This window comes from Triticum urartu, chromosome 6A, assembly GCF_056163025.1.
Source record: "Triticum urartu cultivar PI428250 chromosome 6A, HENAU_Tu73, whole genome shotgun sequence".
NCBI classification, from domain to species: domain Eukaryota; kingdom Viridiplantae; phylum Streptophyta; class Magnoliopsida; order Poales; family Poaceae; genus Triticum; species Triticum urartu.
The window spans coordinates 140335903-140407047 of NC_141878.1; the positions used below are offsets into that span (position 1 = coordinate 140335903).

At 44.3% G+C, this 71145-nt stretch overlaps 4 protein-coding genes and 1 long non-coding RNA gene across 8 annotated transcripts; 3 read left to right on the forward strand and 2 right to left on the reverse strand.

The window, feature by feature from the left end:
• The first annotated feature begins 7339 nt into the window (after window positions 1-7339).
• Window positions 7340-28887, forward strand: NRPC2 (nuclear RNA polymerase C2). The gene is made up of 37 exons (XM_048682356.2): window positions 7340-7716; window positions 9055-9176; window positions 9269-9361; window positions 10411-10477; window positions 10903-10993; window positions 11100-11152; window positions 11351-11415; window positions 14143-14248; window positions 14709-14819; window positions 14964-15023; window positions 15673-15702; window positions 15946-15996; window positions 16075-16173; window positions 16759-16818; window positions 16895-16984; window positions 18234-18338; window positions 18421-18531; window positions 18598-18714; window positions 21207-21323; window positions 21406-21486; window positions 22413-22517; window positions 22588-22668; window positions 22745-22891; window positions 22965-23009; window positions 23274-23351; window positions 23454-23593; window positions 23714-23813; window positions 24426-24544; window positions 24652-24787; window positions 24867-24997; window positions 25831-25956; window positions 26054-26109; window positions 27402-27472; window positions 27754-27838; window positions 27930-28033; window positions 28281-28409; window positions 28503-28887. Exons 1-37 carry the CDS (start codon window positions 7576-7578, stop codon window positions 28551-28553), a joined length of 3474 nt encoding a protein of 1157 aa, XP_048538313.1. The 5' UTR covers window positions 7340-7575; the 3' UTR covers window positions 28554-28887.
• A 1274-nt stretch (window positions 28888-30161) lies between these two features.
• LOC125517168 (uncharacterized) lies at window positions 30162-37122 on the reverse strand. 4 transcript variants are annotated; one of them, XR_015607640.1, is made up of 9 exons: window positions 36774-37121; window positions 36287-36341; window positions 35928-36005; window positions 34970-35074; window positions 33814-34291; window positions 31304-31728; window positions 30747-30811; window positions 30475-30561; window positions 30162-30356 (listed from the first exon to the last, which is right to left on the reverse strand). It is a non-coding gene; the product is annotated as an uncharacterized LOC125517168 (long non-coding RNA). The 4 variants fall into 4 exon arrangements; XR_015607641.1 differs by having other exon boundaries at window positions 33814-33893; window positions 36774-37119; XR_015607639.1 differs by having other exon boundaries at window positions 33814-33920; window positions 36774-37119.
• Window positions 37123-38075: 953 nt separating this feature from the next.
• LOC147964489 (uncharacterized) lies at window positions 38076-39457 on the forward strand. The gene is made up of 3 exons (XM_087531127.1): window positions 38076-38147; window positions 38247-38399; window positions 38904-39457. Exons 1-3 carry the CDS (start codon window positions 38076-38078, stop codon window positions 39453-39455), a joined length of 777 nt encoding a protein of 258 aa, XP_087387253.1. The 3' UTR covers window positions 39456-39457.
• Window positions 39458-42916: 3459 nt separating this feature from the next.
• On the reverse strand, window positions 42917-43913 carry LOC147964490 (uncharacterized). Its single transcript, XM_087526894.1, has 2 exons — window positions 43220-43913; window positions 42917-43146 (listed from the first exon to the last, which is right to left on the reverse strand). The coding sequence occupies exons 1-2, from the start codon at window positions 43911-43913 to the stop codon at window positions 42917-42919; spliced, it is 924 nt and encodes a 307-aa protein (XP_087383020.1).
• A 4119-nt stretch (window positions 43914-48032) lies between these two features.
• LOC125513863 (uncharacterized) lies at window positions 48033-48958 on the forward strand. The gene has a single exon (XM_048679069.2). It carries the CDS (start codon window positions 48190-48192, stop codon window positions 48727-48729), a length of 540 nt encoding a protein of 179 aa, XP_048535026.1. The 5' UTR covers window positions 48033-48189; the 3' UTR covers window positions 48730-48958.
• Window positions 48959-71145: the final 22187 nt, after the last annotated feature.

Here is a 71145-nt window from a genome sequence, read left to right on the forward strand (position 1 = left end):
TCATCTTGTTCCTTTGATCTCCATCTCCAAAGCACCGTCATGATCACCATCGTCACCGGCTTGACACCTTGATCTCCATTGAAGCATCGTTGTCATCTCGCCAACTATTGCTACTACGACTATCGCTACCACTTAGTGATAAAGTAAAGCAATTACATGGCGATTGCATTTCATACAATAAAGCGACAACCATATGGCTCCTGCCAGTTGCCGATAACTCTGTTACAAAACATGATCATCGCATACAATAAAAATTAGCATCATGTCTTGACAATATCACATCACAACATGCCCTGCAAAAACAAGTTAGAAGTCCTCTACTTTGTTGTTGCAAGTTTTATGTGGCTGCTACGGGCTTAGCAAGAACCGTTCTTACCAACGCATCAAAACCACAACAATTTGTCGTCAAGTTTGCTGTTTTAACCTTCAACAAGGACCGGGCGTAGTCACACTCGATTCAACTAAAGTTGGAGAAAGAGACACCCACTAGCCACCTGTGTGCGAAGCACGTCGGTAGAACAAGTCTCGCGTAAGCGTACGCGTAATGTCGGTCTGAGCCGCTTCATCCAACAATACCGCCGAATCAAAGTATGACATGCTGGTAAGCAGTATTACTATTATCGCCCACAACTCTTTGTGTTCTACTCGTGCATATAACATATACGCATAGACCTGGCTCGGATGCCACTGTTGGGGAACACAGTAATTTCAAAAAAATTCCTACGCACACGCAAGATCCATCTAGGTGATGCATAGCAACGAGAGGGGAGAGTGTTGTCCACGTACCCTCGTAGACCGAAAGCAGAAGCGTTATGACAACGCGGTTGATGTAGTCGTATGTCTTCACGATCCGACCGATCCTAGCACCGAAGGTACGGCACCTCCGCGATCTGCACACGTTCAGCTCGGTGACGTCCCACAAACTCTAGATCCAGCTGAGGTCGAGGGAGAGTTTCTTCAGCACGACGGCATGGTGACGGTGATGATGAAGCTACCGGCGCAGGGCTTGTCCTAAGCACTGCAACGATATGACCGAGGTGGAAATCTGTGGAGGGGGGCACCACACACGGCTAAACAATCAACTTGTGTGTCTATGGGGTGCCCCACTCCCCCGTATATAAAGGAGTGGAAGAGGGGGAGGGCCGGCCCTCTCATGGCGCGCCCAAGGGGGGAGTCCTACTCCCGGTGGGAGTAGGATTCCCCCTTCCCTAGTTGGAGTAGGAGAAGAAGGAAGGAGGAGAGAGGGAGAAGGAAAGGGGGGCCAGCCCCCCACCCCAATTCGTATTGGGCTTGGGGAGGGGGCGCCCCCACCTTGGCCGCCTCCTCCTCTCTCCCACTAAGGCCCAATAAGGCCCATAGACTCCCCGGGGGGGGGGGGGTCCGGTAACCCCCCGTACTCCAGTAAATGCCCGTACTCACCCGGAACCATTCCGATGTCCAAACATATCCTTCCAATATATCAATCTTTATGTCTCGACCATTTCGAGACTCCTCGTCATGTCCGTGATCACATCCGGGACTCCGAACTACCTTTGGTACATCAAAACACATAAACTCATAATATCGATCGTCATCGAACATTAAGCGTGCGGACCCTATGAGTTCGAGAACTATGTAGACATGACCGAGACTCATCTCTGGTCAATAACCAATAGCGGAACCTGGATGCTCATATTGGTTCCTACATATTCTACGAAGATCTTTATCGGTCAAACCGCATAACAACATACATTGTTCCCTTTGTCATTGTTATGTTACTTGCCCAAGATTCGACCGTCGGTATCTCAATACCTAGTTCAATCTCGTTACCGACATGTTTCTTTACTCGTTCTATAATGCATCATCCCGTAACTAACTCATTAGTCACATTGCTTGCAAGGCTTATAGTGGTGTGCATTGCCGAGAGGGCCCAGAGATACCTCTCCGACAATCGGAGTGACAAATCCTAATCTCGATCTATGCCAACTCAACAAACACCATCGGAGACACCTATAGAGCATCTTTATAATCACCCAGTAACGTTGTGACGTTTGATACAACACTAAGTGTTCCTCCGGTATTCGGGAGTTGCATAATCTCATAGTCATAGGAACATGTATAAGTTATGAAGAAAGCAATAGCAATAAACTAAACGATCATAGTGCTAAGCTAATGGATGGGTCAAGTCAATCACATCATTCTCTAATAATGTGATCCCGTTAATCAAATGACAACTCATGTCCATGGCTAGGAAACTTAACCATCTTTGATTGACGATCTAGTCAAGTAGAGGCATACTAGTGACACTTAGTTTGTCTATGTATTCACACATGTACTAAGTTTCCGGTTAATACAATTTTAGCATGAATAATAAATATTTATCATGATATAAGGAAATATAAATAACAACTTTATTATTGCCTCTAGGGCATATTTCCTTCAGCCGCTTCATCCAACAATACCGTCGAATCAAAGTATGACATGCTGGTAAGCAGTATGACTATTATCACCCACAATTCTTTGTGTTCTACTCGTGCATATAACATCTACGCATAGACCTGGCTCGGATGCCATTGTTGGTGAACGTAGTATCTAAAAAAAATCCTACAATCACGCAAGATCTATCTAGGAGAAGCATAGCAACGAGCTAGGAGAGTGTGTCCACGTACCCTCGTAGGCCGGAAGCAGAAGCGTTAAGTAACGCGGTTGATGTAGTCGAATGTCTTCGCGATCCAACCGGTCAAGTACCAAATGCATGACACCCCCGCGGTCTGCACACGTACAGCTCAATGATGTCCCTCGAACTCTTGATCCAGCTGAGGCCGAGGGAGAGTTTCGTCAGCACAACGGTGTGGTGACGGTGATGATGAAGTTACCGGCGTAGGGCTTCGCCTAAGCGCACTGCAACGATATGACCGAGGTGTGTTCCTGTGGAGGGGGGGCACCGCACACGGCTAAGAGAAACTTTGGTGTACCTTTGGGGTGCCCCCTCCCACGTATATAAAGGGGGAGGGAGGAGGAGGCCGGCCAAGAGGAGGCGCACCCAAGGGGGGAGTCCTACTCCAAGTAGGATTCGCCCCCCCCCTTTCCTACTTCCACAAGGAGAAGGGGGAAAGAGGAGGATGAGAGAAAGGAAAGGGGGGGGCGCCCCCCAACCCCTAGTCCAATTCGGTTTGGGCTTGGGAGGGCTCGCGCCTCCCTGGCTGCTGCCTCCTCTCTTCCACTAGGGCCCATGAAGGCCCATTAACCCCCAGGGGGTCCGGTAACCCCCCAGTACTCCGAAAAATACCCGATACACCTCGAAACTATTCCGGTGTCCGAATATAGTCTTCCAATATATCAATATTTATGTATCGACCATTTCGAGACTCCTCATCATGTCCGTGATCTCATCCGGGACTCCGAACTACCTTCGGTACATCAAAACACATAAACTCATAATATCGATCGTCATCGAACGTTAAGCGTGTGGACCCTATGGGTTCGAGAACTATGTAGACATGACTGAGACACCTCTCCGATCAATAACCAATAGCGGAACCTGGATGCTCATATTGGCTCCTACATATTCTACGAAGATCTTTATCGATCAAACCGCATAACAACATACGTTGTTCCCTTTGTCATTGGTATGTTACTTGCCCGAGATTCGATCGTCGGTGTCACTATACCTAGTTCAATCTCGTTACCGGCAAGTCTCTTTACTCGTTCCGCAATGCATCATCCCGTAACTAACTCATTATTACATTGCTTGCAAGGCTTATAGTGATGTGCATTACCGAGAGGGCCCAGAGATACCTCTCCGACAATCAGAGTGACAAATCCTAATCTCGATCTATGCCAACTCAACAAACACCATCAGAGACACCTGTAGAGCATCTTTATAATCACTCAGTTACGTTGTGACATTTGATAGCACACTAAGTGTTCCTCCGGTATTCGGTAGTTGCATAATCTCATAGTCATAGGAACATGTATAAGTCATGAAGAAAGCAATAGCAATAAACTAAACGATCATAGTGCTAAGCTAACGGATGGTTCATGTCAATCACATCATTCTCTAATGATGTGATCCCGTTTATCAAATGACAACTTATGTCTATGGCTAGGAAACTCAACCATCTTTAATTAACGAGCTAGTCAAGTAGAGGCATACTAGTGACACTCTGTTTGTCTATGTATTTACACATGTACTAAGTTTCCGGTTAATACAATTCTAGCATGAATAATAAACATTTATCATGATATAAGGAAATATAAATAACAACTTTATTATTGCCTCTAGGACATATTTCCTTCACTTATTCCTTCATCCATCATGATCTCACCCAAAGCTTGAAACTTCAATCACACAAAACTTAACAAAACCCTCGTGAGATCCATTAGTATAAGCCATGAAGAGGCTAAGGGAAGGGAGCCCGTGAAAGGTTTAGTACGGTAACACAAATTCTATTCCTAGGGATTCAAGAGGTGTAGTCGTTAAACGTCAATGCTTTTGATTGATTATTGTAATCTTAATCATCGAGGCAACCCCGCATGACGAATATGTAGGGCCTTCGGTTGGACAACTGACTCTTGATGCAGGATGCGCGTTGGTCAAGACGTAATTTGGACACATTCTCCACTTCGATATGTAACAAGCACATCTTGATGGGTGACTTTCAGAGCACAATTTAAGATCACATTTGGTCCCGTCACAAATATATGGTCGTAAGCATAAGACCTCATACCCATGCTTATTTTTATTATAAGTGTTCTTCCTGTGTTAGTTTGATTCACAATCCGGTACACGGCTGGAATTAATTCTTTAGCAAATGCTTATTTGAGACCCTAGCTTAAAGGGCACCATTCTCCCGTGGATTCGATAACTCAGGTCACCTCTAAAAAAAGGTGAGAATCTTTTATGCTCCATTTTCAGATCTCCATTTTCTGCTCCACTCTTCATGCAAACAAAAATTAAAGTATCGCACCAAGACCATGATGATAAAGAACTTGATGTCTTTATCAAGACTGTGAAGGATGGGCAGGCAGTCATCACAAAGGGTTAGATTAAAGTTGTTAAAGTCTTCAACTTGAAGGAAGACACGATATGGGTCTTCCGTTTCTTCAACAACGAGAACGATCTGGATGTATTTCGCCTCGCTACGTATCGTCTCTAAAGCTGTCCTTGCTAACTGTTGCTTGGTCCTAGCTAGTTGTTGTATTTCAATTCAATCAGTATGATGCTCTTGGAATTCTTGAACATGTGTTGTATGCTTGTTATAAATGACCAGTTTTGCCTGCATTCAAGTAGGAATGAAGTTTCTAGTATATTAATTAGCCATTGCAATAATCAGATTACATAGAATCTAATACCTCTGGTTTGGTACATAACATTGTAAATGGTTGCTAACGAAAAGGCGCGACCATTGAACTCTAACAACCCACATTCTGCATCTAAGCAAATGGATTGTGATGGATAAATCACCGCACACAATCCTTGCTATAATATCGTCTGCTATAATCTAATTCATTAGACCATTAGTAACGAGAAATTGTTTGCGTACAACCAAATCATCAGCCACACTTATTCCTACATAATTGTCTGTGACGAACATACTTCTGCAAACAATTCTTTTTCAAAGAAGTGTGTGCAAATATTGAAAGAATCCCACACATATACAATTTCTCGGTCATTTGGGAACTCACGTGCATCGCATATGTTTTCTCGTTACGTGAACAATGGACCCCTATCACCAACCCACCCAAGCACACAGTTTGGGGGACTATCTGCGATTGAGGGTCAGAATCGTGTGAATAACACTGTGATGTACTAGTCCTTGCCCTACATAAAAACCACAAAGACCACAACGAGCACTTCCAGTCATATGCTAAAATCAAACATCAATTCAACACAAGTGAGGGAGTCCTGGATTAGGGGGTGTTCGGGTAGCCGGACTATACCTTCGGCCGGACTCCTGGACTATGAAGATACAAGATTGAAGACTTCGTCCCGTGTCCGGATGGAACTTTCCTTGGCGTGGAAGGCAAGCTTGGCGATGCGGATATTCAAGATCTCCTACCATTGTAACCGACTCTGTGTAATCCTAACCCTATCCGGTGTCTATATAAATCGGAGGGTTGTAGTCCGTAGGCAATCAACTCCATACACAACAATCATACCATAGGCTAGCTTCTAGGGTTTAGCCTCCTTGATCTCGTGGTAGATCTACTCTTGTACTGCCCATATCATCAATATTAATCAAGCAGGAGTAGGGTATTACCTCCATCGAGAGGGCCCGAACCTGGGTAAAACAAAGTGTCCCCTGTCTTCTGTTACCATCCGGCCTAGACACACAGTTCGGGACCCCCTACCCGAGATCCGCCGGTTTTGACACTGACAACAAGAGTATTGATTCCTCTAGAAAAACAAGTAGAACCACAACAACCACTTGCCAACACTCAACAACAATGGCAGTCATCCCTAACTCACCAAAATCAGGAACAAAAAAGTCACTGTCACCCCACAACCTAACAACAAAATCGAAATCCACCGCTAAAAGGCAACACTACATCGTCACCATGCAAATTGGATAGAAAGTAAATAATTAGAGGGGAAATAATATCATGCCGCACCAAAGTGAGACATCAGAGGAAGAAGAGAAAGACATGAAGCGGAGACGAAGCCCTTCCCCAGGCAACATCTTAAAACAACAACACATGTACGGTGAAGACGGTGAACCAAGGCCACACCAAAGTGCCTCTAATGCCATCGCCAGCAGAAACGCCAGGGACAACCAACGACGACGATGAACAAGCAGAAGGAGAAGCTCCATGAACAACAAGCACAATGGCTACAGACCTATGTCTAGCAATATCAACCGAAATACCACCCTGGACAGCGCAACAACATACCAAGGTCCAGCGATGTCGGTTGAACCCAGACAATGCTTTCTCCCTTGTAGACAACCGAAGGGAAGCAACCGCACGACAACTATCACATGAGCGCTTTGCAGACGTCGCGACGCTAACTTGACCATAAAAGCCCCCCTCACCCTGCTGCCGGCCAAAATGTCTCGCTAGCCAGATAGCCCACCCCGCCCGCGTGACTCGGTCAAAATTGGCAACAACCGGCCAAATTGACGACCGCAATCGACTCTGGAGGTTCCAATCCACACGGGCCAATACTGACACGGGCCTTAATGACACGGGCCTTAATGAATTTAGGATATCTGTACCTTTAAATGCTGAGGAATAAAAGACCATTCTTAATGCTAAAATAAAATCTGTTAAAAAAACCTGGACTGTCCGATTTTACATACCTTTGTAACGTGACGTGAATCCGTAGCCATCGATATAACACCTCGTAAACCCTAACTAAACCCTTGCCGCCCCGAATCCACCGCCTCGTTTCCGGCGTCTCTCGCCGCCGAGACCCCTTTCCGGCCCCCGCCCCACCCCCTCTCTGGCTCTCTTCTCCACTCGACCAGAACAGCGCCGCCGACATCCACTCACCCGCGCACCCCCCTACCCGTCTCTCTCCGCTAGCCAGCCCCTCCACCCGAGGCGCACGCCTCCGCCGCCGCCAGCCAAGGGGATTCAGTCGACTGAATCCCCATGCCCCCTGCTACGTCCGCCCCCGATGCTCCGGTGGCCGAGGGGGACGCGGAGGCTCCGCCGGTGCCGACTTACCGGTCACTGGCAGCGCCGGTCAGCAATCCGGTCGACAAGTTCGCGCTCCTCCCTGCCTTCCTCAAGGTACCATCTGGAACTGGATTTTGGGTTGGACGGCTCCTTCTGGCCATGCAATTTCGTCTAAAATTCATGGCTCCGACGATGTAATTTAGCGGCACAGGCCGTTTTTCTTCTTTACATGCACTGATAGATTTACAGCGCGCTCATTTTTATAGGAAGTTAATGCCTTATTCTTGTTCTCCACAAATCACACCAGCTCATTCCTCGGTTGGTTTAACAGCTAATGCAGACACCACACTCTTCATGTTAACCAGCTACTGTCATCCTCGATTTAGTCGAGAGCCTATGCTACTAATAAAAGTACGAATTGATACCATCACCCCAAACCTGACCAACGTCTGCCATAAAAAAGTAGGACTGTTCTGGATTATGCTTTATCATCTTTGTTGCAGTTAGTGCTAATCAAACATATTATCGACACTGCAAGACAACACAATTAGTTAAACCCATGTTCTGGAGTATTTTCGTTTGGTGGGGTGGGGTGGGGGGATCAGGCCCTTGCCAACCGTCTGATTGCGTTGCTGGGTGCCGTTGGATCAGCCCCGTCATTGTCGTCCCTGTCATGCAATCCCCTCGTGTCGAGGTGCCGCACACCAATCCCGCGGCTCCTTCCAGCACTGGCAGTGAAGACCAAAAAAGGAAGGAGCTCCTCTGCAGCACCGATCGTCGCCCCTTGCAGCAGCAGGCGACCTGACAGCACTCAAGCACCGATGACGGGCGGGGATGGGATAGGCAGCGGCCGGCACATAGAGATTGGAGAGAGATAGAGCGCCATGGTAGGAGCCTGGGGAATGGGGATAAGCTATGTGGACGCGCAAGGGAGAGAATAAGGCCACACCATTATTTCTGGAGGGCGGCGAACTGGTGGGGCCCAGGAGAAAACGTAGTGTGGCTACAGCGTGCGATCGCGATCCCGTCTGATGGTCGTGTGCCCGACTGATTTGTCTGGGATTAGCCGCCTGAGGGAAATTGTTTCCCTAGTAATAATCACAAGCAATGATGATTTTGGTGTAGATATTTTTTTAACCTTATATTATGTTTCAATACTCTGGTCTTTGGCTAATTCAGTCATATGTCGCAAAAAAAGTGTATTGCACATGCATGATAGCTAGTCTAGTCTAGACAATGTCTCACATCACTCTCTGGTTTGTTCTGCCCTAGTTTTAATCTGTGCCTGACGTGCATTCGTTTCATTCCAACTGCAACACTACAGAGGCTTGAGTTTCTCTTTGCCGCGTCTTTATTTTTTTGATGGAGGTGCCAACTACTCATTTGGTCTGGGCATCTTTTGGTTGATCCATCTGATTTGGCCCCTTTCTCTTTGTTTGATGGAATCATTAGGTTAGAGGCCTTGTGAAGGAGCACATTGACTCTTTTAACTACTTCATCACCAAAGGAATCAAGAATATTGTCAGGGCAAACAACCGAATCGAAGCACGCAGTGACCCAGGCATTTATCTTGAGTATGATGTTATTCAGTTATACAGCTACTGTTTTCTTTGTGTCAAATAAGGGTTCTCTTATCGTATGTGTTCTTTTCTTTGCCTTGATGTAGGTACAAAAATATATACATCGGCGAGCCCTCGGTGCAAGTAGATTTTAGAGTTGAGACTATCACACCACACTTTTGCCGCCTTACTGATCGCACGTAAGCTTTACATTGCCTCACTTGTATCTGTCTGATGTAACTCTGTGCCAATAATTAACTGAGCATATCAATGAGCTGGAGATATGTGACGAATATCTCTCTCTTGTCTACCATGAACAGCAGAATAACTTCAAATAGCTGCTGGTTTGGTTTAATAGGCAGCCCAAGCTTGTATCTTGTCATGATCCTAAGCACAAAAAGGCTGGATAAATAGGTAGATAGTTGGAATAATCAAGTACTATAAGCGAGGGTTTTATTTGGGAGAGGGCTTGGGAAGGGAGAATATTGCCTATATAATTCAGGCCAGCCACTGCAAGATTCCTGTTGTAGAAATGTACAATGAACATTAGTATGGATGTTTCTGGTCTGCCTACATAATTGAGTTTTCTGAGCATATATTACTGAGGACAACTTAGATTTCTGAGTGAATTGGTCCTTTTCACGGGCTAGAATTTTATAAGGGTCTCTTTGAAAATTGGAATGCATGGGGTCTAAAAATACAGGAATAGGAAAAACTTAGGATTAAGATGTCATTATAATCTTATGAGAAACCAGAACACATAAATTTGCAAAACTGGCTCTTCGGATGCTCTGCAGGAGTTCAGCACGGATTTGAAGAGACAATTTTCATGCAAGAGACAAATACTTTTCAATGAGGTCCAAGCTCATATTAGAATTCCTCAAAAAATTCTATGGATTGAGCCGTTCGGCAGAAATCCTTTAGGGTTCCTACAACCTCATTCTTATGATCCGAAAGGCTTTCTGTAGGAGAAATAACTATGGATTGAAACCCTACAAAGTTTTCTTGAAAACCCCTCAATGCAAAAGGTCCCTATGTTGGAAAAGCAAGAGCTTTGATGCCCAATATTCCATAGGGCAGACTAGCTGTGGAATGTGCTTTTAACTAGCTGATTCATCTAACATCAAGCTTGACCATCTTGATTGTACCGCAGTAGCACTGAATTTCATACCTTTTTTTTGCCTATCACAAGCTTCCTTTTACCTATTTTTTACCTATTCTTGCTTAATATGTTCCTTTGTTCCTTCAGATATTCTGCTCCTGTGATTGTTGATGTTGAGTACACTGTAGGAAAGACACATGCGAAACATAGGAAGGTAACACATCTAATGTCTGGCTGAAACATCCCCCCTTTCCACCCCACAAAAGAATATTTACTTATTTTGCACGCGTATATGGTACTCCTTTGTTCCAAATTAATTTAAGTTATATCTTTGTCCTAAGTCAAACTTCTTTAGTTTGACCAGGTCCATAGAAAAATATGCTCAGATCTACAACATCGAATATATATAGTATGAACTATATTTATATAAAGAATCTAATGAAACTAATTTGGTGTTGTACATGTTGATATATTTTTCTATAGAATTGGTCAGACTTATAAGTTTGACTCAGGACAAACCTAGAACTAAAATTAATTTGGAACGAAGGGAGTATGGCAGTATGCCAATGAACTCAGAAGTACCTGTTACATGCTTGGTTGTGTAGAAACTTGACCTCCTTTCGTCTTTTTTTTCTCTAGCCAAGTTTTACCATTGGGTACATGCCTATTATGCTTAGAAGTTATGCTTGTGTTCTGAACGGGAAGGACGAAGCTGAACTAGCAAGATATGGTTAGCCTTCTTATGTTCATCACTGTATATTATTTTTACGTTTCTTAGATAAATTTGCCACTCTACCTTTCTGGTTATGTTGGTGGTTTCACTATTGTGCCTGTAGGTGAGTGCCCTCTTGATCCTGGTGGTTACTTCATTGTGAAAGGAACCGAGAAGGTAACTGGAAACATTGATGCAGTTTTCTCCATTCTGCCCTGCTTTTTTTTGTGTTGATAACAAGTATTCCCTGTAGCCACTACCTACTGCATGCTAGAAGTGATAGTGCTAATGCTAAGTGCTCATTCTTTGCGATGCAAGCTCCTGGCGGATTCTTATGTTAGTATTATTTATCGTGCAATATGTTTTGATTCTCAGGTCATCCTAATACAAGAACAGCTATCAAAGAATCGTATTATTATCGACACTGATAATAAAGGAAGGTACTATGTCTACTATTTTGAAATTTATTTCAGTATCCAGCTGATTGCTCTATTTTGAAGGTTTGACAACTGTTTGAAATAACATTTATTTTGTGAATTACTTGTCTTTATGACTATTCCCCTGAATTTACAATCTTGCACTAGTTTGATAATTTACTTGAAGTCATATGTATGGACACATGCTATATAAATCGATATGCCACCGTACACATGGGAGCTTTGCTGCAAAGTAAGATTAAGAGCCGATGGTGTAAACAAAGAAGGATATTTGATTTTTTTTCTAAAACGCAAGGCAGAAGCTTTGTCATGGTCCATTAATTAAGAAGATTATTGCCTAGTTAATTACGGAAAACCTGGCGGAAACAAATACAAACAAGGCCAAGCCCACTCAAACAACGACATCACAGGGCCATGCCCACTCGAATCCTGAGTGCCTGACACAACCCCACTCTCACCGATGGCACGTCGAAGATCACAAAAGCACGCCAAAAACATGTGCACAAACTAATGGTGATAGCTTGCCTCCCACCATTGCCGAAGAGAAGCCACAACTGCTATGGGAGGAGCAGACCCGGGACACTCCCGCAGAGGTGAAGATGCCTGCACTCCAGACGTCCAACATATCGCTGACCACCTTGTCGCCCACACGACCGAGGGCAACATCCATGGCGCCTCCAAGCTTTCGGGGTCGCTGCCCCAACTTCCAAACGCTTTGCCGTGCCCTGCGCAGTCCACCTGCACCACCTTTCAGGGTTGCTGCCCCGACGTACCACCGCTCACCCTCGAGGTGCAATACCGTCACACGATAGACAGCCCGCAGCCCGCAGCCAGAGCTGCACAAGGCAAACGCCTGCAGAACACAACCGCCACACCACGTAGGGACCGCCCGGACATACTGTCCAACTGTCCTTACCAGGACATGTGACCAAGTCACCTTGACTACCTTGCAGCCTTGCGCACAAGGTCACCATCGAAACTGGGCTCACTCGAAGCCCTGCCCAATAAGCTGCCGCGACACTGTTGGCCGCCGCCTCGATACACAAACCATTCGGTCCGCTGCCGCGACATTCACCAACCCCATGCAACCGCCTCAAGCCGACACTCCAAAGTGATGCCTCCAAGGAGGTCACGACGTAGACGTCGCCATTAACCGCTCCGGAAAGACCGGAGCTTAGGTTTTCACCCGGAGAGTCCATGCTCATCTTGAAGTGGGAGGAAAAGAAGCTCCATGACGGCGCCTCCAAAGAGGGAAAACGACACTTGTTGATGCCGCCGTCGCTGGCCCGATCGAGGCCGGGGCAAAGCTTTCGCCGTAGCTCCTCTCCCGTCAAGCCTCAAAGGGAGAAGGGGGCTTGCAGATCGGCAATACCCGAGAGCGCGTAGATCACTAGAGTAGGCCATGCTGCACAGGAAGCCTTCACCGCCTGCAGCCCAACCACCACATGGCGCCACACCGCAACACTCAAGCTACGAAGAATGTTGCGCCCTTCTAGCATTCGCCGCCATCGCCACCGCCGACGATGCGGGACCACCAGCCATGGTCGGATCTGGGCGCTAGATCAACAGGCTCCCTGAATTGCCACCGCGGCAACACCTACACATATGCGCCTCCGAGGTCGAGCGCTGCCGCCAGGACCAAGCTCTGAGGCCTCCGCCCTCCACTTGCTACAAGCGCTTCCAGCAGCACCAACTGAAGTAGAGGAATCGCCCCGCCCCCGCGCGCAACGTTAGCCACCGCGGCGGCAGCAAGCTGGGAGTTGCCCCTTTGTCCCCTGGGGGCAATATAGGACGAGACCAGTTCACCTGCTGACTCCCTGCAGTAATTTTATAATGTACATGGTATGATGTGGCAGTGAAAGGTTTAATTCTTTGATGTTAGAGATTTTATAATTGTTACACAGTATGTCATTGTCTTATGGTGTTGCACATACTTTTGTGCTTTCTCAGATTTATTCAGGGCCAGTGTCACGTTTGTTCTAAAACACCACATTTGGGCTAGGTTTGATGTCTTGTTGAACATTGAAGCGAAATTATTGTCTAACAAATACTTGACACTTGTGTTATATTTTCGTTCAAGAAGAATAACCAAGCCTCTATTGATTGTACAGTTCTTCCTTAATAGTGCTCTAGTGTATTAGATATCAGGCATTATGCATAGCTTGATGTGCTGGGATCTTTGGGTACTTGTATAATTCGATCCATGTTGGTATAGTTTAAGTAACACTGATTAGGCTGCTTGTTATAGCTATATAAACCATTTGGCAAAGTATATACATGGCTAAGGCATTTTTGAATATCTGATTGATAAATACAAAACCTGACCAAGGTCTTTTCACATGATTGCCTTGTCTCCCATTAGTACTGTCAGGGAAGCAGTTCATCTCTAATCCCAACCATCCTGGTTAAAATCTTTAGCCTTTAAGTTGCTTGTTCACTCATTATTGAAGTTGCTTCTTTTTGTGTGCATGTCATTCCATTGATGTGGTTCTATATGAGGCAGTGAGCCTAGACCTTTTTGGCTGGGGGAGTGGATATGCAACCCCATCATCTGGGTTTATGTCCTCATGGACACGAATTTGTGTTCCTATTTATACTGTATATATGGGTCTCCTTACAGTTTTCTTTCGAAAAGAATGCTGTTCTGTATGTTCCATTCCCTTTCTGAGGTGCACTGCAATCCATTACAGGCCGCTTAGAATCTTATGACTTCATTTTTCTGTCATTTAGGGTAACTGCATCTGTTACTAGCAGCACACATGAAGTAAAAAGCAAGACAGTGATTTGCATGGACAAAGAGAAAATTTATCTACATCTGAATCAGTTCACTAAGCCGGTATGCAACTGATGCACTGTTGTTCTATTAAAAAGTCCTTCCATTTCATAGTAGTAGACCGTTCTACTTGACCCTTGTTTAACAATATAGTATCCACACATTTAACGAGTTCTTCAACTTCTATGTTAATTCTTTTCAAATACTTAATGGTCATGGCTTGGTGGCTGGTAATATGGTTCACTGATGGATATGCCATTTTCTCCTACGATTATAGACATGGTGAAAAAGAGCTATAGTATGGGACCGTACATGTTTTCTATGAGGCAGCTAGGTGTGCAGCTCCTTTTAAGAGATCAATCATCTCTTCTAATAGGAATAGCATGGTCTGAGTTGTCTTCTCTTCCCTGATATCACACTTGATGTATCCTTAACGATTGGGAACATGCAAGGCCTTACGTTTCTTTCCGATAATTATTAAGTTGATCATAACTGTAGTTTCCGAGCATTGAAACTTCTGCAGATTCCTATAATTGTGGTTATGAAAGCTATGGGAATTGAAACTGACCAAGAGGTTGTACAAATGGTTGGAAGAGATCCAAGATATGGTGACCTCCTATATTTGTCTATTCAGGTAACTTATTATTTTTACTTTGTTGCTTTACTTTTGTGGCTATATTATAATGATGATCCTCTCACCGTATTATTATTTGATCTTTTAGACTGTCAATTGTTAATCTTTCAGGCCGTCTGAATTTTGTTGTTTTTGCTCTATTAGGAATGTGCCACAGAGAGAATATATACACAACAGCAAGCTTTGCAGTACATGGATGACAAGGTGAAACTTCATGTTGTATTATTAAATAGCGATGAAGCAATCTAAGCTTTGGAAGAGTACATACCTTGTTTCTAACTCATGCATTTTCTTCTGCATCTGTTGAAAGAGTGTTAAGCATTTGACCAGAAATGTCTAATACTTCCCCAAGAGTAATCTGTGACACTTCTGATCTCGCAGTACTTAGTTCTTTTGAAACCGCCCCAGTCTTCTTATTACGTGATTATTTAATTACCCTACATCTATACTCAATTTGAGGAGTGTGTGTGTTTGTGGTGCTGGTGGTGGTTGGGGGGAGGGGGGGAGTAGAGAGTTTCTTTCATTTTTTACTACTCCCTCCGTCCCAAAATAAGTGACTCAGTTTTGTACTAACTTTAGTACAAAGTTGAGTCACTTATTTTGGGACGGAGGGTGTATTATACTAAGGTATTTGCTGATTACCAAACTATTAAAAACCACCAGGATCTGTAGCATCCATGGGCTCTTGTCCATAGAACAACTGAAAGAATGTATTTGATGATTTTTCATTTTGTTGAAACATGAAGTTGATGGTTTACCTAACATAAAAAAAAAACTGAATTTCTTATGTAATTGCATGCGTGTATTGAATGTTGCATCTTTTCTGAACATACACTGTGTGCTATATTTGCAGGTGACGTATGCTGGTGCAGGAAATATTAAGGTAATTATTAGTTGCAGATCATATGTTGCTTTGTTTGAAAAGTTGATGGTAATAAAAAAATATAATACAGTTACAGAATCCCATATTTCTGTTGCTAAACTGATCGTTATGGATTATTGGATTAGTAATAAAGCTTAAGTTACTGTATTTGCTCCACGTGTCAATCTATGCTTTCAGAATGATATATACTGACTCTTCAGTTTAAATCATCTGATGACTGCTCTCTCTCACTCTCACTTTCAGGACGGTCGGTCAAAATTAATCCTCCGTGATGTTTTTGTTGCGCATGTACCGGTGAGATAGATGTTTCACCTAGATTCTTCAGCCAGAATATTTTTATTCTTTCTCACATGCATGCGGTCTCTCCTGCAGGTTAACAATGGGAACTTTCAGCCAAAGTGCATATACACTGCTGTAATGTTAAGGCGAATGTTGGATGCGATCTTGAATTCTGACACCTTCGATGACAAGGCAAGTCCAGAGCTGATCGCTGTATCATTTTAGTGAATAACTCCTAAGATCTACCAAAAACACATTCCTTTTTTGCTTCACTATTGCTTCGGTGGAATGACAATAAGAATCCATGTAAGTTTCAGCCTGGGCCTAAAGAAGAATTAACTTGTTTTTTTTCTGGAAAATTAAGAACTTCTATTCACACCGTCGCAAGATTTCTATGGAAATCAGCTAATCGCAAGTTTACAGAGTGTTTATGGTGACATGTTTTTATGATGTACACTTGAGTACTGTTCACAGTAAGTTCAGTAAATTAGACTAGTTTGATCTTAGAAAACCTAGGAGTAACTTGTCTTATTTATTTCTTGGACATTATTCAATTTTGAATCCAGTCTGCTTTTACTTTTTATGCATGATTGCAAGCATGAAAGCATGCAATCTGCTGATAATCTAGGAACCAAAGATATTTCTACATGAGAAGTTGAGAACTAAGCATGGCCTATTCTCACTAGGCTCTGTTTAGACATGTTTGAAGTATCTTATATACATCAAATTTACCTGTTTGCCGCCCTGTTGATATTTCATGTTCGATTTTTTTTTCAGGATTATGTGGGAAACAAGAGGCTTGAGCTGTCTGGTCAATTAGTATCCCTGCTTTTTGAGGTATTTATTTTTCTTATCATTTCATTAGATGTTGTGCATTATGTGATTGTGTCTCTTACTGTGCTTCTTTGTGAAGGATTTGTTCAAAACGATGAATACCTATGCTGTAGACCGTATGAACAAAAACAGTGACATGGCCCGTTCCAGTCCTTTGGATTTTAGCCAGGTAATGAAAATTAGTTGCATATTATGGATGCTCACCTGGTTATTCCTTTTGCCTTTTACCGCAATAATGTTACTGTAGCGTCACACTTTGACGTTGCACACAGTTCTTGTTGCACTATTTCCTTTGAGTTGCAGTCTCTAGGTAATCCAATTATGGGCCAGTTCTTTTGGGCGGCTTAAAAAATAAGCTGCCCCTTAAATTTGTTGAGACTTCTAAAAATACAAGTACTCCCTCTGTAAAGAAATATAAGAGCATTTAAATTACTAAACTAGTGATCTAAACACTCTTATATTTCTTTACGGAGGGAGTACTTTTTTTGAAATGTCTTCGAAACCACAAGCTTGTTCAGCAGATCTGTACTTCTTTTTTCTCTAATACGAAATGAATTTGCTGTCTGCTCTTGCAATAGGAATTTGGAGGTTGTTAAGCTCTGAAGGACTTTAGAAATGAGATGACATGCATCTCAAATCCTATGCATAGGAATAGAAAAGGAGATGCCCTTTGATTCACACCATAGGATTTTTTCCATTGAGTCTAGGCTAATGTTTATTTTCCTATGAAATGTGGAGGATAGGAAGAATTCCTCCATAGGAATAGGATTTCATTCCTACAAACCAAAGAGCTCTGAAGGAATTTTTCCTATAGAAATCCTATCCTATGAAAATCCTACAAAATTCCTCCAAACCAAAGGAGGCCTTAGTTGTTTTTGCATGTCCTGAAAATACAAGTTCTGTTGGTTAAACATATAATAATATAATAGGTAAATTAGCAACTCACAAGCAAAGACTAATTTAACTCTGCAAGTGGTCGCTCTTTACCAAAGCCGCAAATTCACTCTTAACATGTGGGCGGCAGTGCAATTTACTCGTTCCATAACAATGTGCAGCAAAGTAACCATCTCTTTGCATGAACTTTTTCTCTTATACTTTACTAGTTATGTTTGGATGCTGAAAATGCCACTTTCTGCATCATGAGGCTGTATAACAAACTTGATAAACGATAACTCATATAAATTCATTACCATTTTGATCTTGCTCTGCACATTATATTGGAATGCATCTTATTTGGAGTGTTGTACCACGAATCAGGAACCCAGTAGAATAGTGAATGAGGTGATGGTGTATGAAATGTTTCGGTGTAGTTCCTTTGTAGTTCTGAAACAAACGGTGTAGTTTGGAGAAATTTACTCAAGTCGTTTGAGATGCTCGGATGTGGTATTTTAGATATGTAATTCGCTTCCTTTGCGCAGTTGATAATGCAGCAGGATGTAATAACCTCTGGTTTGGAGAGAGCTATTTCCACGGGAAATTGGGACATTAAACGATTTAAGATGCATAGAAAAGGTGTTTCACAGGTATCTACTCGTTCAACTTATGAGTCCCAATTCTCTGTTCACTGAGTTTGACACGTTTTAATTTTTTTCTACATCTATGCAGGTTCTGTCTAGGTTATCCTATATGGCGTCTTTAGGCTATATGACACGCATAACACCACAGTTTGAGAAGACCCGGAAAACAAGCGGTCCACGTGCTTTGCAGCCCAGTCAGGTGGGGACAAAGTTTAGTATGTTTGTACTTAATAAAGGTACATAAATGTCTTTTTTTCTGTAACAGTGGGGTATGCTTTGTCCTTGTGATACACCTGAAGGGGAAGCTTGTGGCTTGACGAAAAATCTAGCTTTAATGACTCATGTTACAACAGATCAAGAGGAGGGCCCACTGAGGAATCTGGTTTGTTTTCTCTAATTCAGCTACTTTTATTTCCTTGGCTTTAATGCTTTGTATGTCCACTGTTGGCGTGTGTATGTCCACTATTGCAATATAGAAAACAATGTTATTGACTCATTACTGAATTTGGTTTTCTCCTTGTTCTTTCCTTGAGCTCTCCTTTCATGCACCCACAATTTTAGATGGCAGATCTTGGTTCAGTTCTCTTAGATTCTTTAGTGACCCTCGTAAATATTTTTATCTGTAATAACTCGTGCTTTAAGACAGCAGTATTTCGCTGCTTCCAGATCAATCACGCCATGAGCATCACCGATGAGTTGCGTTTTTGCGATCTCGGTGGGGTGGAATTGGTGGCATGTTGCCACTAGTCCTGAAAACCGGAGGCTGGGAAGTCGATCTGATAAGGACAGCCTGAGCAGGTGGGTCATGGTCTCTTCTGATCGGTCACGCAAGAGACAAGCCGGTGCATGCTGCAACCCTTGCACAGTGAGCCTCTTGCCGTCCAGCAGTGGTCTTGACATGCCAATCAAATGAAGAACTTCACCCTCTTCCAGGACCTTGTTAAGCTTCAGGCTAAGCTTGGACCTTGAGATGATGCTCCCTGTAAGAGGAGGTCGTAACAAAGACTTGGACCTTGAGATGATGTTCAGCTTGTGTGGCAGTGTTGTGAGCTGCAGCACACAGACCATGAGCAAGACTTGGATGTATTGCCACAGGGTGAGCGAGCCGAGTGCCCCCTGATGTTAATGATCTATCGCCTGCCCTCCGGCGCCTCCTGCACAATAAGGCACACGGCGCTTCCTAGTGCGTCTTGAGCTGAGCTTCTATAGCTCAGGAGCAATCTTGATTCTGCCATTCGACCATCGATCCTCCTAGAAGAGTGTTGTTGTTCTGTCACCAACAACAGTCTTCAAGGAGAAAGCGAACATACTCCGCTCGTCTCTAGGAGATTGCATATCGAACACCCACCGAGGAGGTAGCGGGACTGTGCACAACGAGAGGCTAGTCGCAGTCCTTGGATACCAAGGCCACCATACTTCATTGGCCGGCACACCTTTTCCCAATTGGATGTGCCACCCACCCTGGGTGTCCACTCTGCCTATCCAATGGAATCCCTGAAGGATCTTCACTGCTTTTGAAACTTTTTACAAACTGAACATCGGAAGCTGATGAAACTGATGAAGCACGATTGCTGCAAGCACCACCTTGACAAGGGTAAGCCGTTTGCCTTCATCATCATAGGCGCCTTCCACATAGGTACCCACTTTACAATCCGGTCTCCGAGGGGTTTGAAGGCTTCGCTAGAGTGTTTTTAAATCGTGAGTGGGATCATGGGGTATTTGAAGGCTTTGCTGGAGTGTTCTCGAAGGCTTCGCTAGCACACTCCATCACCGTTGCAACATCCTCGGCTTTCTCCTCGGAGCAACCTGTGGGGGTCACCAAACAATTGGCAAAGTTGGTGTGCGGCCATCTTCTCCATCTCCCGTCGAATCTGATCTCTACCGCCCCCGAGGAGTCGCCAGGGAGAAGGCAGACACGCCCAACCTCGGAGGAAGCCACATCACACCCTGTTGCTTTGTGGACCTCCCCGCGAATGGCAGAGCACTTGCCGTTGTGGATCTTTTGGTGAGGGGGAATTCCCTAACTTCTTTGATCCCAAATCTTCTGCCTCCAATCTACTCCGTCGTTGAAGCATGTCGTGGCAGATGCTGCCACCATCCTTTAGCTTGCTCCATGCCACCTGCTATTGGAGAAACATCGGTGTCTCTTCGCTGATGAGCTCCTTAGAAAATCTCTTTGGTCCTTGGACCGGAGAACAAAACCACCAAGCATGGTCGCTTCTTTCTTTGCCTCTTCTAGAGAGCAGGGGAAAGGGAGAACAAAAGCTTGTTTGGTCCGAGTCGCAACAATCATGTATGTTATGCTTCTTGATCAGTGCACATTAGTTCTCCATGAGGGTTTTCAATCTCTATGGCAGCCTTGTAGCCAAGGTCTTTGCCACTGGCTTGGCGAAGGCACAGATGAGACTGATGCAGTGGTAGTTTCCTGAGAAAGATGGCCTCTTGCCACTTCGAAAATAGGATTAGCAGTGCCTGTTTCATGCCCTAAAAACCACACCCTCTAAGTGAGTGCAACTCCGAAAAAGCTGCCACCACATTGCTCTTAGTGGTACCCAACTCATCTGTGAATCTGTATGGTCCAGGTGCTTTACCTCACAGCATCTCACATCTCCGCACCAAATGGGGTGTCAAGGTTCACTTAGTCTTCTACGCGTGCACCTAGAAAGTCTAGGTTAAGTGGGAATTCCTGTTGCTCTGCCGTACCAGAGAGTGAGTTGAAGTGATCAAAAGTTACATTTGCCACAGCCTTTTGGTTCGAGACTTTGAATGTTTTGAGTCAATATATGCGTTGCAATATTTTGTTTATTACTTTTCTCTCGCTTGTCTTGCACCCATTGACATATAATTCTATGTTTTGTTCATTCTTTATTGTAGTGTTTTAGCCTAGGTGTGGAAGATTTGTCACTTCTGTCCGGAGAAGAAATCCATGCACCGGGTTCATTTCTGGTCATGTTCAATGGATTAATACTAGGGAAGCACAGGCAGCCTCAGGTCTAGTTTCTTATAAACAGTACATACATCTCAAATTATTTCCCTTATTTATTCTCATAAAGTTATATATGATTCTTTCCAGAGATTTGCTAATAATATGAGAACATTCCGCCGATCAGGCAAAATTGGAGAGTTTGTAAGCGTTTTTGTAAACGAGAAGCAGGTATCGTTTCTTCTCTTGACTACTACTAGCTTAAATGGATCTTAACGCCATGCTAATAAATATTTTAGTCCTATCTGCTGATAACAAAAAAAGGTTTTTGAGAACCTCAAAACTCTACGTAGGATGGTACTAATCGAAATTTTGTTACTGGAAGCTTTCACTGCTGGATTTAATGGTCGCCGTGGGCTCTTGGCGGCATCAATTGACCCAGAGCTTTTCGGAAATAGCTTTAGAGTTTGGATTAGCTGATTTTACATATAATATTAATCTAGTTATGTATGAAGGATTGACCCAATAGGTATTAGTTCCTGCGGCCATTACACCTGCAACTAACTAAATCTGCCAGACTGATTATGCAAAGGTGATACTCCCAGATTGTGTCCTGTATCCAACTGTATGATAACTGTTGTGTTTCAGCATCCTCATATCATACACAAAGAGCTCTCAACTCTTTGTAGAGAGGGTCACTCTTCCGCCCTCTTCTTGTTTGCAAATCTATCGTACCTGAATTTTGCAATGCAAGCTGGTGTAAAGATTTCAGTCTAATGCAGCCAGTTCAGTAAATCCTTGCTAGGACCATATTGCGACATGCCAGCCAGAAGTAGGGTTTTGCTGTGCAGTTCTGCTATTTCGAAGCTATAGCATAATATTCACATTTGCTGTCAATGCGGGTTTATGTACCAACTACCAGTTAATCAATTGCTATGGCAAGCTTAGTTTCAATGCCATAAGGCTTGGAGGCCAAACAATTTAGTACTCTTTAAGATTTGAGTCAAAAGCTTATGCAGTATTCAGGATGTATTGCTCTCTTTCCATGGATGCACCTTATTTAGTTGCCCTGTGTAATAAACACTCATTGATCTGCCTTTTCTTTCTTTATTTATAATAGAATGCGTTTGAGATACTAACCTTGTTTGTCATTATAGCATTGCATTCATATTGCCTCTGATGGTGGCCGCGTTTGTCGTCCACTTATAATTGCTGACAAGGGCAGATCAAGGGTTAAAGAGCATCATATGAAAGAACTGAGGGTTAGCAACTTGTTCTTCTTGATCTATTGTCATTTGTTTGATCTTTATCTCACAACTGATTTCACTGTAGGATGGTATTCGTTCATTTGATGATTTTCTGCGTGATGGATTGATTGAATATCTTGACGTCAATGAAGAGAATAATGCATTGGTATATCTTGATTCTTTTGTGTTTTCGTGCATGGTTCATTTATATTCTGATCAAGTGATTAAGATGATTCAAACAGATTGCATTGTATGAGCATGTGGATCAAGATGGTGTTCAAAGAAGCAGCATCACTCACATTGAAATAGAGCCAATGACCATATTAGGTGTTGTAGCTGGACTTATTCCATATCCACACCATAACCAATCTCCACGTAACACTTATCAGGCAAGGATCGGATTATTGATATACATCTCTATTATTTTTGGAATATTCTTACTTGATGTTTTCTTGTCTGCAGTGTGCCATGGGTAAGCAAGCGATGGGAAATATTGCGTATAATCAGGTAAGAAGCAGCTGGAGTTCCTTTTTCTCAGTTCAATCCTGCATTTTCTTGCTTTCCATGAATGCTAAATAAAGCGGTCTTGTTGCCGACAGTACATGCATCTAGATCATTCAAAAGCATCTAATCACATCCCTGGATAAAATTAGTTTCATTTGCATTTTGCACCATATTTGACTCTATGATGTTATGATCCTGTGGTTCTTCCTTGCTCAGTTCTTCCTTTCCTCTTGGTGTGCACTAATGTGTATTTGGAATTTTCTGTAGTTGTTTCGAGCAGATTCTCTACTTTATTTACTGGTGTACGCGCAACGTCCCCTGCTTACAACAAAAACGATTGAGTTGGTTTGTCCCCCCCCCCCCCCCCCCCTCTCTTATCCCTGTGCAGACACACACGCGCACACCCTCATAGTTCACGTGACAAATACTTCATGGCAAATCTTTCAGGTGGGATACGATAAACTTGGCGCTGGGCAGAATGCCACAGTTGCTGTAATGAGTTATAGTGGATATGATATTGAAGATGCAATTGTGATGAACAAATCATCTCTTGATCGTGGTTTTGGTCGTTGCATAGCAATGAAAAAGTATGATGCACTTCAAATAAAGATGCTGTTTCATTTGCTCTGACTGAAGGGCTTGGGGAGCATTTCTTTAATGCTGTTGTTTTTGTTTTTATAATTGTATTTTTGGTTCTCATCCTACAGGTACACCGTAACATCGGAGAAATATGGAGATGGTATATCAGACAGGATTGCTAAACCCCAGAGAGATAGAGATGGTGTCTTGATAAAGCAGAATATGCGGGTATAAAAATGACTGATCATTGCTATTTATCCTGAACTATTAAACCCTTCACTTCTCTCAGTAGGATGGCTTATTAAGCAAATTTAAAGTGAGCAGTACAAAAGGTCATTTTGAAAATCTAGGATAAAGTAAGAAAATTGTGTAGGCAGTGAATGTCCAACTCATTCCTATTGAGCTATTTGGATTTTTGGAACAGAAATAAACAAAAGTCTCCTATTGTCCACATTTAGAGATATATAGAGGGTGTTTTATTCAGTCTGTTGTATTGCAGTCCCATCCGCTTAAATATATTTATCAAATTTAGATTTCATGAGCTTTCGTCGAGATGATATTGTTGTTGTGTTGCAGCCTTGATATTTTTGACTTTTTAGTGTCAAATTTCATTTTTCTTCGAGCGTTTACTAAGAACTGCATAGAGAATGTATAACAGAGCCACAGTGGTGTCCGCAGTTTATTGTTCGTGTTTAGCGTGGTTGTTATGAGTTGTAGGATCAAAAGGGGTTCATCAGTTCCAAAACCCGAACTGTCTACATCTTTTTGTATCTTATAATCTGTGTATTTAGTTCACAAACATTTTAATATAGCTCCTAAAACAAGAAACATTTTTTTAAGGCATTGGATGAAGATGGATTTGTTGCGCCTGGTCAAATAATCCGCAATCATGATATCTATGTGAACAAGCAAACTCCCAAGGTTACCAATAGAACTCCTGGTACTGCATTAACAGACAGGTGAGTATTGTTATGTTTGTGATTTATTCTGTTATACGTTCCATCCTGCACGAATTTGCTTTTGAAGAATGATAAATGTGCTTTATTGTTTAATATTACTTATCCAGGGACTATAGGGACTCACCAGCCGTTTACAAAGGTGTCGATGGTGAGACTACCGTTGTAGATCGTGTAATGCTTTGTTCGGATACAAATGACAAATTGACCATTAAGTGTATTATCCGTCACACTAGGAGGCCGGAGGTAGGTTTATTCGGTAAATTCTCTTGAATTCAGTTGTAGAAATATGAACTTATATTTGCTATTCATGTTTGTGACTCAGGTTGGTGACAAGTTTAGTAGCAGACATGGACAAAAAGGTGTTTGTGGCACCATTGTTCAGCAGGAAGACTTCCCCTTCTCTGAGAAAGGAATATGCCCTGATTTAATTATGAATCCCCATGGATTTCCAAGGTTTTGTATTGGCTTTGGTTATATTCTACACTTGTTTTGTCTCTTTTGCTGTTTTCCTTAACCTAGGATCTCATATAATCTGTCTATGGGCTTCTATCTTTGGCATGTCTCTGACTGGAACCACTTAACTGGGAAATTTTAATTCATGTCTTATACTCTTAAACTCTGCTTCAACACACACACACACATGCAAAGCCGTCTCAAGGAATCCATTTCTAGAGGTTTAATTTTAATAATTTGTTATCGCTTCCCCTCCAGTTCAAAAAGGAAAAAAACATGATGTACTGGACATATGTTTTGCTTTGGGTATTGTGCTTAGATTCAAAATTTAGGATGAAAAAGTGAAACTGGGTTACTATCACAACTTGTGATTTGTTATTGTGATAACTAATAAAATAAATAGATTGGATAATTACTCCATCATTGAAGTTGTGATTGTGACACTTAAACTAGAGGGTGATTCCTGTGATCCAGTCCACCTCATCTATACCAACCCGGGTTTTATGATGGTCATGTGCATACTAAATAGCAATTACAGTGTTATATTCTGATTGTTCGAAGTTGGTACTTCCTCCGTGTCACAAATTCCCAGTACATGTCTAGAATCTGCACCGGTCAAGCATTTCAAAGTTTCACCGTTAATGTAGACTAGGTCCACGTGGAATATACTGAAATTATGTAATGCTTATTTTTATTTGAAGAGACATTTTCATGATCAAAATGTAACCTTGACGAACGTGTTAATGTTTTTAGAACATGTATCGTAACAGAGGGAGTACTATTTTGTTTCGTGGTGTTTCTTCAGCCTGACTGACTCTTATTCTGCTCACCAGTCGTATGACAATTGGTAAAATGATTGAACTTCTTGGGGGAAAGGCTGGTGTTTCTTGTGGCCGATTCCATTATGGCAGTATATTTGGTGAACCAAGTGGTAATGCTGATAAAGTTGAAGACATAAGGTATGCTGATACCATGTAATACCATAGTTTGCTGACAACAAATCATAATTACACATTTACAACGATTCATCAACATTGCTTTTCTTTTGCATACCAGCCATACGCTTGTCAAGCACGGCTTCAGCTATAGTGGAAAAGATTTCTTGTACTCAGGTGTGTTTTCAGTATGAAGTTGCTTTGGCACAAAACTTTGATTATGTTATTACAAATCAGTATTGAGTATTGACTGAATTCACTGAATCTGAAAGTAGTAGTGCCACAGCTAATATCCTAATAAACTAAGAAAACAGATTCTTGAACCTCTTTCACTCTCATGTCCAAGGTTTTAAGGCGGTAAGGCGTTTAAAGGAGATCAATCCCTGCCTTACCACCTAATGGACGGTTAGGCATCAATGGTGAAAAAGTGCCAGGGCATCTTACTGCTTAAACATCGCCTTATGGACACCTTAAATATCATGCGCATGTCACGTTGAGGCACTGCAGAAAAAAGAACTGCAAAATCCAATCCAATTTTTCGTAAACATACAAGGACTTGATTCAATCTCGTTCAGTTGATGTAAACTGCTCCATGAATATTTTCAGTGTAATTTATAGAAGTGCAGACTGTAAGTTCAATCTCAGTAAAGATAACAATAGGATAGGGATGTCTTGGTACAAGCAACTTTTATCTGGCAGTTTTTGCCCATTTTGCTCAAACTGGTCACCATTGTTCTGATCGAGGCAAGATCTATTCCAAGGACCTTAGGCCAATATATGTACATGTACAGGTATGGAGATAAAGTAGGGATCCATATATGGAAGCAAATACATAGGGCTCCTAGTACAATACATTTCTCTAACAATCACCAGTCTCCTGAAAATGTGTGCATGCTATGTACCTAAGAGTCATAGTACAATACATCTCTCTAACAACCATCAGCTTCCTAAAACCCTACATTATTACCTATTAGATGTGTCCGAAGCTTCAAATGATATTTACTGTTTTACAAGATGATTGATTGAAAACCAGCTGCTTTTTTTTCTCCAGTCGTGATAAATCGGGCTAAGTAATATTTTTTGTGTGGAAAACATATTTGTGGACCCTCCTAAGTCATAACCAGAAATGAAGTTTATGATCCACATTTTGCCCTGTCTAACCCATTCCCCGCTTGTCTGTGATTACAGCATGCTGGTAAGAGTGTTTATAAATTGCGTACAAATACAAACACAAATAGTTAACTTCTATCACTCTTAATCACATAGAAAGTTAAGAAATATAGATATTCTGTGCAATCTTCCAATTTCTTGGCTACACATTCTGTTCTTATCTTCTGGTAATCCGGATTTATGTGGCACCTGATATGTCGTTTTAGATTTTGATAATGCAAATTTAGTATTGTCTTATTTGTGAGATGTTCTTTCTTCATGGGGTGGATCTTGAAAGCTGATGTTTTTCCCCATTTCAGGCATTTTAGGCCATCCTCTGCAGGCATATGTCTTCATGGGGCCAATCTATTACCAGAAACTAAAGCACATGGTAGGCATGTTTTGCTTGTCTGGTTCTCTTTTATTTGGTCTTTTTGGGGCTTTGTTTTCTGTACGATGGGTGATGAATGTTGACAGGACTGACCAATGCTTTTTCAAACTAAAAGCTGTGCATAGAAAGTTCTGAAATATTTTGGCAAGTACATACTTGTTGCTTATTGGTTTATCCAAATTAACTGGGCTCCTATGATGTCTTCTTCTCAGCTTGCTTCAGATGTCATTGTAGTTTTTTGTTGTATAATTTTGTAAAATATTTGCTTATGAATTCCCCAGGTTCTTGATAAGATGCATGCCCGGGCTAGTGGACCACGAGTACTACTGACTAGGCAACCTACTGAAGGGCGAAGTCGCGATGGAGGTTTACATCTCATATAATATATGTGGCTTTGGAGGCTAGCCCTTTTTCTTGTTGGCTCCTTGTTCTTCATCTTTAATATGTTCTTTGATAGGTCTGCGTCTTGGTGAGATGGAGCGTGATTGTTTAATTGCATACGGTGCCAGCATGCTAATCTTTGAACGTCTCCTACTATCCAGTGATCCATATCAAGTCCAGGTAATTTTCGAAGTAGCTTGTGATTCTTTCAGCGGCTGCAATCATGCATGGAACATAAGTACGCAGGTTGTTGATTCTTTCATCAGTAGTGTGATGGAAACCTGTCAGCCTTTATTGCACAATTCATGCTCATGATTCAATGGTTATAACTAAGGTGTCCAGTTGAACTCTACCATGGGCCCATTAGTCATTTTATGTCCTGGTAATTCGTGGAGGCCCCTTCTTATTCACTGTTCATGTTCCACAGGTTTGCAGGAAATGCGGTCTGTTAGGCTACTACAATTACAAGCTGAAGACTTCCTTCTGCTCGATGTGCAAAAACGGAGAAAACATGGCCAAGATGAGGATGCCGTATGCTTGCAAGCTTTTGTTTCAGGTACTGCGTATGGTCAAAGTACTACCAGCGCTGGCTGTCCCGGCACAACACGGCTGACATGGTTCCCCTTGTACTGTTTGGTGCTCTTTTCAGGAGCTGCAGTCGATGAACGTCGTCCCACGCTTGACGCTGACAGAAGGATAAATACAAAACTCTGACGAACCAATGGCCCGATATTAGGAGCGTCGGGGGCGAATCAATCTCAATTTGCCGGTCAGATTCCTGTAGCAGCAACAAAGTCGCCTCGTCGTGCTGTAACCTGTGGACGACAGCAGCATCGGCACGGGGAGATTGGTACAAGGATCCAAGGCCGAGTGTGTTTTTATGGATTTATTATAGATCTTTCTCAGGCTCTCGGCATGGTTTCTGCATAGAAGAGATATATGAGAGTAGGTTTTGTTGCCCTCTTGATATATTACGAGGAGTCGTGAAATAATAGTTGGAACATTTATATATATGTGGTGTTTCTCGGTGCGCATCTGATGTGTTTTGATTCCTGTGCATGAAGGATAGTTCTGTGGGAGTAGCTGGTGCGGTAGCAGTCTATTCGGTGTAGAAAGTGGATATGCTCTTCTGATCCGCGAGCTTCCCACGATGGCGACACGTACGATAGTGTTGACTGACCGGCCGGTATACATATTCGTCGTGTGAGGTCATTTGATGTCGATACCTTGATGTATATCTCTGTCTTCAGAACTGTCCTAGTCGTTGTCTGTCTTACTCAAAGGTCTCAAGCCGTGTAGCCAACGTAACAATATTTCAAACGGAAGGAATTCTCCGGCGGCTATCGTGGTTAAGATAATATTTGAAATGGATAAATACTGTTTTGACCGTTCTTACCAAAATCGCCATGACGACGTTAGTTTCTGGGAATCTTTGATGTCCGCCCTCATTTTACATAATACTCCCTCTCTCTCTCTCTCTCTCTCTCTCTCTCTCTCTCTCTCTCACACACACACACACACGCCGGATGTGGCCACTGATTGGAGCTCCGTGTTGGGTAGCCTGGCTATTATAGCACACATTTTGTCAAGAAGGGGGGTCATGAGAAGGCAAGAAGAAGAGAATCACATGCAAGACGGAAGAACGCATTTTGTCAAAAGAATGATTGTCCTTTTCTTTCCATCGTCGTGTTTTGTTCTTGCAGGTACTACTAAGAAGTCGTTGCACCACCAAACCAGTAAGCAAGCAGTCATGACATCACTGATAGACAACGAAAGAAGAACCAGACAAGAACACCTAAGGGCAACTTCAACGCAGTCCATCAAAATAGGCATCATCAAATATTTGGACGTGTTCACGGAAAGAAACAAGGGTGGCCTCCGTTTAATTGGAGTCAAAAAATGTTCACTTTCAGGGTTTTTTTCTATATCCGGGCTACTCAAAACTAATATAAAAAATAAAATAGCACAATTCTTAAGCAACTGTAAGATAAATATTCCAATGCAACAATAATTCATTCAAATAACGATATTACAATTAAAACATAAAGTTTTAGTTCAAGTCTGAATTCAACTTAGTCAGACACATGTTTTACTTGTCCTTATAGTAAGCATGCACGTGCAACACACGTTTAACCATGCAAAAAAAATTAATGGGATTTTAAGTGTTGGGTTCATAGTTCAACCATGAGCAAGGGTTATGTGGGTGTCCGGTTTGGCAAAGTAGTCTTTTAAAAACAAGGTTTGGCAAAGTAGGGAAATGATATTTCCGTGTCTTGTATAACCATCGTGAAAAACAAGAAACCAATCAAAAAAAGACTTAATAGGTATTTCATTACTCAGAATCCTCATAACATAGGCACATCGAAATCAATAGATTACATCAACCATAGAGTTATGAATTCACATTTCCTATGGTACATTTTCATAGAATTTACATATATGCATGAATCAAAGGTCAACAAAAACAGAGGTGCGGCATCTAAAAAACACAAATGCTCATCATCTTCGCAGCGGGGAATGTGAATGGTAAAAAAACAAAGCACCATTCAGTTATTAGATTTTTTTAACAGTGGGGAATGGTACCTATTCATTCAGAAGAATATGACACTACAATTTATTACCTTGATTGATCACCTCAACTTCTTGTTTCAACCTCCCTGCTGTACTGATGATGTTCCTTGTACTTGCCATGCGACTGCTCAATGCTTCTAAAATCCCAACACAATGAAGAGAATGAAACCCAAAGCTATGGACAAAATGACCTAAAGAACAAATTTGTACGGTACTGCTTAAAACAATAAAATTTATGAGGTTAGTTTTTAGAAAACATTTTGAGATAGAGCATAATTGTCTCAACCTTGCTCATATGTTTTAATCAATATAGAGTATGTACCTGAAACAGATTGCCTTTGACCACATCGTTTTTCTTCATCGATGTGCTTCTCTTTAGATGAAAGCCTGTGGACAAAACAACACCCAGATTTGAGAAGCATGGAGGCTACTTTCTGCAGAAAACACAAAGGGGCAATCTTATTATCACTGATTCTATATGGACTATTGTGGGTTTGCATCCATCTAAAATAACCAATAAAAAAGCTTTTGCAGCTTAGTACAATAAATCAGCTGGAAGATGACATTCGCCGGAGGCAATAGACAGCTCCAAGCTGACCGCTTGCACTCCTCAGATGAACTACACATTAGAAGCATTTTTAGATAACAAAAGAATACACCCCTTGTGGTTCTCTAGGAACTTGGAACGACAACTTACTAATACCAGTTCAGTAGCTACAATCAATTTATTCTCTTGAAACATCCTCCCCTATGGTTGGCTCATGCTACCCAGCCCTATTTTTAGAAAATGGTGCTAAGTTCTGTAATAAGGTACCATATTTGGAACAGGTTTAGGTAAACAACTCTAGAGATTTATTTTTCTGCAGGGAAACAACTAACCTCTTTAAGAAGTAACCATGTCTTCCTTTCCTCCTTGAAGTCCTAGAACTGCAGCCCCCAGTTTGCCCATTGCAAGAGGAGCAGCAGCAGCAGCGCCATCGTCTCCAGGACTTTTTTTAGAAACTCGTCTCTAGCATAATCTACAGTTTCACTCCTACCCACACATAGGCTGACATGCTCAACACACGTTAGTCTTGCTAATCTACAGTTTCAGCCAAACAAGCCTTGAACCATTTTTCCGGACATTCGAAGAAAGCTCTCATATTTCCACAAATGAATCACAATCATCAAAGGAGCAGGTAAATAAGTAAACCCATGCAATTTACAAAAATCATAATTAATCTTGGTTTGGCGCATCCTTTGCAGATTCCGTAGGCCTAAAAATATCGCTCTCAGTCAATAATCTGAATAGTTGACTGCAAGACCTGCACTAGACACATGACAGGTCTGATGAGCACTGCAAATTTCAAGAGGTTTCTATAATAATTATGGAAGTGTTGAGAAGTGCCTAGTACACATAATGAATAGATTCCCGAAGAACCATGGCTCTGTTGGAAATATGCCCTAGAGGCAATAATAAAATGGTTATTATTATATTTCCTTGTTCATGATAATCGTTTATTATCCATGCTAGAATTGTATTGATAGGAAACTCAGATACATGTGTGGATACATAGACAACACCATGTCCCTAGTAAGCCTCTAGTTGACTAGCTCGTTGATCAATAGATGGTTACGGTTTCCTGACCATGGACATTGGATGTCATTGATAACGGGATCACATCATTAGGAGAATGATGTGATGGACAGGACCCAATCCTAAGCCTAGCACAAGATCGTGTAGTTCGCATGCTAAAGCTTTTCTAATGTCAAGTATCATTTCCTTAGACCATGAGATTGTGCAACTCCCGGATACCGTAGGAGTGCTTTGGGTGTGCCAAACGTCACAACGTAACTGGGTGGCTATAAAGGTGCACTACGGGTATCTCCGAAAGTGTCTGTTGGGTTGACACGAATCGAGACTGGGATTTGTCACTCCGTGTGACGGAGAGGTATCTCTGGGCCCACTCTGTAGGACATCATCATAATGTGCACAATGTGATCAAGAAGTTGATCACGGGATGACGTGTTACGGAACGAGTAAAGAGACTTGCCGGTAACGAGATTGAACAAGGTATCGGGATACCGACGATCGAATCTCGGGCAAGTATCGTACCGATAGACAAAGGGAATTGTATACGGGATTGATTAAGTCCTTGACATCGTGGTTCATCCGATGAGATCATCGTGGAGCATGTGGGAGCCAACATGGGTATCCAGATCCCTCTGTTGGTTATTGACCGGAGAGTCATCTCGGTTATGTCTGCATGTCTCCCGAACCCGTAGGGTCTACACACTTAAGGTTCGATGACGCTAGGGTTATAGGGAATAGATATACATGGTTACCGAATGTTGTTCGGAGTCCCGGATGAGATCCCGGACGTCACGAGGAGTTCCGGAATGGTCCGGAGGTAAAGATTTATATATGGGAAGTCCTGTTTTGGTCACCGGAAAAGTTTCGGGTTTTATCGGTAACGTACCGGGACCACCGGGAGGGTCCCGGGGGTCCACCAAGTGGGGCCACCAGCCCCGGAGGGCTGCATGGGCCAAGTGTGGGAGGGGACCGGCCCCAGGTGGGCTGGTGCGCCCCCCCCCCCCCCTACCAAGGCCCAAGGCGCAAGGAAGAGGGGAAGGGGGCAAACCCTAGGGCAGATGGGCCCTAAGGCCCACCCTGGTGCGCCTCCCCCTCTCCCCTCCCCTTGGCCGCCCCTAGATGGGATCTAGGGGGCTGCCGCCACCCCTAGATGGGATCTAGGGGGCTGCCGCCACCCCTAGGGAGGGAACCCTAGGTGGGGGCGCAGCCCCTCCCCTTCCCCTATATATACTTGAGGTTTGGGCTGCCCAACACACACGAGTTCCTCTCCTTCTTGGCGCAGCCCTACCCCTCTCCCTCCTCGTCTCTTGCGATGCTTGGCGAAGCCCTGCTGGAGTACCACGCTCCTCCACCACCACCACGCCGTTGTGCTGCTGCTGGATGGAGTCTTCCTCAACCTCTCCCTCTCTCCTTGCTGGATCAAGGCATGGGAGACGTCACCGGGCTGTACGTGTGTTGAACACGGAGGTGCCGTCCGTTCGGCACTAGGATCATCGGTGATTTGGATCACGACGAGTACGACTCCTTCAACCCCGTTCTCTTGAACGCTTCCGCTTAGCGATCTACAAGGGTATGTAGATGCACTCTCCTTCCCCTCGTTGCTGGTTTCTCCATAGATAGATCTTGGTGACACGTAGGAAAATTTTGAATTTCTGCTACGTTCCCAACAGGCTCCAACAGTGCATGCCAACGCACATAATTCATTGATTGGCTTCCAATGGATAAACATATTTTCTGCCTATAATGCATAATATGTGGATTCTGTAATGAGAATTTTGTCAAGTACTTGCAGGAAATGGAGAAAAGGGCTGCTGACCTTATATGGATGTAGTATAACACACTGATGGATGATCAAATGTATAACCATCTCCAAAGCCAAAGAATCTCATCTCCAGGCTGTAGCCGATCCAGAGATTAGTCAAACTGCAGATATTAACAGTTTTTCATACACGCATAGTCATAAATTCAGTTTTGATTGCCTAATCTTGGAGCAGTTAACTGTTGGATGCAAGTTATCTTAAAGATAAGTTCAGAAAAGGCAATTAGAACATGTTTTTCTTTTTAATCAGGAAAGAAAAGGCTGGGATCACAAATTGGTAAATGGAAGAACCTCCATTGGACACTCTACAAATCATTGTCAGACGTAGCAGATCAAAATTAGAGATGGTGAATATGACTTGAACTGGTCGATGCTTGCATGTATGTTGTTAGCTATCAAATCTTCATCAGAGAATAAAATCCTCTACCTTGTAGTCACAACTTGATGGTTTTTTTTAGATTTCTGTTGTGGCGACCTGCCAACAAATCATTCGGTACAAACATGTGATATTTTTACTGGAAATTCATTCTCAGTACAAATCACCAAGCAACACAAAAACAATAGCAGCTGCTGCCATGTTTCAAGGAGCGGTTGATTGCATAGTGAATCTCATGGTACAGAAAAAGTGAGTTGTTGATTGCCTAGTGAATCTCATGGTACAATAAAAGTTATTTCTTAAAATGGACAACTTCCTCCTTCACTACCACAAATTACATTCGAAGACCGAGCACAATATGGCGACATGTTTCAAAAACATAATAAGGAAACCAAAAACTACGGTGACATGTTTCAGAAACATAACAAGGAAAACCTGTGGGTATTCATGCCTAGAAGCATTGATACTTGTCTGCAAGCTGGCTCTATTTTGTGCCGCGGAGCCACAATAAGCTTGTTCATGGAGGGAAACTGAATGAGCTATTGGATTCTATTCTATATACATACGTTCACCTGCAAATTTGCTAGGGGGTCTAAAAATAGTAACCTTGAACTAAGTAGACCAAGCTAAGCACATAGACTTAATTTACTGAAGCAACACACGGGGTAATAGGAAACGAGATGTCTAACTATTGTGACATTCATACCATTGTATTCACAGTTGTTGTTTGATGTGCAAAGGAATGTGCCTGCATGTTCTACCTTCGATTTTTCTTACCTTATTTCTGAAACTTGTGGGTCTTCTTTATCAGAAGTTTAGAACCTTGTCTGCGTGGTTATAAACATCTTATTTCTGAAACCTGCGGCTCTTCTTTATGAGGACCTTTTTTGCATAGTTATAAAAGGTTAAAAACATATGAAAAGATTAGTAACTTGAACAGGAGCTCTAGAATTTATAGATAGACAAAATAGAAAAGAAAGAATGAGACGGGAATGCTATTACGAACACATGCTATATATGTGAAAATTAATAAGCTCTATTTTAGAAACACCACTCCTGACTGGAGCTTAAAACAAGATAGTAGAAGCATGAGCCTCCAGTGCTTCTGAATTTTCTTGAAACTCTACGTCTAAGATTCCTAGTTTACTGTGATTGTCACTTTGCCAGATATACACACACTGACTTGTCAAATAATAGAACAGTATATCCAACATCACCATGACAATTAAGGTGCGGCTCCACATTTTTTGTTGACAAAAATAAAAAAGCAATGAAACTTAAAAGGCAGCATGGACACAATCAAGCATACCAGCCCACTTCCGACTACACCAGACACAACCAGCTGCGCCGATCTCCATCTAGCATAGAGCTAGACTAATAAACACTAAATAGACATGACGACACAATGGCATGGCCAACTAAAAGAGAAATCTGGGGAACCATATGACGAACTCCGCCGATGTGACACAAAGTCATTGATGATAGTAAAGCAAAAGACCAAATCTAACACAGCCGCACACCTAAACACAAATTGACACCTCAAACCGCCTGGTGAAGCTAGAACTACCATGCTTTATATTCAGTCATAAAAAATGCTTTTGTACTAAGCGGTGAAAATTTTCTAATTTCCAGAACTGATGGGTTCGGAGCATATTACCCGGATGAGGAAATTGCAAGAACAAAAATATGGAAATAACACATGAAAGGTTGACAAATGAAAAATATGGATCCTTGCCTTAATGCATCACAAGTTCAAATCCTTGGCACTCAACTCGGCAAGTAAATTCAGAATCCCCACATCGAGCCATTGGACCTGCATTTACAATTTCTTCTTCAGAATATAGTAAACTCTGATGTGTTCTTTCATAGCTGAAATAGAACAGCAAAAGCTAATTCTTCCAGCAAGGGAGATAGTAGATAAATTATAATATACTATCATGAAGACTACATGCAAAATATAAGGTAAATAATGTTCAGTTTTAGAGTAAAAATGTGATCAGCCGAAAGAATATCCTAATTTCACATGTGAGAATTAACCAGTTAAATTTGTACATCAAATAATATCATGGCTGGGAGCGTGGGAACAATGATAACCTGAATAGCACCCCGACGGCCATGACCCAGCTGGCAACAATTCATCCAGACATGACTAAAATACAGAAATGACAATCACAAATTAGCAAACACATCAAGCAAACCTACATTGAGAATTAAATAACAGTACATCCTATAAGAAAGACCTACGAAAAGGACGAACACCACAATGATCCACACCAAACCCATCCAATCAGCAATAAAAGCACCTAATCTAAACCCCAATGGTCCGCATGAACGGCAACACGTGAAGATACACATAGAAGCATCCACCACTACGGCCTCTACCCTTTAATCCCCACATCCTACTGACCGGCCCAATCGAGCAAACTGTCAGCATCAACGGCGACACGTGAAGATACACATAGAAGTATCCACCACTACGACCCCTACTTTAATCCCCACATCCAACCGACCGGCACAATCTAGCAAATAACACCAGAACACAAAGAAATGAGGAATGAAGGCCCGAGAAAAAAGAACGCACCAGAGTAGCTGTCCACCCCAGCGAGTCAGCGATGCAGTTACGGATCAACAATTAACAGAAAGTACGAACTTTCACGGTTCGCCCGGGCGGCGCGTGGACGGGCGGGGGCGGCCCGGGCGGCACGTGGACGGGGCAGGGGCGGACCAGGCGGCGTGCTGGCGGCCCGGGCGGCTCGGCTGGGCGCGGCGGCCCGTGGACGGGGAGGAGAGGGGCTGGACCAGGCGGCGCGTGGACGGGGTGGCCGAGCGCCTGGAGAGTGGGCGCGGCGGTCCGGCGGATGTGGGGGAAGAGGTCGGGCGGTGGGCAAAACTGCCCGAGGGCGTGGTCGCGGGAGGGCTCGTTTATTTTTTTAACGGGACATGTTGTTTATGAGGATTGTAACCCAATGGCATTGGTGGGTAATTAAAGTATAAAACGTGTTTGATGTTTTGAAGGAATGTAGGCCTTCAGATTGCAGGTTTGGATGGATAGGATGACTTTTCTCCGCCCTCTTTTTTTTTTATAGGGGTAGTAGATGAAACGTTTAAAGATGCTCAACCAGATCATTATGGAGCTGGTCATGAGTTTCTCAATGTCGAATTTGATAATGAATTTGGATAAAATTCTCAATGTCACCAGATTCTGCTCTAGAAGCCGGTAGGATCACCCACATTTTGAAAATTCAGATCATGGCGAACTCCATGATCCTCATCCTCCACAATCATGTTGTGCATGATCACACAACCTGTCATCACCTCCTATAATGTCTTTGGATCCCGTAGTTTAGCAGGTCCGTCAGCAACTGTAAAGTGGGCTTGGAGCACTCCATATGCCTCTCCACATCCTTTCTACCAGATTGTTGTTGTTTTTTCATAAAGTGACAATTTTTTGTTACCCCTTGGTTGAGTATTTAACCAAAAACTACCACATTTGCCGAATACGTGACGAAAAACTACCATTCTATGATTTTGTGTGAAAAACTACCAAATTTTTCCTAAACCGTGGCAAAAAACTACCAACTCACGAAAACGCTCGCTTCGCCCGCGCTAACCCCGTTTCTGACCGGTTGGGCCCGCGAACAGTTGCCACGCGGGCTAACAGGCGGCCGGCGTGCGTTGACGGCCGTTAACGGCCCTTCCGCTGTCGGGTCGTCGGCTGTCAGTCGGCCAATAAGTGAGAGCGAGCGAGCTCAGCCACTCGCTCATTCTCTTCCTCCTCGCTCGCTCTCACTCATCCTCATCCTCTCCCCTCTCCCTGGTGCTATGAGCTAGGTTAGCCTATCGCTGTCGCCGCCGCAGCCATTGCTGCCGGTAGAAGTTGAGGATGCCATCCTGGAATGACGAGGAGAGCTCGGACGAGGACATCAACATGGTTTCAATGGATCCTCGGCTCTTTGTAAGTGCATAATGGTGGAACAGAGTTAGGGTTAGGGTTAGTTCATCCAAGTTGGAGATTCCAAGTTGCTTTTGGTTTGATTCGAAGTTTCTTTTGCAGGAAACCCCTGACACTGTGGTGGAACCATTTTTCTGTGGTTCTTACACTGAATCTGAGCCGACGTGCATGATGCATCATCAGAGGCCGAAGAAGATGGTGGCTTTTGAAGGTGCTTTGACTGGGAGGCGATTCCTGGGTTGTCCTATGCAGCAGGTATTAAATCTTGAACGCTAACTTGTTTTGCTGGTGGAGATGTGTGATGTGTTTTGCTGCTGGAGATGTGTGGTGCAGCATGTGCAGATATGTGTGATGTGCAGAGATGTGTGCTGTAGTTTAGAACTGGAACTTGAAAGTGCCATACATATGGAAGCTATATGTGAAAGTAGATCTTTAGTTAACTGAATTCAATACATGACTGAACCTGAGAACACCTACATGCAGAGATCTTTAGTGTACTGTGAACTGAATGTATTAGTTAGGTGTTTACTGAATATAGTTGTTAACTGAAAAAGAACAGAATTAAATGAATTTATATTTACTGCTTAATATAGCTGTTAACTGAATTTATCTATAATGCCAAGTCAGGTGTTGTGTGCTTACTATGAAAGAATTATGTTTGCATAATTCAGAGAGCATATTGATGTAGGTGTGAACTTTGGTTATCTGTACTTAGTTTGTTAGTGATTTGTGCTTAATTATAAATAATTGCTTCTGTAGGATGTAGGTGTGAACTGTGGGGTTGTGGAGTGGGTGGATGGTCCTTGGCCAGAGATTCTACAAAGGTGCCTAACAGGGATTTGGGACATGTACCATGAGCAGAACTTGGGGAGGGTGAAGGACAAACAAGCCCATAAGAAAGAGGTGGCCAAGCTACAGAAGGAAATTGATTTCCTGTCAAACAACTACAGCCAGTTGGTGGAAGATGTATCCAAGATTTTTGACTATCAAGATGGCAAGATGTCTCATGACATGGACTATACCAGTCAGGCAATCAATGATCTAAATGCAAAGAAGAAACAACTTGAGGATCAAGCAAAGATTGAGATAAGTATGGAAAAGATGAAGCTTGCCAAGGAGCAAAGGTGCATTCTTCAAAGCCAGGCGGATATCATTCAGAACATGAGGAAGGCCATGAAGGAAGTGGAGGGGGACAGGGACCTACTTAAGCAAGAGAAGAAGAAGCTGGAGTATCTGATTGCTGATCTGGTCAATGTTGGGCATGCCAGCAAAGATAAGCTGGAGAGGATCAAGGCAATTATGAATGAGTGAAGTGCTTGGTGTGTGGGTTAAGTAATTAGTAGGCCTATATATATAGATGGCCTTGGAATGTCATGCATGTTAGGTGTATATTTTGGGAAAGCTTCATGTGCTTTCAGAATGGTATGAGGGAGGAAGGTACTGTTATGGTTTAAGAACTACTTGGTTTTATCTATGATGTAATGACTATTATGTTAAGACCTACTATGCTAAGTAAGTACTCATGCTAAGTTAAGTAAGTAAGAATGTTTTATCTATGATGAGGTTGCTTTACTCTGCATATATCATGTGTGCATATATCATATATAGCAAGTAGCTTAGATAGTCTGACAAATAACTTAACATGTGTAGCAAGTAGCAAGTAACATATATAGATAGTCTGACATAGATAGATAGTACTGCCATTCATAGTCTGACATAGAAAGCAACTAGTAGTAGATAGTGTCTGACATAGAAAGCAACTAGTAGTAGATAGTGCCTGACATAGATAGCAACTATTAGTAGATATTGCCTGACGAAACTGAACCTAGGAACTTACTAAACTTACGAAAGTTCAGGACTGACGAAACTGAATTTTTTTGCACTGAAGTAACTGAAGGCAGCACTTCACTCCTCCTTCTTCAGCATCTTCAGGCGCTGGGAGCGGCGCACTGCAGTCACGGCCGCCCTCTTCTTCTTGCCCGGCGCCGGCTCCACCACATCTTCCTCGCCGCCATCTTGTTCTTGCTTCACCACGACGCCGTCTGGGAGATCGACCTCCGGCAGCGCATCCACGTGGATTGGGAGGTTCCTGTCCCCCTCCATGGCGTCGAGGACGGGAGCCAGCAGCTGCACTTTAGGCTCGTCGTCAGAGAGGACGACGACCTCATCCACCTCGTCGTCAGATTCGTCAGACTCCTCCTCCTCATCATATTCACTGGACTCGTCGTCAGAGAACTCGTCGTCTGAAGACTCGCCGTCAGAGTTGTCAGAGGGCCCAAGGACCCATGGATTGCGCCTCTCCCAGTAGGCGTTGTTGATTGGGGCTGGGAGCGCGAGGACGGCGTCGGTGACGTGGTCCGCGGCGGGCGGCGGCATGGTGGATGAGCGGTACATCCACCATCGGGCGTGCTGCCTGGGGTCGGGGGAGCGCTGCACCTCGCGCATCGCCCACAGCAGAAGGGACGACGGCGGGATGGTGCGGCCGGCAGGGAAGGCGCGCTGCTTTTCAGCAGTTGTCATCACCTTCACGAGGCCGTGGGCGTGGTTCCTCATCATCGCCAGACTGGGGAACCAGCGCGCGATCTCCCTGTACTGCGCGCACATCTTCTGGTTGTTGCCGGCGAGAGCTTCGATGGCCAGCTGCTAGTCCATGGCGATGGCGGTGGTGGTGGTTGTTGGCGGTGATTTCGACAGGAGAGAGGGGGAAGCGGAGTGGGCGGTGCGAGCGGCGAGTGGGCGAGTGAGCAGAAAGCGTGGTGGGTGGACACGTAATAAAGTCGTAGAATCTGAAACGGCTGGGTTTACTCAACGCACGCTCACCACGATGGCGGCTGCAACGCACGCTGAATAGACGACGTGGTGGGCAACATATAATAAGTTTGGCCGATGCTAGTCAAACAAATCACTAGCACTAGCCCATTGGTATTGAACGCATGGTTACAACCAACTGGTCCTGGGTTTGAGCCCCAGGCCAGACATTTTTTTGTGCATATTTTTTTTCTAAAATGAATTTGGCAGTCACTTCTGAACTGTAGAAACGGCAAAGTAAAACAAAAAAACAAATTAAAACAATTAAGACATGCACCTAAACAAATTAAAACAATTAAAACAAAAAAACAAAACATTAGCACTTAACCCATTGGTATTGGGCACAAATAAGTAGCAACCATACATTCAACATTGCACACAAGTTCACATGTCTGAATTTAAGCAGTCTAGTAGCAGAGCACAAACTTAGTACCATACAATCAAACTAAGTAGCAGAACACAAACTTAGTAACAGAGTTTCAATGGTTTCCACTAGCACTAAAATATAGTGCAAACTTGCTAGGGGGTTTCCTCTTCCTCTTGCCTGCTAATATCCCTGGTTCTGCAGTGGATGCTCTTGGTGCATTGAATGTTCTTGTTGATGCTGATCCTCTTGGAGCTCTTGTCGATGCTGATCCTGTTGGAGGTGCTGGTGAAGACCTGGCTGCTCCTGCAGAAACAGTTGATGCTGAAGCTCTCTTATCTGCTGCTGTTTTTCTGTTCCTCACTGCTTTAGGAGGTGGAGCAGATGAGGCTCGCATCTGTGAAGTTTGGTGTTGATGTGGTGGTTCTGGAGGTGGGTGACTAGCACTAGAGGAACCCCTAAAAATTTCTCTATTCTCCTGCATGACAGAATTAAGATAGTTAGTACATAGAGCAGACCTAAAATAATTAAACAACTATTAACTAAACAAAGAATGCAACATTTTTAAATGACCTGGTGTAAGTTCTTTCTCATCTGAAGACTTGGGTTTAGAGCTTTCCCATAGCAAGTAAATCTATGGCCCTGTAGACCACAATTGCTGCATGTAATTGTTCCCATCCTGCTTGTGTCTTTTGGTGCAGGCACCTCAAACTGGCCCTTTCTCCTAACTGTTTGTTTCTTCCCTGCTTTTTCTTTGAACACTGGTGGCTCAATATCCTGAGTATGGGTGTCAGGCCAGAATCCAGGACCAGGGACAGGGTACACTATGTCTTTGTATGCTTCAATATATAGTGGTTTTTTGAAAAATGCATGCACATAGTCCTCTGGGTGCATGTGAATCTTGCTCATTGCTGCTATTGCATGACTGCATGTCACACCTGTCATGTCCCACCTCCTACAGTCACATGAGTTAGTAGCTAGGTTGACACAGTACTGATTTTCCTTACTAGACACTTGCCAAATGTCAGGACCAGCCTTATGTGCCTCACAAAATTTGGTATACTTCTTATTCTCCTCTAGTTTCTCTGAATAGTTGGGTGTGATCATCCACCTGCTATTCTCTTTTTTCCCTTGTCTTCTGCCTTTTGATCATCTGCTTAGTCCTTATTCCTTCAAACATAGTTCTAATTGGTTTGGCCCTAACATCAAGGATCATTTTGTTGAAAACCTCACTAAGGTTGTTCACAACAAGATCAGTTTTGCAATTGTAATCCATTGAAGACCTACACCAAGTCTCCTTTGGAATTTTTGTAAGCCACTTCCAGGCATCCTCACACTCTGCTTTAAGCTCTGCCATTGCTAATTCATGGCCATGTTTGGTGAATGAGTAGCTAGCCTTATCTACTAGCTTTTTTAGTTCTGCTCCTCTGAAACCGGCTGACTGAAAATTTGCATAAATGTGCCTGAGGCAGTATCTCTGAGGGGAATCAGGGAACACCTCATTTATAGCCTTAAGAAGACCCTGATTGTAAATTAATAACCATGGTCATGAACAAAAACAAATAAAGCCAGTAATAACTATATTTATCTGAACTACTGGCTAAGATAGGTTGCACACCTTTTGCCTGTCAGAAATAATGGTGTAGGTTCCAAATTTGCTTCCACTTCCAATGCAACATCTTAGCTGGGTTAAGAACCATGTCCAACTTTCTGAATCTTCCTTATCAACCACACCAAAGGCTATGGGGTAGATGTTGTTGTTGCCATCTCTTCCTGTGGCCGCAAGAATTTGCTGTCCAGTGGTTAGCTTGATGAAGCAACCATCAAGCCCTGCATCCATACCCAAATTAGCTACCAAAAATTATAATAAGATATTTTGAACAAAATGCAGTTATATATTTACCTATAAAGGGCCTGCAACCATTAAGAAATCCTTGCTTTGATGCATGCAAGCAGTAGAACATGTACTTAAATCTAGGAGTTGGGGTAGGGTTTTCTGGGTCCTCAAATGTTGTAACTACACACCTGCTACCAGGGTTTGTGTCAAGAACTGCTTGTAGGTAGTCCCTCAGTCTATAGTACTGCTCCTTCTGGTCACCTTGTACAACCTTAATAGCCTTCCTCCTTGCCCTATAGGGCACACTCTTTGATACATCAACTGAAAACTTGACTTTGCTGTTTTTAATAAGTGAATCCACAGGTGCTCTAGGATCTGCTCTAAGAGAAGGCTCAACTGCTTTGGAAAGCCACTTAGTAGTAACCTTTGTGTTCTCTGCTGATGCTGGACAAGTGTGCTCCATGTTACACTTCTTAATGCAAAATGTTCTTTCATGAGCTATCCTGGAGGCACACATGTAAAATTCACATCCATGCTCTCTCTGTGAACACCAAACAATAATTCTTGTTGGAGTGTTCCTGTGGTAGTGAAAAGACCTCAAAGTCCTTATATGAAAATCTCTTAATGCTTCTCTGAACTGGTAAACAGAATCAAAACACAAGCTCTTGCACAAGAGTAAATGTGAATTGGAAATTGAAGGGTCAAAATATACCCTTTCCTTCATCTTTTTCTTACTACTCTTTGTCTCTGGCTTCTTCATGATGTATGGTAGTTCAACTTCATCTTCTTCTTCCTCATCACTTATGCCTGCATCACCAGCAAAACAAAACTCATCTGCTTCAGGAAACCAATCTTCAAAACGTTTTTTCTCTACCTCATCGTGACATCTGCTAGTTGGCCCAGGGTTCTTCACATGTTTCACAACAGCAGTACTTTGCAATGTTGTTTCCTCTTCAGAGGCACACTCTATTTCCATTTTTTGAACCGCTTCAGCACTCCCATCTGAATGAACTGAATCATCAGAACAAAATTCAGACACTTCAGTGTCTCCTTCAAAGTGGTTCAAATTTGCCTCTCTTTGAATCCTGCTCCTCTCAAGCTGAGCCTTTCTATCATCTATCTCATTCTGAAGCTCAGATTGCTCCACAACCTTTTGCACACAGCAACTCTCTTGAGTGCTCATGTAATTCTGAATAGGCTGTGTACTTATTGCAAGTTCAACATCTCTCACAACCCTTATGTTCACAACATTGACATGATTAAAAAACTCCAACATTTCATGAACACTAGCTTCATTACCTAAATACTTTACTCTTTGAGATCCAATTTCCTCCTCCTTCACATAGTACATGTAATCACTCTGCCCATACCCTTCACTAGCAATGAGTGATTGTAGAGTAACAAAAGATATATCTGACTCATATATACCCCTTTTCACAGGGTTTCTTCCTTCTAAATGAAACCATATCTCCCACTTCTTGTCAGCAGAACTGCAGAAATAGGTGCTCATGAATTCAATTGAAAATGACAGAGCTACAAGTGCAATACAGTTTACTACACATGTCCAACAAGCTCTAACAAACACATCTTGCTAATTTGCCAGATTGAAGCAGCTAACCTAGCAGATGATATTTCCATACCTGCAACCCATTGGCGATGACTAGGCGAGCTGTGCCTCCTGCTGCTGCAAGCCGGCCTGCGTCGAGAAGCTGGTGCTCCCCAACCAATTGTCGACTGAGCCCGCATCGTCCAAACTTGTGCCACCGCCGCCAGCGTCGCCGCCGCCGCCACCACCCATATCGCCGACGCTCCCCTCCGGAACCACCGCCGCCATCGTCACCGCCGCCGCCGCCACCTAGTTCAGAGAGAGGGAGAGGACGGAGAGAGTGCAGCGAGAGGGAAGAGGATCAGATCTTGACCCGCACCCGACCGACAGGCGCCGTTCCGACAGCGGACGGGCCGTTAATGGCCGTCAGCGCGCGCCGGCCGTCCGTTAGCCCGTGTGGCAACTGTTGGCGGGCCCAACCAGTCAGAATAGGGGTTAGCGCGGGCGAAGCGAGCGATTTCGCGACTTGGTAGTTTTTTGCCACGGCTTAGGAAAAATTTGGTAGTTTTTCGCACAAAAACGTAGAGTGGTAGTTTTCCGTCACGTTTCCGGCAAATGTGGTAGTTTTTGGTTAAATACTCCCCTTGGTTTGGAGACGGTCTTGACAAAAGTCACACATGGAGGACAAATACCATCACAAAGATAGTACCCCATGTTGTATTTATGACCATTGATGATATAGCTGCACTCAGGATCTTGGACTGCACACAATCTTGCAAACAATGCAGAGTGTTGCAGCATGTTTATGTCATTGTGATTTGTGAGGCTCGGACATGCTAAAGAAAGAGTGCCAAATCCAAAGGTAATGTGATGAAATTGCTTCAAGAATGATGTTATTTGTTTGCAATGATCCCGTGCCAAACCCCTTGTCAAGCATATGGGAACTTCTCCCATTTCCATTGCGTGCAGTCCGGGGATCTGAGAATACCTATAAACCCTCTTGCTTCTCCATTTTCCATGAGCTTTGTTGTGTCTGCGGGAGTTCGTTCTCTCAAGTACTCCGGTCCAAACACCTACACCTCTGCAGTAGCAAATTTGACAATGGCTTCAAGGCATGTGTTTTCAGACATCCGGAGGTACTAGTCTTGTGATTCCGCGGTCGTGCTATAGGAGTGATGTATTTCTAGTAACCAAAGAACCCAATGGTTCTAATGGCATCAGTGTCCACGGGAGTTAGTTCTCTCAAGTACTCCGGTCCAAACACCTTCACCTATGTAGTAGCAAATTTGACAATGGCTTCAAGGCATGTGTTTTCAGACATGTGAAGGTACTAGTCCTGTGAATCTGCGGTCGTGCTATAGGCAAACATCCTCATTGGAGTGATGTGTTTTTGGTAACCAGAGAACCTAATGGTTTTAATGGCATCCTTCTTCAGGGTGAAGTAATCATCATAGACCTAGACACTGTGGTAAAGGCGCTCAAACACTTGTCACCGCATCCAAAAATGACCGTGAAAATAGGACTCGAAGGGTGCATCAGGGGCAATGTAGTTGTCTACCAACATCAGATGCCCCCGTGCCCTATTCCGGTTCAACACCCGATGTCCCTTTATTGAACACTTGTTGATGATAACAAGCTCCTCGTACACACTGTGTTTGCAAGAACTGACCTCATTATCATCGTTTCATCCTCACATTCCTCCTCATCCGATGAAAATGATTCAATGAACTCCATCATGTTTGCTTCAAATTAAATAACAAGAAAGCCAATTTTTTTGGCAATGGCATTTGACCAAACACTTGTCGAGTGTGGTGTCCGCCATGGATGGCGTCGACACATAGCATAGGATACTTGGGCCGCAATCGGATCCGAGGTGGAACAGCGACGTAGTCAAAGGCAAGAAGACGCGAACGGGGTGGTAAAGCGGGGCTTCAGTCCCCAACGAAGCAGATACATAGCACAATGGAAAGTAACAGAATGTGGAAGAAGTGATTTATAGACTACTATGGCCAACCTTACACTCTCATAAATGTTTTAGGAGTACCTCCTCCAGTTGGCTGTTAGTCTGCAGTCCATTTCTCTTTTCTCTCTCCTTCAACTCAACAAAAATATATTATTTAAATCCTTATAGCTCACTATACTTGCTCTTATCTTCTTTCTCATCTTTTTCTCTTCCAGATTGTCAAAAATATAATATTTAAACCTTATAATTTGCTTACATCATTTTATTGTACTTGCTTTAAGAAAAAAAATCACAAATGCATTTAAAAGTTCTTGGTCATTAATGATTACACATGCATGTAGTGCAATTAATGCATTGGTAAACATGTTTTTTCATTAAAACATGTGCATTAATTTTGTACTTCTGCAAAATACAAAATTTATTCCACTATTTACTATCTGCCTTGATTGGGGAGATTTAGAACTGGGTTCTTTAGTCCCTTCTAGTTAGTGCTCCACGGTGTATATGTGCTAATCATGGTGTATAAGCAAAAAAATGACGTGGTAAAACAATTAAGGAGGAGAGAGAGCACTTTGGTGACCCCTAAAATGCATGAAAGAGTTTAGTTGCTAAATAGTTAAGCGAAGAAAACTTTGCTACAACAACTTAAGCACCTACACATCATTGGGCATGGTGGTGAAGATGAAGCTACACAGAATACACACAGTAGCATACAAACACATATGCCGACCAATTTTTTCTGTTGTGCTGCCTCCATGGCGACTCCATCCATATGCACGGCCGTACGGGAGATCATGTCTTGTGAGAATCTGCATTGTGTGTGGCCACAATATTTTGAGGGAGCGTCTAGGTGCGACAGTTAGCTCAAGTTCAACTACATCCTTAATCACATTTCGTCTGCTTCCTCTACAGGACCACTACCTCATCTTCATCGGTACAAGCGACGACACTGTTGCGCCAAAGTTTTAGTCAAACTCGTACTACTCCTAAGTATGTTCTAACACCCCCCCCCCCCCCCCTCTCTGTTGTTATGTGCTTTTAGTCCGTGTGCAAACATGCTAATGTTTCTTGTCCGTCGTATGTGATTTATCATGTTATTACTCGGGAGTAGTAATTTTGCGATGATGATAATCTAGATTAAGGATTTGCAAAAAAAAAGATAATCTAGATTAAGCTTGACCCAAAACTGTTTATATTATATATAGTAAATAACCTAACATTCTATTCGACTCATGGTCTGCGCGTGGAATCAGTCGGCTGCGCTCGGCGGGCCGTATTCTGTTTATTCACATGTTCGCTTGCCCAGTTTTGCCGTTTGGGCATGTGAAAGTGAAACAGAAGAAGCACCGTGCGCGTGCGCGTACAAAAGCCACCAGAGCGCGGCCGAACGGTGGCGCTAAAAACGGGTCCGTGCCGTGCCGTGCCTCCCCCAATTCCCGTTCCCAAAAATATCCTCCCCACCGCCACCGCCACCGGATATTCCACCCCGCCCCGGGAGCCAAGCCGAGCCAAAGGCCGCCGCAGCGAATGGCTCCGCCCGCCGCCGGCAGGCCCTCGGCCTCCGCCGCGCCGGAGCCTCCCCTGCGGGAGGCCGCCAAGCGCCGACGCGCGCCCGCGTGCGCCGGCGCCGGGGCGCGCATCGTCTCCTTGGGCGTGCGGGGCGCCGTGATGGTCGCCGCGCTCGTGCTCTTCCTCCTCTTCGCCGCCGCCGCGGTCATCCTCATGCTCGCGCTCCTCGTCGCCGCGCGCGCCTTCCGCCAGCAGGGCCGCCGCCGGCACCGCGCCCGGCCCGACTCCTCCGCCCCGCCGCCGCCCCCCGCCGTCGGCCTCCCGTCCGCCAAAATCCGCCTCCTGCCCAGCTTCGTGCCCTGCCCGTGCGACGGCGGCGGCGACCCTTCCTCGCCGCGGATCTGCCCCGTCTGCCTCGACGCCGCGCGCGCCGGGGAGCGGTGGCGCGCGCTGCCCGCCTGCGGCCACGCGTTCCACGCGGCCTGCGTCGACCGGTGGCTCCTCTTGTCGCCGGGGTGCCCCGTCTGCCGCGCCACGGTGGCCGTCCCCGTCAGCTGATCGTGAGCTCCAGGCACGGGACAGCATCAAGAAGTTGCACAGGGCTGTAAAGGTTCGGTTCCGTCAGCCGTTCGACGAAAAGCCTCCCCCTCTGTAGTCGTAGCTGGTAGTAGGCTTTGTGTGGATCTTTCTGCTGTTGTAAAGCGAGAGGCAGGGAGACGATGCATAAAACAAGTTTCTCCTTAAGGAGAACTTTGCAATGTCAACTTCTTTATCTATTTTCATCTCAGTATTTGTGTAGTTCATCCAAGTTGCTCCTGGTGCCAATTGTGAATTGCGATGCGTATGATAGTATGGGGAGTAATAACGAATGAATCGTCAATGCTCATATGCATCACAATTGGCAATGTCAAGTATTTGCTTAACCACAAACCTAGGAAACAAGTTTGATCCAAAGGGAATAAGCTTTGATGTGATGTCATGTGATGCTCTTGTAGGACAATTATAGGATAGTGATGTCAAGAGCTCCAGATGAAAATGAGTTTCTTAAACATGTGCCCAACTCCAAACCTAGGAAACAAGTTTGATCCAATCAGTTTGTTGTAAGCCTGTTCTGTTCTTATCAGTGTAGTTCTAAGCATTAAAGAGCAACTCTTGTGGTAGAATTTGCTTATCAGGATAATGTGGCGTGCGATTTATCTTACGCATGGGTAGCTTTTTTCTTGGCAGCAGAGGTATCTTCCATAATCACCAAAGTCACTGCTTCATGGCTTGAACATAATACAAGTTATTTCTGAATTCTTGATACAGAACTTTTTTCCCTCTCTCCAAAAACAAACAAACAGAAGAACTTGTCATAACCACCTTTATGAGCCTTCATTGATTCTGGTTGCTTTGTTGTTATGGATGAATAAATTGATTTTTTTCTTACTTGAAAGCAGATATCAGGAACTTGAGAGCGACATCATTTACACTCACCTATGCATCTTGTTCTATATGCAACCATGCATGCATGTAATAGAATTAGTCATATTTTTTTTGTCTGGATACCTCTATATATTCTTTCCACTATCCATTGGTCAATCTAATGGTGAGAGTTAATTTCTGACAGATTTTTTAGACTCGTATATTGGATTTAATTTTATGATGAACTCTACCGTACCTAGTGAACAATTTTGCTTCTCTACCAATTTGATTGAGCCCAGTGATTTGCTCAATAGTTGTCCAGCACCACCACCAACAACAAAGCCTTTAGTCCCAAACAAGTTGGGGTAGGCTAGAGGCGAAACCCATAATATCTCGCGGCCAACTCATGATTCTGGCACATGGATAGCAAGCTTTCATGCCCCCTGTCCATGGCTAGTTCTTTGATGATATTTCAATCCTTTAGATCTTTCTTTGGGGACTCCTCTTATGTCAAGTTCGGTCTACCCTGTCCTTTTGATATTATTGATATTATGAGCATGTTTTAGCCGTCTGCAATGCCTACCCTAACCTCTCTCAACATGCTCAATCGTTCTCCACGACTCATAAATATTGTTTCAGGAGCACAAACCGTATAAATGTGTGATGCCCTCCTAAACATAAGTTGTTGGTTTACATCAGCGCCATTGTCTCTCAGTGTCAAAAGAGCTTCATTGGTTGTTCAGTGCCGGTGCCATTATCTTTCTTTTTTCGAAACGGAAGTGCCGGTGCCATTATCAATTTATCATACTACAGCGATAACTGTCTGAAGTCCTATGTCCGCAACGGTGACATCTTATAACAGTAAGACATGAGACTATAAAATACCCAAGATCTTCCGTCGTGCTCACAGGAATGAGCAACGAATTATTCCAGGTTAAGTCATGTTCAATCATGTAAGGATCAAAACCACCTAAGTTGCTTATGTTAGAATTTCGGGTGCACCTATTCAGCAGTTAACAAAAAAAATGTGTTCGTCGATTTTTTTTGGGGCCATTGGACCACCATCCAACGGTCAGGATTGCCCAGCACTGTTTATCTTTTTCCTCGTGCGCAAATGCTGGCCTGCCACGCCTTATCCTCCTGCGTACCCCCCAGCCCCCTCAACCTTGCCCCACAGCCATTGCTTGTCGCCGCCACAACCATCTCTCTAAGCCCTGTCGATCTGCAACAACGCCGACAATCCCCGCACCCATTAACCTGCTTCCTTGCCTCTTCCCGGGACACTACAAAACCCGTTGTCTGTCGCAGTGTCGTCCCTGTATCTGGCGAGGTCCTAGCTTGTCCCCCCCCCCCCCCCCCCCCCCTTGCCCTCGTCCGAATTCAACTGACACCACCAACAAATTCAGGCGCCTGATGGTTAGCAAAATTGTAGAATTTCAGCCCTCATAGGTCCAACACATGAGGCATGAACTAGACTATGAAAATTCAGAGTTTGCATAATTTCAAGTTCCACATCAGTGAGACAAGAAGGTGGACACTTAGCATAAGATGTCTATTGTTGTATTATAAATGCACACGAATGACATTCGAGCAAACCTTTGATTATCATATGATGTTCCCTTTGCTTCATGATACTTTACAAAACCCGTGGTGAGATGTGTCGATATCCTCTTGAGTCATACACATGCTCACTATACCGTCTCCTTGTTACCGGTTTCGTTCTTCTTTCTCTTTGACATGTTCTCGCATCCCCGTGACATAGTCACCTGTGTCTGGTCAGACGATGATGGATGCTGTTACACCGAGAGGGCCCTAAGAATATCTCTCCATATCGGAGGAGCAAATTCCACTCTCGAGCTATCGAGTCCCTTGTCAAACTTTTTGATGACCTGTAAGTTGTCTTTATGATCACCGTGTTACATATGATGTTTGAGCAACCCCAAAGCTCATCGTACGGTAAGAAGTGACTACGATACTCTCATGGTCTAAGGAACTAAAGCACATGCTAACACTCTGTGTTATAACAATTGACTCATGACGATATCATCTCAGAGTATAACAAACAAGTTTAGGTCGATTCAATATGATCGTTCTTCCAATGTCATATTCTGAATGTTGTTTTAGGACTATCGTTACACTTAGCGATATCCTAAGATCCGAAAAACGTGATCACCAACAACACTTGAGCTTGTTTTACCGCTTATCATTCTACATGTGCATATAAGTTTTCCACTGAATCCCACACTAGTAGAAAACAAGGTACTAGTCCCGGTTCTGGAACCGGGACAAAACAAACGAGACTAATACCCAAAACCTTTAGTCCCGGTTGGCTTACGAACTGGGACCAAAGGAGCTCCACGTGGCCGCTGTGGGACGCCCAGGCATGAGGACCTTTAGTCCCGGTTGGCTTACGAACCGGGACCAAAGGAGCTCCACGTGGCCGTTGTGGGGCGCCCAGGCAGGAGGATCTTTAGTCCTAGTTGGCTTACGAACCGGGACCAAAGGAGCTCCACGTGGCCACTGTGGGGCGCCCAGGCAGGAGGACCTTTAGTCCCGGTTGGTAATACCAACCGGGACCAAAAGGCAGCCACGCATCAGCAACTCGCAGGCGCTGGGGTTTTTGTTTTTTATTAAGAGGGGGGGGGGGTTAGGGGTTTTGAAGGGTTAATTTAGGGGTTTCATATTGTGTTAGCTAGCTAATAGAGAAAAGTGACTTCTCTTTCTTCGTGCTTGGTCGACGCTAGCTACTATACATATACAGAGAACTCGACGCTAGCTAGTAAGCAAATGAAGGAAACCATTAATTACACAAGATCGTCATGAACATATATAGAGAGAAATGACCTCTTTTCGTGCTTGGTCGAACAACAAGTTTTTGTATATCTATCCGACACTACTACATATATACAATATAATATCCCTGACATCATCAAGCGCCAAACTCCCATTGAACTTCCTATGGTATTCTCCCTTCTCATTTATGACGCGGTCAAGAAAAAATCCCGTCAATTCCTCTTGAATTGCTCGTATGCGATCATGTGGTAGGAGTTCATCCCGCATCTGCCAGATCTAATTTAAAGAAGGGGTCAATACATATATATGAATAAACCCAACACAATTGATGGTAATAAAATAAAATTGTGAATATTATTGTTTACGTACTTCAAATTGTTTTGTCAGACAAGCCCTGCTCAAAGGCCGAGTGGTGAATGAACTCGCAAACGTAGTATCCACATAAATTATTCCCGCCTGTCTGCCACAAGCATTTTACGAGAATAGAGTTCAATCAAAATGATAATCAAACATGATAATGGTATTGATGAAACTAGAATCAATGAGAGATGCACGGAACTAGCTAGTACTAATTACTTTGGGTGTGTAAATCGCAACTCCTTCTGCAGACCCGGAACCATTTCAGTGAATTTTTTCCAAACCCTGCCAGGCAAAGAAAATGATTACTTGATATCAGGAAATGAACGGAAGTTGCCGATATGGTGCGATAATGTTTGAACTTACTTCCAGAGCATTGCAGTCATGTCCGCATAATCCTAGCGATCTTTACGTCTCGAGTCTAAGACAATTACTACTCCCCCGTCAAGATTAATGGATAGCAGAATAAAATGGAACCTGCGCACGCATAACTCATCAATTACATGAGTAAGCGAAACCGAATATGCACAAGACAGTAACACTAACTTGAAGTTGTAAGAAAAGAGTATTTTCCCTTTGTTTTGATGTCGAAGAAATGATTTTAGCAAGTTTTTCTCAGTATCTTCAACTCTATTTTCTACCGACCATTCATTTACGGTATTTGGGCTAATGAACCCAATGTCATAGATTTGTGCTTTTTTTGCATTCGACGATCTTCAATCTGCATAATATAGTGAGGATAATTATATATACATGCAATGAGCGAGCTAAGCTAGAGACTTAATTGCAGAAGTAATAGTTACAGATAGTAGCAAGTCATGAGTTGTTTGTCGAGTGCCTCTTGATTGAATAACTAAAATAATTCCACAAATTCAACAGGCATCAGGTCGACTCCAATGAGGTCGTGCTCTTCTTTAATTCTCACCATCAATCTATCAGTCCCATTCTTCCTGCAGCTTTCCAAGTACCAGTCACGCAATCTTCGCATCATCGTTGTTAGAGGAGGATGATCAGGTTTGGCGAGAGGGTTCACGTGCTCGTATCTAAAGATCTCTACTACCTCAACCATTTCAAACTGTACATCATCGCCCATGTAATCACCAAGATTGGTACCGGACAGTAGCCCCGGATGATTAGCGATATCGCTAGGCACCTTGAGCGGGGGCCACGATTGCTTCTCATGTAAGCCGAGCTAGGATGATCAGGTTTGGTCGCTTAAGGGCATCCAGAGTGCGCTTCGCTTTCACCGGATCTACCGTTTCCTTCGGAGGTGGACGTTTCCATTCAAAATGGGCCTGCACTTCGGCTTCCACGATGTCATAGGCTCCTTGTCAGCCCTCTCATATGGTAACTTTGGAGGAACCCTAAGGCTTGGAACAGCTTTGAATTTCTTCCCGCCTTTTGTACTGCTAGCCGCCGGAGCGGCGGCTCTCTTCCGCTGCTGCTGAGGCGGCGGAGTCCGCTGATGCGCCGGAGGAGGCATAGGAGGAGGCGGAGTCCGCTAACGCGCTGGAGGAGGCGGCGGAGGAGGATGCGGAGTCCGCTGACGCCCCGGAGATAGCTGAGGCGAAAGAGGACTCTACTGAGGGGCCTCATCCGGCTGAGCCTGCTAAGGGGCCATGATACGTCTCCAACGTATCTATAATTTTTGATTGTTCCATGTTGTTATATTATCATTCTTGGATGTTTTATAAATATTTTATATCATTTTTTGGTACTAACCTATTGACATAGTGCCCAGTGCCAGTTGCTGTTTTTTGCTTGTTTTTTTACATCGTAGAAAATCAATATCAAACTGAGTCCAAATGCAGCGAAACTTTTTATGGACCAGAAGACACCCAATGGGCTGGAGAAGCACCTGAGGGGTGCCCCGAGGGGGGCACAACCCACCAGGGCACGCCCGGGCCCCCAGGCGCGCCCAGGTGGGTTGTGCCCACCTCGGTGGCCACCCGCACCGCCTCTTTACTCTATAAATACCCCAATATTCCAAAAACCCTGGGGGAGTCGACAAAAAACAATTCCAGCCGCCGCAAGTTCCAGAAACACCAGATCCAATCTAGACACCATCACGAAGGGGTTCATCATCCTCATTGGTGCCTCTCCGATGATGCGTGAGTAGTCTTTTGTAGACCTTTGGGTCCGTAGTTAGTAGTGTTGGAAATATGCCCTAGAGGCAATAATAAAATGGTTATTATTATATTTCCTTGTTCATGATAATTGCCTATTGTTCATGCTATAATTGTGTTATCCGGAAATCGTAATACATGTGTGAATACATAGACCACAACATGTCCCTAGTGAGCCTCTAGTTGACTAGCTCGTTGATCAAAGGATAGTCATGGTTTCCTGACTATGGACATTGAATGTCATTGATAACGGGATCACATCATTAGGAGAATGATGTGATGGACAAGACCCAATCCTAAGCATAGCACAAGATCGTGTAGTTCGTCTGCTAGAGCTTCTCTAAGTGTCAAGTATCATTTCCTTAGACCATGAGATTGTGCAACTCCCGGATACCGTAGGAGTGCTTTGGGTGTACCAAACGTCACAACATAACTGGGTGGCTATAAAGGTACACTACAGGTATCTCCAAAAGTGTCTATTGGGTTGGCATGAATCGAGACTGGTATTTGTCACTCCGTATGACGGAGAGGTATCTCTGGGCCCACTCGGTAATGCATCATCATAATGAGCTCAATGTGACTAAGTAGTTGGTCATGCATTACGGAACGAGTAAAGTGACTTGCTGGTAACGAGATTGAACGAGGTATTGGGATACCGATGATCAAATCTCGGGCAAGTAACGTACCGATGGACAAAGGGAATTGTATACGAGATTGCTTGAATCCTCGACATCGTGGTTCATCCGATGGGAACATCGTGGAACATGTGGGAGCCAACATGGATATCTAGATCCCGCTGCTGGTTATTGGCCGGAGAGTTGTCTCGGTCATGTCTGCATGGTTCCCGAACCCGTAGGGTCTACACACTTAAGGTTCGATGATGCTAGGGTTATTAGGAAGACTTGTATGTGATTACCGAATGTTGTTCGGAGTCCCGGATGAGATCCCGGATGTCACGAGGAGTTCTGGAATGGTCCGGAGGTGAAGATTTCTATGTAGGAAGTTGTCATACGGTCACCGGAAAGGTTCGGGGGCATATCGGTATTGTACCGGGGCCACCGGGAGGGGCCACCTCTCTCGGAGGGCCTAATGGGCCGTAGAGGAAAGGGAACCAGCCCTACATGGGCTGGGCGCATCCCCCCTTGGGCCCATGCACCTAAGGGTTGGGGGGGGAACCCTAAGGGGGGCGCCCCCCTTGCTTGGGGGGCAAGCCCCCTCCCCTTGGCCGCCGCCCCCTCTAGATCTCATCTAGAGGGGGCCGCCCCCCTTCCTCCTTCCCCTATAAATAGAGCGGCAAGGGGAGGGCTGCACACCACATCCAAGGCGCAGCCCCTCCCCTCCCCAACACCTCTCCTCCTCCGCAAGAGCTTGGCGAAGCCCTGCCGGAGTACTGCTGCTCCACCACCACCACGCCATCGTGCTGCTGTTGGAGCCCTCTTCCTCAACCTCTCCCTCCTCCTTGCTGGATCAAGGCGCGGGAGACGTCCTCGCTCCGTACGTGTGTTGAACGCGGAGGTGCCGTCCGTTCGGCGCTAGGATCATCGGTGATTTGGATCACGACAAGTACGACTCCATCATCCCTGTTCTCTTGAACGCTTCCGCTCGCGATCTACAAGGGTATGTAGATGCACTCCTCTTCCCCTCGTTGCTAGATGACTCCATAGATCGATCTTGGTGATGCGTAGAAAATTTTAAATTTCTGCTACGATCCCCAACAGTGGCATCATGAGCCAGGTCTATGCGTAGTTTCTATGCATGAGTAGAACACAAGTTGTTGTGGGCGTCAATTTTGTCAATTTACTTGTCGTTACTAGTCTTATCTTGATTCGGTGGCATCGTGGGATGAAGCGGCCCGGACCGACCTTACACGTACGCTTACGTGAGACTGGTTCCACCGACTGACATGCACTAGTTGCATAAGGTGGCTAGCGGGTGTCCGTCTCTCCCACTTTAGTCGGATCAGATTCGATGAAAAGGGTCCTTATGAAGGGTAAATAGAAATTGGCATATCACGTTGTGGTTTTGGCATAGGTATGAAACGTTCTTGCTAGAAACCTATAGCAGCCACGTAAAACTTGCAACAACAATTAGAGGACGTCTAACTTGTTTTTGCAGCATATGCCGTGTGATGTGATATGGCCAAAAGGATGTGATGAATGATATATGTGATGTATGAGATTGATCATGTTCTTGTAATAGGAATCACGACTTGCATGTCGATGAGTATGACAACCGGCAGGAGCCATAGGAGTTGTCTTAATTTATTTATGACCTGCGTGTCAACTTATACGTCATGTAATTACTTCACTTTATCGCTAACCGTTAGCCATAGTAGTAGAAGTAATAGTTGACGAGACAACTTCATGAAGACACGATGATGGAGATCATGGTGTCATGCCGGTGACGATGATGATCATGGCGCCCCGAAGATGGAGATCAAAAAGGAGCAAAATGATATTGGCCACATCATGTCACTATTTGATTGCATGTGATGTTTATCATGTTTTACATCTTATTTGCTTAGAACGACGGTAGCAAAAATAAGATGATCCCTCACAATAATTTCAAGAAAGTGTTCCCCCTAACTGTGCACTGTTGCTAAGGTCCGTTGTTCCGAAGCACCACGTGATGATCGGGTGTGATAGGTTCTAACGTTCGCATACAACGGGTGTAAGCCAGATTTACACACGCAAAACACTTAGGTTGACTTGACGAGCCTATCATGTACAGACATGGCCTCGGAACACGGAAGACCGAAAGGTCGAACATGAGTCGTATAAAAGATACGATCAACATGAAGATGTTCACCGATGATGACTAGTCCGTCTCACGTGATGATCGGACATGGCCTAGTTGAATCGGATCATGTATCACTTAGATGACTAGAGGGATGTCTATCTGAGTGGGAGTTCATTAAATAATTTGATTAGATGAACTTAATTATCATGAACTTAGTCTAAAATCTTTACAATATGTCTTGTAGATCAAATGGCCCACGCTAATGTTGTCCTCAACTTCAACGCGTTCCTAGAGAAAACCAAGCTAAAAGACGATGGTAGCTACTATACGGACTGGGTCCGGAACTTGAGGATCATCCTCATAGCTGCCAAGAAAACATATGTCCTTGAAGCACCGCTAGGTGAAGCACCACCCCCAGCAAACTAAGATGTTATGAATGCTTGGCAGTCCTGTGCTGATGATTACTCCCTAGTTCAGTGCGGCATGCTTTACAGCTTAGAACCGAGGCTCCAGAAGCGTTTTGAGCAACACGGAGCATATGAGATGTTCCAAGAGCTGAAAATGGTTTTCCAAGCTCATGCCCGGGTCGAGAGATATGAAGTCTCCGACAAGTTCTACAGTTGTAAGATGGAGGAGAATAGTTTCGTCAGCGAGCACATACTCAAAATGTCTGGGTTGCACAACCGCTTGTCTCAGCTGGGAGTTAATCTCCCGGATGATGCGGTCGTTGACAGAATCCTTCAGTCGCTCCCACCTAGCTACAAGAGCTTTGTGATGAAATTCAATATGCAGGGGATGGAAAAGACCATTCCTGAGGTATATTCAATGCTGAAATCAGCGGAGGTGGAAATCCAAAAGGAACATCAAGTGTTGATGGTGAATAAAACCACTAAGTTCAAGAAAGGCAAGGGTAAAAAGAACTTCAAGAAGGACGGCAAGGGAGTTGCCGCACCCGGTAAGCAAGCTGCCGGGAAGAAGCCAAAGAATGGACCCAAGCCCGAGACTGGGTGTTTTTATTGCAAGGGAAGTGGTCACTGGAAGCGGAACTGCCCCAAGTACTTAGCGGACAAGAAGGCTGGCAACACCAAAGGAGATGCGGAATAAGCGGAGACTGGCGAAGGACGAGGTGACGATGCGCATCGGGAATGGTTCCAAGGTCGATGTGATCGCCGTCGGCACGCTACCTCTGCATTTACCTACAAGATTAGTTTTAAACCTCAATAATTGTTATTTAGTGCCAGCTTTGAGCATGAACATTGTATCAGGATCTCGTTTAATACAAGATGGCTACTCATTTAAATCCGAGAATAATGGTTGTTCTATTTATATGAGAGATATGTTTTATGGTCATGCCCCGCTGGTCAATGGTTTATTCTTATTTAATCTCGAACGTGATGTTACACATATTCATAGTGTGAATACCAAAAGATGTAAGGTTGATAATGATAGTCCCACATACTTGTGGCACTGCCGCCTTGGTCACATTGGTGTCAAACGCATGAAGAAACTCCATGAAGATGGACTTTTGGAGTCTCTTGATTATGAATCATTTGACACGTGCGAACCATGCCTCATGGGCAAAATGACCAAGACTCCGTTCTCCGGAACAATGAAGCGAGCAACCAACTTATTGGAAATTATACATACTGATGTGTGAGGTCCAATGAGTGTTCAGGATCGCGGTGGCTATCGTTATGTTCTCACCCTCACTGATGACTTGAGTAGATATGAGTATGTCTACTTAATGAAACACAAGTCTGAGACCTTTGAAAAGTTCAAGGAATTTCAGAGTGAGGTTAAGAATCAACGTGACAGGAAAATCAAGTTCTTGCGATCAGATCGTGGGGGAGAGTATTTGAGTCACGAATTTGGCACGCACTTAAGGAAATGTGGAATAGTTTCACAACTCACGCCGCCTGGAACACCTCAGCGTAATGGTGTGTCCGAACGTCGTAATCGCACTCTATTAGATATGGTGCGATCTATGATGTCTCTTACCGATCTACCGCTGTCATTTTGGGGCTATGCTTTAGAGACTGCCGCATTCACTTTAAATAGGGCTCCGTCGAAATCCGTTGAGACGACACCGTATGAATTATGGTTTGGGAAGAAACCTAAGCTGTCGTTTCTAAAAGTTTGGGGATGCGATGCTTACGTGAAGAAACTTCAACCTGAAAAGCTCAAACCCAAATCGGAAAAATGCGTCTTCATAGGATACCCTAAAGAAACTATTGGGTATACCTTCTACCTCAGATCCAAAGGCAAGATCTTTGTTGCCAAGAATGGATCCTTTCTAGAGAAAGAGTTTCTCTCGAAAGAAGTAAGTGAGAGGAAAGTAGAACTTGATGAAGTATAGCCTCTTTAACCGGAGAGTGGCGCAGCTTAGGAAAATGTTCCTGAGGTGCCTGCACCGACTAGAGAGGAAGTTAATGATGATGATCATGAAACTTCAGATCAAGTTGCTACTGAACTTCGTAGGTCCACAAGGACACGTTCCGCACTAGAGTGGTACGGCAACCCTGTCCTGGAAATCATGTTGTTGGACAATGGCGAACCTTCGAACTATGAAGAAGCGATGGCGGGCCCAGATTCCGACAAATGGCTGGAAGCCATGAAATCCGAGATAGGATCCATGTATGAAAACGAAGTATGGACTTTGACTGACTTGCCCGATGATCGGCGAGCCATAGAAAATAAATGGATCTTTAAGAAGAAGACAGACGCGGATGGTAATGTGACCATCTATAAGGCTCGGCTTGTCGCTAAGGGTTATTGACAAGTTCAAGGGGTTGACTACGATGAGACTTTCTCACCCATAGCGAAGCTGAAGTCCGTCCGAATCATGTTAGCAATTGCAGCATTCTATGATTATGAGATATGGCAAATGGACGTCAAAACGGCATTCCTTAATGGTTTCCTTAAGGAAGAATTGTATATGATGCAGCCGGAAGGTTTTGTCGATCCTAAGAATGCTGACAAGGTGTGCAAGCTCCAACGCCCAATCTATGGGCTGGTGCAAACATCTCGGAGTTGGAACATTCGATTTGATGAGATGATCAAAGCATTTGGGTTTACGCAGACTTATGGAGAAGCCTGTGTTTACAAGAAAGTGAGTGGGAGCTCTGTAGCATTTCTCATATTATATATGGATGACATACTATTGATGGGAAATGATATAGAATGCTTGGAAAGCATAAAGGCCTACTTGAACAAGTGTTTTTCAATGAAGGATCTTGGAGAAGATGCTTATATATTAGGCATCAAGATCTATAGAGATAGATCGAGACGCCTCATTGGTCTTTCACAGAGTACGTACCTTGACAAGATATTGAATAAGTTCAATATGGATCAGTCCAAGAAGGGGTTCTTGCCTGTGTTGCAAGGCACGAGATTGAGCACGGCTCAATGCCGGACCACGACAGAAGATAGAGAAAAGATGAGTGTCGTCCCCTATGCCTCGGCCATAGGGTCTATTATGTATGCCATGCTGTGTACCAGACCTGATGTAAACCTTGTCGTAAGTTTGGTAGGAAGGTACCAAAGTAATCCCGGCATGGAACACTGGACAGCGGGCAAGAATATCCTGAAGTACCTGAAAAGGACTTAGGATATGTTTCTCGTTTATGGAGGTGACGAAGAGCTCGTCATAAAGGGTTACGTTGATGCTAGCTTCGACACAGATCTGGATGAATCCAAGTCACAAACCGGATACGTGTATATTTTGAATGGTGGGGCAGTCAGCTGGTGCAGTTGCAAGCAAAGCGTTGTGGCGGGATCTACATGTGAAGCGGAGTACATGGCAGCCTCGGAGGCAGCACAAGAAGCAATCTGGGTGAAGGAGTTCATTACCGACCTAGGAGTTATTCCCAATGCGTCGGGCCCGGTGACTCTCTTCTGTGACAACACTGGAGCTATTGCCCTTGCCAAGGAGCCCAGGTTTCACAGGAAGACCAGGCATATCAAGCATCGCTTCAACTCCATTCGTGAAAATGTTCAAAATGGAGACATAGATATTTGTAAAGTGCATACGGATCTGAATGTCGCAGATCCGTTGACTAAACCTCTTCCTCGAGCAAAACATGATCAACACCAGAACTCTATGGGTGTTCGATTCATCACAATGTAACTAGATTATTGACTCTAGTGCAAGTGGGAGACTGTTGGAAATATGCCCTAGAGGCAATAATAAAATGGTTATTATTATATTTCCTTGTTCATGATAATTGTCTATTGTTCATGCTATAATTGTGTTATCCGGAAATCGTAATACATGTGTGAATACATAGACCACAACATGTCCCTAGTGAGCCTCTAGTTGACTAGCTCGTTGATCAATAGATGGTTACGGTTTCCTGACCATGGACATTGGATGTCATTGATAACGGGATCACATCATTAGGAGAATGATGTGATGGACAAGACCCAATCCTAAGCATAGCACAAGATCGTGTAGTTCGTCTGCTAGAGCTTCTCTAAGTGTCAAGTATCATTTCCTTAGACCATGAGATTGTGCAACTCCCGGATACCGTAGGAGTGCTTTGGGTGTACCAAACGTCACAACGTAACTGGGTGGCTATAAAGGTACACTACAGGTATCTCCGAAAGTGTCTGTTGGGTTGGCATGAATCGAGACTGGTATTTGTCACTCCGTATGACGGAGAGGTATCTCTGGGCCCACTCGGTAATGCATCATCATAATGAGCTCAATGTGACTAAGTAGTTGGTCATGGGATCATGCATTACGGAACGAGTAAAGTGACTTGCTGGTAACGAGATTGAACGAGGTATTGGGATACCAATGATCAAATCTCGGGCAAGTAACGTACCGATGGACAAAGGGAATTGTATACGAGATTGCTTGAATCCTCGACATCGTGGTTCATCCGATGAGAACATCGTGGAACATGTGGGAGCCAACATGGATATCTAGATCCCGCTGCTGGTTATTGGCCGGAGAGTTGTCTCGGTCATGTCTGCATGGTTCCCGAACCCGTAGGGTCTACACACTTAAGGTTCGATGACGCTAGGGTTATTAGGAAGACTTGTATGTGATTACCGAATGTTGTTCGGAGTCCCGGATGAGATCCCGGACATCACGAGGAGTTCCAGAATGGTTCGGAGGTGAAGATTTATATGTAGGAAGTTGTCATACGGTCACCGGAAAGGTTCGGGGGCATATCGGTATTGTACCGGGGCCACCGGAGGGGTTCCGGGGGTCCACCGGGAGGGTCCACCTCTCTCGGAGGGCCTAATGGGTCGTAGAGGAAAGGGAACCAGCCCTACATGGGCTGGGCGCATCCTCCCTTGGGCCCATGCGCCTAGGGTTGGGGGGGAACCCTAAGGGCCCCCCCTTGCTTGGGGGGCAAGCCCCCTCCCCTTGGCCGCCGCCCCCCCCTCTAGATCTCATCTAGAGGGGGGCGTCCCCCTTCCTCCTTCCCCTATAAATAGAGCGGCAAGGGGAGTGCTGCACACCACATCCAAGGCGCAGCCTCTCCCCTCCCCAACACCTCTCCTCCTCCGCAAGAGCTTGGCGAAGACCTGCCGGAGTACTGCTGCTCCACCACCACCACGCCGTCGTGCTGCTGTTGGAGCCCTCTTCCTCAACCTCTCCCTCCTCCTTGCTGGATCAAGGCGCGGGAGACATCCTCGCTCCGTACGTGTGTTGAACGTGGAGGTGCCATCCGTTCGGCGCTAGGATCATCGGTGATTTGGATCACGACGAGTACGACTCCATCATCCCCGTTCTCTTGAACGCTTCTGCTCGCGATCTACAAGGGTATGTAGATGCACTCCTCTTCCCCTCGTTGCTAGATGACTCCATAGATTGATCTTGGTGATGCGTAGAAAATTTTAAATTTCTGCTACGATCCCGAACAAGTAGCTAGATGGCTTCCTCTCCCTCTCCCTCTCTCTCTCTCTCTCTTTATTCTCAATAAAATGGTCTCTTGGAGATCTATTTGATGTAACTCTTTTTGCGGTTTGTTTGTTGGGATCCTATGAACTTTGAGTTTATGATCCTATCTATGTTTTTATCCATGAAAGTTATTTGAGTTCTTTGATCTCTTATATGCATGATTACTTATAGCCTCGTATTTCTTCTTCGAATCTTTGGTTTAGTTAGGCCAACTAGATTGATTTTTCTTGCCATGGGAAGAGGTGCTTTGTGATGGGTTCGATCTTACGGTGCTTGATCCTAGTGACAGAAGGGGAACCGGCACGTATGTATCGTTGCTATTAAGGATAACAAGATGGGGTCTATTTCTACATAAATAGATCTTGTCTACATCATGTCATCATTCTTATTGCATTACTTCATTTCTCCATGAACTTAATACACTAGATGCATGCTGGATAGCGGTCGATGTGTGGAGTAATAGTAGTAGATGTAGGCAGGAGTCGGTCTACTAATCTTGGACGTGATGTGTGACGCCCCGAGACCGTTGCGCCAGGTGTCTTCCAGCTATTCACCATCGTTGCCATGTCATTCGCTTGTGTGTTGCATCTTGTCATTGCATCATATGCATTGCATCATCGTGTTTTCAAAACTTGCATCCGTCCGGGTTCCCCAGTTCTCTCTGTTGTCCGTTCCGAGTCCAGACACACTTGCACGCACCCGCGGCATGTCCGAAATAGTATTTTATAAGTGGCCGGAAAATGTTCTCGGAATGGGATGAGAGTTGACGTGTGGTCTTATTATAGTGTAGATAGACCGCCTGTCAAGTTTCATCGCATTTGGAGTTCGTTTGACGCCCCAACGATTAACTATAGCGGCAGTATAGCCGGTCTCTGACGTCGGATGTTTTCGGTCTCCGGAAATAGTCGCCGGGTCTTCTCTCTTCTCTTTTCTCAGCCTAAGGCCTTCTGCACAGCCCACTACCTACTGCAAGATCCAACCTAACCTCTCTCGTCAGCCCGCGGCCCTCCTCGCGCGCGCGTCCGAAAGTTGTCCCGAACCCGACCCGGGCAGTCGTCACCGTTGGATCCGGAACATCCCCAAACATCTACAAAACATCTCCGTTTTGTTAATTGGACTCCCTAGCCTATTTTTCTCGTCCATCCGATTACAATCGGAGGGACGATATACCCCTAAGTCAAACCCACCTACTATATATATCTAGACAAACCACCTAGTTTCTAGGGATCCCCTAGCCGCCGCCGCCACTCCTCTCCCACATCGGGATCCCCTCCCGATCCAAAATCCTTCCTTGATTTTCCAATCGGGCCAACCACATGTCGCCCCAATTCCATCGATACATCCCCTCCAACCAGAGACCCCCGCGACCCTCCTCGACCAGCAGTAACCAGGAGCTCGAGCTCCTTCTCCACGCCCGCGTGCCCGAGGAAACGCACGAGGCTGTGCCTCCTCGTCCCCACGCCTCTGCCTCGCCGGTGGTCGCCGGCCACCCAAGCAGCAGCACCAGGCCAGGCCGCTCGTTCCTTCTCCCTGTCCTCCTCTTCTTCTCGTTTCTCCCCTTCTCTGACTTCTTCCTGGTCTCATCCCTCTCCTGCAGGAGCTCCCCGCCGCCGGATCGGGTTGCCTGCGCCCGGTTCCTCTCGCGCCGTCGCCTTGCGACGCCCTGCCCACGCCAAGTCCCAGCGCCACTCCATCTGCATCGCGCCCAAGTTCCCCACCGTCGTTGTTGTCCAGTGCGCTGCGCCCCTGCTTCTTCTGCATCGAGCAGCAGGTCGAGCGCTGCGCTCGCTCGCGTGCATCTGCTGCAAGTGGCCCGCCTACTTCCTCTGTAGTCCGGTCGCCTCCTGCTCTGCTTCTGCTTCAAGCAGGAGGTCGACTCCCTCGCCTCGAGCCACGACCGTGTGTCCCTTGCGTGCGTTGACTGCGCCCCGACCCCTGCCTCGCCGTAGTGGTCCTCGCCGCCGCCCTTCTCCCTCCGCCTTGCCCGCTCACCAGAGCTCAGGCGCTGCTCTGCGTCGTGCCCGCTGGCCCCTGTCGTGCACTGCTCTGCTTCGGCCTTTCATCCCCGTTGACTCGTTCGAGCACCACGTGGGCATACTCCTGGGCCGCAAGGCTCCCCGTGGCCCAGATCTGTTAGGCCAGCTGCATGCCTGCCTCCTTCTCTGATCCGGGCCGAGGCCCATGGGTGAGCCGCACCCTCTCCTTTTGCACTGTTGGCCCATGTGCAGTTTCGGCCCGATATATATTTTTCCTGCTATGAGCGAATTTTGCTATTTACAGAAAAACTACACATTTTCAGATTACCCCTTGCTGTTCATGCATTTAATAACTAATTAACCGTGCATCGGTTTAAAACAAACTTCATATGAAATATGCTTAGTTTTTCATCTAGTTTCATAATATGTCTTTTTCATGTATGTTTAAAATGTTTAAAAATGCGGTTTGATTAAATTTGCCCCTATGCCATGTTAAAATGATTTATTTCATAACTAAATAACCGTAGCTCGGATTTAAATAATCTTTATATGTAAATGGGGTAGAAAAATGCCTAGTTTATCATGGTGGCATCTCTTTGCATGTTTAACAACTCTAAAATTGTGTTTTGGGCAGAACAGTACCAAACCTAATATATGCATATGAGGATTTACCAGAATTGTTGTTCGTTGCTTCCGGCCTCATTTAAACTTGACTAGATAGGTAGCTTCAACTCTTGCCATGTTAATCAACATTTAATCTTGTTGGGTACATAAATGAGATCGAACTAAATAAGGCACGTGGTGTTTCGTCAATATGCAACGGAGTTGCATATTGAGCTCCACTTAATTTGTAGGGTTGTTTGTGCATTTTGCCATGCCATGCTTCATTAAACCGGACATGCATCATACTTCGTTGTGCATCATTCCATGTTTATGTGATGTTTGTTTACGATGTTGTTTGCTTCTTTCCGGTGATGCTTCTTCGGGTTGTTTCCGTTAACGTCGTGTTGTGAGGATTCGTTCGACTACGTCTGTTTGTATTCTTCATGGACTCATTCTTCTTCCTTGCGGGATTTCAGGCAAGATGACCATACCCTCGAAATCACTTCTATCTTTGCTTGCTAGTTGCTCGCTCTTTTGCTATGCCTATGCTGCGATACCTACCACTTGCTTATCATGCCTCCCATATTGTTGAACCAAGCCTCTAACCCACCTTGTCCTAGCAAACCGTTGTTTGGCTATGTTACCGCTTTGCTCAACCCCTCTCTTAGCGTTGTTAGTTGCAGGTGAAGATTGGAGCTTGTTCCATGTTTGGAACATGGATTTTTGTTGGGATATCATAATATCTCTTATTTAATTAATCCATCTATATACTTGGTAAAGGGTGGAAGGCTCGGCCTTATGCCTGGTGTTTTGTTCCACTCTTGCCGCCCTAGTTTCCGTCATATCGGTGTTATGTTCTCAGATTTTGCGTTCCTTACGTGGTTGGGTTATAATGGGAACCCCTTGACAGTTCGCCTTGAATAAAACTCCTCCAGCAAGGCCCAACCTTGGTTTTACCATTCGCCACCTAGCCTTTTTCCCTTGGGAGTCGCGCATCCCGAGGGTCATCTTTATTTCAACCCCCCGGGCCAGTGCTTGTCTAAGTGTTGGTCCAAACTAGAGCCCCTTGCAGCGCCACCTCGGGGAAACTCGAGGGCTGGTTTTAGTTGTACGGATTGCTTATCCGGTGTTGCCCTGAGAACGAGATATGTGCAGCTCCTATCGAGATGTCGGCGCATCGGGTGGTCTTGCTGGACTTGTTTTACCATTGTCGAGGATGTCTTGTAACCGGGATTCCGAGCCTGATCGGGTCTTCCCGCTAGAAGGAATATCCTTCGTTGACCGTGAGAGCTTGTGATGGGCTAAGTTGGCACACCCCTGCAGGGTTTTGAACTTTCGAAAGCCATGCCCGCGGTTATGGGAAGATGGGAATTTGTTAATGTCCGGTTGTAAAAAACCTGAAGTTGATCTTAATTAAAATACATCAACCGCGTGTGTAACCGTGATGGTCTCTTTCTGGCAGAGTGCAGGAAGTGAACACGGTGTTGGAGTTATGTTTGACGTAGGTTGTTCTAGGATCACTTCTTGATCATAGTTTCTCGATCACGCTTTTCCTTCTCTTCTCGCTCTCATTTGCGTATGTTAGCCACCATATATGCTAGTCGCTTGCTGCAGCTCCACCTCGTACCTTTTACCTTACCCATAAGCTTAAATAGTCTTGATCGCGAGGGTGTGAGATTGCTGAGTCCCCGTGGCTCACAGATACTTCCAAAACCATCTTGCAGGTGCCGATGAGACCGTGCAGATGACGCAACCAAGCTCAGGAGGAGCTCGATGGAGATCTTGTCCTTTGTGTTATTTCGTTCTAGTTGATCAGTAGTGGAGCCCAGTTGGGACGATCGGGGATCTGTGTAGCTTTTGGGGTAGTCTTCTTTTATTTTGGTTCTGTAGTCGGACCTTGACTGTATCTGGTTGATGTAATACTTTATTCATGTAATTGTGTGAAGTGGCGAGTGTAAGCCAACTATGTATCTCTTTCCCTTATGTATTACATGGGTTGTGTGAAGATTACCTCACTTGCGACATTGCTTTCAATGCGGTTATGCCTCTAAGTCGTGCTTCGACACGTGGGAGATATAGCCGCATCGAGGGCATTACAAGTTGGTATCAGAGCCTTCCCCGACCTTAGGAGGCCCCTGCTTGATCGAATAGCTGGCATTGTTGAGTCTAGAAAAATGTTTTGAGTCTTTTAGGAATTATATATATCGGAGAGTTAGGACTTCTTTTTACTCCTCAGTCCCTTCGTCGCTCTGTTGAGGCATCCTGACGTAGAGTTTTGACTCTTCTCTTCTCAAATTTTCACTAAATTTTTTTAGGATCACGCGGGTATCTTGGAATTGTTCCGATGGTTTTGTGACGAGAACATTGTTCTTGGTTCCTCCTGTCCTTTAGGGGTTGTGGCAGTGTCCCGGGGAGTTGAGCTCTGAGGTGTTGTCATCACAATTTTACCGTTGAAGTTCTGGAATACCTGAGTTTAGTTTCGCCGACATCGAAAATCTCTTTTATGCAGTTGTTGGTGAGATAACCTCGACGCCACCCAGTACTGGGGAGGGAGTTCGGGAGTATTGCCATAACTTGTATAACCGATGCTTTTTGAAGGTTGAGGCAAACGATTTCCGAAGATTTCTTGGTTATGTGTTGAAGGATGGATACAGCTGGATGTAGGATTTGCTAGTTTTGGGTGAGATATTTATGCTTCCCCTGTATCCTCAACACCTGATTGCATAACCGGAAAATTTCGGGAGTTTATAAGCGGGAATTCAAGTAGCTCTTAGGATATCTTTCCGACAGATGTATGATATGAAATTGGGGTTCGACGTCTAGTGGTCCGCCTATTCACGGTTGGTTTTACAGTGGTCTCGTGGTGTCTTAAAGAGTCCTTGGCTATGCCGACTCGGGGACGCTTCGTATGTCATGTGCACTGCCTTGTACATGATGGTGCTGTACGATCGAGCCCATGTAGGCCCCACCACGAAAACTTCGGACGAAATCTCTATCATATGTTTGTTCCGGCTTATTCTGCAAGCCAATTCTTTGTTTTGTTTTGAGTTGTGGTATTCGAGTTGCTTCGAAGTCAAATGTTGATTCCATACCTTCCCCAAATGGTGTTCTCATACTCCGATGTGAATACCAATCCTTCTTGATCATCAAGATTGTTTTTGTCAATCCCTTTTAACCGGCATGCTTTTCTTCAAGTGGATCTGATCATTTCAACATCAGCAAGATCAATTATCATTTCTTCTCAACGGTGTTCGTTTCATTCTCAACGGTGTTTTCCCACCCTCCCACCCTTGTTTTCTTGAAGGATTCAGATTTCTTGATCAAGTATCCATCTTATTGATGTGAAGTCTCTCCATCCTTTTCCTTGAATGTTCTTATCCGGTGATTCTCATGAAGATACTAACGGAGCCTCAAGTTCGTCATTCTTCATTCTTTTCTTCTCCAGTGGAACCAATTCAAGCTTTGTTGATCATATCCTTTCCTCCTTTCAAATACCTTCTCATGCCGGTGCACCTCTTAATCATCCACTTCTCGCTATTCAATTGTTTCGGAGTGCTCAAGATATCTCGGAGATTCGTGTTTCCACTCTGCTTTCGTTCAAGCTCTTTCGAGGATGTTATCTCATTCAAGCCATTTAAATCAACCGGCGCAATCTATATTTTTAAATCGTTCAACGGTGTTTATTTTGAGTGGGCCCTAACCCACAGGTCTTTTCCCCAAGATCTTACCTGACTCTTCTAATTTCCGGAGTTATTCTCATATTCATCTCAAAGTTTGACGTAAGAATGATTTATCATCAGTCAAATGCCTTTCTCCAAGATCTTTCAAATCCTTTTCATCATTGGCTCAACCTTTCCATTCTTCATTCCGGAGTGTCTAAATAATTCATGGTGGTGTTTCTCGTCGTCATTCTCGGATTTTGAAGACCGAAGAAGAGTTTCTCTTTAATCTTGCTCCATTCTCTTCAAGATTCATGATTCTAGCTTGTTGCCATCCTCTCGTAATTATTTTGATCATGAGAATTCTTTTCACCTATCCGGAGCAATTCAAGAGTCTTCTCAGTTTGTTATCCGGAGTCCATCAATTCAGGTTTATTCATTCTCAGCTGTCAGTTATCATTCTCCTATCTTACCGGTGCTTCGTTCAAGTAATCTCTAATCAGTTCGTGACCCCTTCGTTCTCTTGTGTCTAAATTCTCTCAAGCATTTTCATTCATTTGCTAATTCTTCCCGGTGTTTCTTTATCTTCTCTTCGTTCATTTTCAATTCTTACAGTGGTTTGCTCAAGATTCTATTCCATGGTTATCATATCAACTCGTTCGTTGTTTTCCAAATCCTACCAATGGTTCGTCGAAGACCTTCCCAAGTTTGCGCTATATCTCGCTTAATTCTTTCTACGAGAATAAGTAGTATGCCAAATTCATTGTTGATCATCAATTTAATTGATGAAGGACAAGCATAATGTAATTCTTATTCTTATTTCATCCATATGTTAATCTTTTCTTCCGGAGTTTGTTCACGATAATTAAATTCTTGGTTTCAAGTGCTCGTCTTTCTTTTCTAGAGTTCCAAGCCTTTCCGCTTTGCCTCGTTGCGAAGCTCCTTCTAAATCATTTCAAGGTTTCACTTTATGTTTTCAACTTCTCTTTCCTTCCGTTTGATCATTCTTTTGTTTAACAGAGTTCTTCATGGAGGTTCTACATGATAGTTCATCAAGGACTTAATCCGTTCTCGAAACGTTCATCAAGATTATTTTCAGAGGAGTTCAAGTTTTCTTCATCTTGCAATCCGGAGTGCAATTCTTTCACGCATATCTTTTGAGGTGGTGTTATGTCACTCTTGACAATTTCCCTTCGTGTTTCATGTTTCACATGTTTTTCAAGAGTGAGGTATTTAAATCCATCATTTTCTCTTCGCTCAAGTCATCTTTCCAACCAATCAACCTCTTCTTTGGAGTTATCTTGGGGTATATTTCACCTAAATCCTTCCCTAAGGATTGTTGCTATTATGGTACTCATAATTGACCCAAGTTCTTCATTTGTCCTTCCGGCGAATAGTTTCTC

Bases quoted from the DNA above. Each gene is read 5' to 3' on its own strand.
- NRPC2 (XM_048682356.2), top strand. From the start codon at position 7,576: ATGCCCCCTGCTACGTCCGCCCCCGATGCTCCGGTGGCCGAGGGGGAC. The intron at 16,985-18,233 runs GTAATGAAAATT...TCCTTTGCGCAG, and splicing joins GTCCTTTGGATTTTAGCCAG to TTGATAATGCAGCAGGATGT. The intron at 23,594-23,713 runs GTATGATGCACT...CTCATCCTACAG, and splicing joins CGTTGCATAGCAATGAAAAA to GTACACCGTAACATCGGAGA.
- LOC147964489 (XM_087531127.1), top strand. From the start codon at position 38,076: ATGCCATCCTGGAATGACGAGGAGAGCTCGGACGAGGACATCAACATG. The intron at 38,148-38,246 runs GTAAGTGCATAA...TTTCTTTTGCAG, and splicing joins CAATGGATCCTCGGCTCTTT to GAAACCCCTGACACTGTGGT. The intron at 38,400-38,903 runs GTATTAAATCTT...TTGCTTCTGTAG, and splicing joins TGGGTTGTCCTATGCAGCAG to GATGTAGGTGTGAACTGTGG.
- LOC147964490 (XM_087526894.1), bottom strand. From the start codon at position 43,913: ATGAAGAAGCCAGAGACAAAGAGTAGTAAGAAAAAGATGAAGGAAAGG. The intron at 43,147-43,219 runs GTAAATATATAA...GTATGGATGCAG, and splicing joins TGGTTGCAGGCCCTTTATAG to GGCTTGATGGTTGCTTCATC.
- LOC125513863 (XM_048679069.2), top strand. From the start codon at position 48,190: ATGGCTCCGCCCGCCGCCGGCAGGCCCTCGGCCTCCGCCGCGCCGGAG.